At 39.6% G+C, this 60,948-nt stretch overlaps 2 protein-coding genes across 4 annotated transcripts; one reads left to right on the forward strand and one right to left on the reverse strand.

Moving 5' to 3' along the window:
- Positions 1–12,719: 12,719 nt before the first annotated feature.
- slc26a2 (solute carrier family 26 member 2) lies at positions 12,720–20,201 on the reverse strand. Of its 2 annotated transcripts, none has more exons than XM_073487658.1 (5): positions 20,115–20,201; positions 17,342–17,973; positions 16,651–16,941; positions 16,035–16,483; positions 12,720–13,617 (listed from the first exon to the last, which is right to left on the reverse strand). In XM_073487658.1, the coding sequence occupies exons 2-5, from the start codon at positions 17,957–17,959 to the stop codon at positions 12,789–12,791; spliced, it is 2,187 nt and encodes a 728-aa protein (XP_073343759.1). In that variant the 5' UTR covers positions 17,960–17,973; positions 20,115–20,201; the 3' UTR covers positions 12,720–12,788. The 2 variants fall into 2 exon arrangements, with proteins under 2 accessions (XP_073343759.1, XP_073343760.1); XM_073487659.1 differs by lacking the exon at positions 20,115–20,201 and adding an exon at positions 19,942–19,963.
- A 5,011-nt stretch (positions 20,202–25,212) lies between these two features.
- Positions 25,213–59,371, forward strand: pde6a (phosphodiesterase 6A, cGMP-specific, rod, alpha). Of its 2 annotated transcripts, XM_073487086.1 has the most exons (23): positions 25,213–25,541; positions 26,689–26,830; positions 30,945–31,097; positions 31,895–31,984; positions 32,611–32,751; positions 34,414–34,488; positions 35,149–35,213; positions 35,840–35,906; positions 38,533–38,580; positions 41,971–42,120; positions 43,487–43,630; positions 44,472–44,537; positions 45,797–45,943; positions 46,164–46,271; positions 46,796–46,905; positions 48,563–48,650; positions 49,819–49,919; positions 50,176–50,283; positions 50,369–50,432; positions 54,898–54,972; positions 57,031–57,114; positions 57,467–57,635; positions 57,896–59,371. In XM_073487086.1, exons 1-23 carry the CDS (start codon positions 25,213–25,215, stop codon positions 57,937–57,939), a joined length of 2,568 nt encoding a protein of 855 aa, XP_073343187.1. In that variant the 3' UTR covers positions 57,940–59,371. The 2 variants fall into 2 exon arrangements, with proteins under 2 accessions (XP_073343187.1, XP_073343189.1); XM_073487088.1 differs by lacking the exons at positions 25,213–25,541; positions 26,689–26,830; positions 30,945–31,097; positions 31,895–31,984; positions 32,611–32,751 and adding an exon at positions 34,110–34,250.
- Positions 59,372–60,948: the final 1,577 nt, after the last annotated feature.

A 60,948-nucleotide genomic window follows, 5' to 3' on the forward strand; every position in this document is an offset into this window, starting at 1 on the left:
ATTTCACCAACGTATACATTTGTACAGTGGTGATTTACTTTGTATCTTCACCTGACGTGAAGAGGAGTCAGCTCCTCTCATTATCTTTATCTTCCTCATTCTGTTTCCAATTATTTCAGCATTATTATTATTATTATTATGGCAAAATGGATTCACCTTAATGCAGAAGTAAGGTAATGTACTGTACAGTGCACATTAAGAGAACTAATCTATAATAAATCCATGTTTACACAAACATGTAGTCTCACCAATAATGGTAATAATAATATTAAGATTTCAGCCAGGAAAAAAATGACAACAACAAAGCCAAACACCTTCTCTGTATCACACTACACTAACAAATTCAAAGGATGATGGAAGTACGAGTCGTAATGCAAATGTTGCTTCAGATTCCATTAGCAGCCCTGATCACATTAAAGTTGACCTCAACAAAACACCAAGGTCTTATTGGAATCCATCACGAGGAGTCAATAACAAAAAGCTTTTTCTCTTGGAAGTGAAACGACTGATAGTGGACTGAGAGGAGATGGACTCCTGTGTTTCACATCACCCACATCACATCTCTTTTATTGGAGGAGAGAGACCGGACATTTATGAGGAGTCTGTGTTCATTAAACAGGCATTAGCTCTAGATGCCAGGAGATGAAGATCATAGTTTAGTCCTATCTCTGGCATTATTAGCTGATCTGCTTGCCTGCGAATTTCAATATAAAGAGCATGAATGGCTGCGACCAACTCAATACAGTTTATTACATACAGCACTTTGGTTTTAATAAATCATTGCCATTTTTGCTTATAGTGGAATACATAAGCTGCTGTTTCTGTTTGTTATTGTCATCCTGTGGGTTAGTCTGTGATGCTGATGGGATGCAGATTTTTTTATTTTTCTTACAGAGTAAGATGTAAAAAATATAACAACACTACAAGCCGTTTTTTCGCCTGCCCAACTCGCTCTCGCCTTCCACCACTTCACACCTCTCCTGTCCTCGCCTGCAGGGTCTTCTCATCCCTGGAGTACTAGTCCTGGTCAGAGCTGCTGTAAATCACCTCTGTACTGTATTTCTGTCATTAAAGTGGCGTCTGTGGGTCTCAGTGTTCAATTCCAGTCTGGTGTCCAAACGTGCTCACCGGGAGGTCGGTTGAGCTGCTGAGCTGCATTGCCGGCGGCGGTGATGCTAATAAATATGTAATAAGAACACAAGTAGCAGCCACAGGACTGTAGACAATGGGGACAATACAGCAGTCAAAGACTCTGTGATGTTTGATGGTTTACTAAGGGGAAAACAAAGCTTGCCGTCTGACTTCTTCTTTTTCAACATAGAACCGACTACCTCCTATTTCCATGGATACCTGAAGGAAATTGTGTGTCACGGTGTTGAACTAACACAACGTGCCCCTGGCTGGAGATCTTGTGTATGCAGTGAGTGAAGCGTTGCCCCCTTACTGCCTCTGAATGTCGTCCCAAAGGCGTCAACAGGGAGCCAAGCCAGCTCACACTGCCCATCTGATGGTGATTCTTTGGCTGATGCGGTCAGAGCCTCTGGTGGTCGCCTGACAGCGTGTGCCATGACCCCAAGTTGATCCACTGATCCACTAATTTTCAGTCAGCGGATGAAGCCGGGTGTGTTTGGTGTTTTGGTCAGGGCTCAGAGGGGTCATTATATGACAGAGTGTGTGTGTGTGCCTGCTTGTGTGTCACTTGTGCATGTATGTGAGCGTGAGTTTCAGTGTGTCACTGCCCTCTGCCTCCTCCACGCCATCTGCTAGCTGCAGTATGGTGTCCGTTCCAGCCCCCTGTAGGCCACTTCAGAGAGTCCAATCGTGGCTCAGAATTAATACTGTGCAGAATGGACACAGTTTGTTGGTAATTGCTGGGAGATTTTTCTAACTTCTGATGGCTCAGTGCATGAACAGTGGTCAAGCTCTCTTTGTACATGTAGAGATCAGAGGGATTCTCAACAGCACCCACCGACAGAATTACTATTACGTGGAAGTATACGGGTGGATGATCTGGGCCAAGCAACAATATCATGATCCATTTAATCACAATCAGGATCCATAATCTTAATTGCAAAAAATGCCCTGTAGCCTTGAAATAGCCTTTGGATTTCTATAAGGAACAGCTGGCAGCTACAGGTGTGGTTTGGGTGAAGTGAAGGAGTTGTTAGAAAAACAACACTAGCCGGTCCTCAAGAGGTTAGTGTAGCTGCTTTAGCACTTGTATCAGAGCTGGAGAGAAAATGTTATTGAGCGAAGAGAAAAAAACAACACTCAAGGCTCTTCTTGATGGCAAAGATGTTTTCACTCTTCTCTGGGTATGGGCGATATCTAAAATTGTATATCACGATATTGTCCCGCCCACATATCGCCATAGACGATATTTACAATGCTAGTTAGCTTGACAAGTCCAGCCAAGCGGACTGTGCTGGGTGAAGGACTCTGAGGTGAGACCGTAAATCTGTGGTACTTCCCTGCCTCGCCATTTTTTCCCACTTTGAAATCGAAATATTGCCAAACTGGCGAGCTGGCACTGCGTGCATGCTGCTGCATCAGGCCAGTTAACCTGTCGTAACCTCCCCAATATCGTTGTGTGTTGCCTCCACTGCCACAGCAGCTCTGCATACATTTTCTTTTCAAACAAAAACCTGAAGATGCCTTAACAGCTGTTCAATATTTGATATTGTGAAAAATGTTGCTTACTATGGCACATATTGTGATATTAGATTACATCTAATGTCGGTCCAAACTTCTTCTGTACAAGTTTGATTTACCAAGGACGCAGTTAGAGTTAGCCTGTGATTGATGGAGATGGACAGATGGTTCTTCCAGTCACCTGCCAAGTATTTTTCGAAAGTACCTTTCGGTTTTTTTACTGAAAGCAAAAAAACAGATTCTAGCGGCTCCGTTCCAGTTTAAATTTAATTTGACCCAGTTAGGAATTACCTGCACCTAGCTGTTGATCTGTGACTTTTGTTAGTTTTAGTTTTCACACTTTTAGTTATGTGAAGGAAATTATATGAAAAATAATGGTGTAACCCACAGTTTTATTCATTATGTACGTTTCAGGTCCGTCAGCTGTATCTGAGGGGAAAAAAAATAGATCTGAAGAGAAAAGAAAATGGAGCTGATGCCAGAGAGTGGCGATAAAACTGTTTTTGACAGCAAACATGAAACGCCTGTTGGCTTACCCTGTCGAAACCTCAGTGAAATATAGAATTGTCCCTTCACAGAACATTGGGATTTTGACAGCTTGAAACAAAAATCCCTCCGGATGACAAGTGCTTTATCCATGAGCTTTTCTTTCCTGAGTCCTCCCTCGCTCGGTCTCTGTCTATTGAAAAGCAAACAAAGAAATGGACGCATTGTAAAGTCATGGCGTTTATGGGTTGAAGCTGTTGTCAACAGTAAAGACAAATTGAAAATAAAGAGAGCAGCAGGGCCACGAGCTGCAGAACTGTAGTTGGAAGTTGTTTGAAATCGACTGTGCTCCCACTGAAGCAGCTCATTGTCCAGATTTCTTCCTCAATTACCTGAAAATTGAATGTGTTGGGAGCACTTGACCTTACACTGACCGTGTTCGATCATATTAACCTGCTTAGTGACCCGGAAAAATTGAATTTACAGAAGATAGTTGATGAAAATGTCCCTGATGCATAATGCACTTATGACAAATTCAACCAGTTCCCATGACTAAATGATAAAATAGGTTATTTAAAGGTCCCAAATTATAGAAAGGGAAGTTTCCATGTTTTTTCTATTATAAAGCAGGTCTAGGTGCTATATAATCACTGTGAAAGTATTAAAATGCTCTGTACATGGCCTGTATTTAGAAAGTTTACCTTTTAAACGAGTCGTCAGGACTTCTCTAAGGTTGTGATGTCACAACTATACGGTCACCACACTCAGCCACGCCCCCAGCAGATTACAACATAGTATGCCAAGAATACAACATAAACAAGACCCTCTTTTTGAATAATGATCTTTAAGTTTTGTTAAGCTGTACAGGAATGTTGCGGTGTAAACCCACCGTGACATCACCCACTGGTTTGTGCTCTACCATATCAAAGCCTTGAGTTTAGCATTAAATAAATAAAGTGCTGTAGATATTTTTCAATAGGTGAAGAAACATGTTAGCATATTACAACACAGGATACTGAACATAATTAATTGTTTGCTGTGTATCTTATTTGCCAGGAACTCTTCAAGCTGTTCTTGGTAGTTAGTCTACTCGGCAACGAACAGTGTTATTAAATATGTTTCCGTATATACCTAAACATTAAGAAAGAGTGCTTTTGGCAGCCTGTTGTAAAAGTTTAACAGACAGCATAGATATTATCAAGCCTCAAGTTGAACTTGGTGTCGATTATGATTAGAAAAATTTCCGCATCACCTCCAGAGCAAGAAACACTTTATCTCCTCTCCTCTCCATCTCCTCCATTTTCATGTGTTTTCCTTGGCTTGATTAAAAAAGTCAGTTTGGGATTTGGCGATAAAAAAAAAAAAATATATATGCAGACTGGAAGTGAGATGGAGTGTAATTTCGCTCACTTCATCCTTTAGGGGAGTTTTCAATCGTGTATCAATCAACACAGGTGCCATCCCTCAGTAAATGTAATTTCCGAGAGGCAACAAGCCGTGAAAGAGAGTATAATCACTTCTGCTATCGTCACCTCTCTGCAGACCACTTGGTCTCGTCACCTTTCAGTAGGGAAGACTGAAACTGCCAAAATTAAAATAAACAAATGCTTTTATTTGCCTCTGTATGTAGTTACCTTTGTATTAATACAATTATTCATTTACTTTCCCATTTAGTTCTCCATTTATTTTTTTTTTTTTTGCATGATGAAACAGAACTGCTTAAAGAAATGTAAAAAGAAAATACATAGATAAATACGTTTCTGGAAAAAAAATGGCGAATATTAGGTAGGTAAAATATTACAGAAATAAATACAGAAATAAAAATGTAAAGGAACAAATCAGTGAATAAAATGATAAATTAAAAGTAAATAAGTAGTTTAATTAATACATACTAAAGCAGAAATATCAATTTATGTCACATTTTAGAAATAAATTCATGCTTTGATTTTATTTTTTATATTATTTTTGGTGCATTTCATGGCATATTCATGTATTCATTGTGCCATTTATTATTATATTATTCATTTATTTTGGATTTTGGCAGTTTCAATCCTCCATAACAGAAGACAGTCAGCTAGAGATGTGACTCTAGAAGTTCAGCAGTTATTCTAAATAAAACAAGTTATTTCAAATATTGCAATGTATTTAATCACAAGAACCACAAATCACATAACGTGTCTCCTCTGAAAACCTCCCAGAAAAACTGGCATCTCTTGTTGAACTGCTTGAACTGAACTGGACCTGAGTTTAGAAATAAAGCGGGATTGAATGATACGGTCCTCCTGAATTCTGCAGCTTCTACAGTCCTTTCAAAATAAGGTTCAGTGTAACAAAATCAAGACATAAACGAGATAGAAATTATGACAAGAGAACAGTTTATCCCTGTGGGCACTAAAATGCATTGAAAGGTACATTTTCACAGACATAAATGGTACATCGATAGTTTAATAAGGAAAGCATTTTCTTAGGATGTTAATATAAATCACACTTCTCCCATTAATGTCACTTTGATACCTGATTCTCTCCAGTTTCCTGGTCAATGCTGCCCCCTGGTGGAAGAATAAAGTCACTGCCTTTACAAGTGCATAGAGTAGAGTACACAAACCCCATAACATAAACCAGTGTGACTGCAAAAGTTCTACATTTTCAGACATGATTATTTATGCGATATCTTTCTTCCTTCATACTTTCTGTGTTTCAAACATTCCTTCTTCGCAATTGAGATCTCACAACAACACCAGCTCTTCATGATGCAATAAAAACCTATTGATTATAATAGTATTAGTATATTAGAGTTAGAAATGCTCTCTGTACACACAGGCTTCTATTATTTCTACAAGATGTTCTAAACAGTCAATGAGTCACCTATTTAATATTTAATTACGTGCGTAAGTGGAGGAGCCGGCACGCTCAAACTCACTCATCATACATAAAGCTGAAAAAAGTTTTTAAAAAATACCAGTTTCTCTTGTGTTGCCCCAGTGAGCGATGAGGATGAAGAGGAAGAAGGGCTGTGGGAAGATGGGTGCAGGAGATGAAGATGGGCCCAAAAAGTTAGAATCTGTAAACTCTTATCTCCTCTATAAGTTTACAGAGAGCCTGATTGGTTATTGACTACGGCATCAGAGTACAGGTGGGGCATCTAAGGATCTTCTTTCACCTTGAAAAGCTCAATAGTTTGTATTTTGCCACATAGGGTCCTCTATTGTCTGGGTGTAGCAACGGGGATGATGAAAGAATACCAGGATAAGAAGTACAGCTTAAATGTGCTGTAACAAAGTAATTCAATAAAACTTCAAAGTCTTATATTATCTAACATTTTGTGAAACAGTCGATATTGGCCACGAGCCAAAGTAGGCCTTTGTGTTTAATTCAAACAAGGGTGTGCCGTCATGTTGGCTTACTGTGATAACAGCCTTTTTTAAAAATATCTTCAGAATTTTGGCTCTGCATTCCTTGCCTTGGGAGACGGCTCTGGATTTTATGAATCTTGCTCGCCTTGAAGCTCAACAATGAACAAAAACTGCTCTTTCTGCCTGGTGGGGTCTGTTCTCAGCACACCTCCAGCTATATGAGCAGCATTCCCCACAGCACAAGGTGTTGTAATTATTTTGTCTGAACCAAAGCTAAAAAAAACTGAAATTAATCTGCTAATCTTCACATTCACCTGATTTTATAATTCAGTTTGTTTGTTAAGTCTTTAGAAAGTGCATGACTCAACGTCAGTTTCCTTAAGAACTCCCATTGGTGTTAAACAATGGCCCAGGAAGTCTGCTGTAGTCATGGATGAGGAGAGTAGAGGAGGAAAGGTATAAAAACTAGCTTGAATAATTCCCTCTGGATATTTTAAGTTCCTGACATTGCATTGGAGCAGGGCAGAGAGATGAGTCCGTGGCCTCCTGGGAACTACTGATAAAGAGGTCTTGGTTATTTTGTCTTGATGATGTTTTATTTTGAATTTCAGAGACTCAACCACTGACTGAACCTTGGAGGATTCTCAGGCTCCAGATAAAAGTCAATGCAGGTTTCAAGGTGAATGTTTCTATTGTCCTCTGTAATTTGTCACCAGGGGAAAGTTTTAATGAGAGGCAAACGGTAAGAACAAGAGTAAATTGTGGTTTAAATTAAGTCTTCCAGCTTATTGTTGCTCGTGAGAGAGAAGGTGAGTCATGTTACTGTCTTTTAAAGACGAGCTAGCATTATTTGTTGATTCAAAATGTAAAAAACGTAAACGAAAATGTTACTCAGTTTATTCCAATGTGAACCGAAGCTAAATCCCCCCATACAAGATTACAGAACAAAAAAACTTATGCTTGCATTCAAACTTTGGATTCAGCTTTGACAGAAATAATAAAACATCCCCCAAAACAAAGCCTGAAAAGCAGAATTCCAATAAACATTCCCGGTGCTTTAGTGAGGAGCTCAGAGAGGAGAAGGTTGGGAATTCAATGGGGTAAGAACACGTGACGCAAGACCTCTCTATTGTTTGTGGTCCTGAGTTCTGATTTATTGAACGTTTAACGTTTCTGAACGTTAAGATAAATGACTACGCTTTTTCTCCACCTCAAAGCATGCCAATGGTCTGAGATAAGAAGCTGCAACACAAAAAAATCAAGAGTGAAAACTTAAATCAATACTTTTGTTTGCTGATGCAGTTTGTTTAAGAAGGAAACAAGACATGGATTAAATCTGTTTTGAAGCATTTTACTAAATCAAAAGCAAAGGGTACATACACTTCAGTTTTCCCTTGAGTATGTGCATGTCATAAATAAAGTCCATTTCTTTCATTTCTTCATACATCAGGATATTAGACAGAGACAGACATTTGCAAGAGTAGTTAGCCTTGACTGAACATTTCCTCACAACAGCTCTATTGTATTTTAGAAGAGAGTAGGATGAACTTCAGGAACTGATAGGACACATACAATGCACTTATACAGTGTTTATCCTGCAGCAAATCAAAGCCATAATTCCTTTTTATATGATCTCTGTATTATTGATCTCTATAAAAGCAGCTATAAATATATAACACTACCATTACACTACAGCAATAACAATAGAGAAAGGAAGCTATGGATATCTTATACATTGCAAACCCACAACAAGCCCCACTGTGTTTCAAGGACAAGACATCGTGTAAACTCCCTCATCACAAAGAACCCCCAACATCTCAAGTTTCTAATGTTAAAAAAACCCACTGTGCAGACTGGACAAGACAAAAGCATTATATTTGTTAAAACTGGGTGATAATAGTACATTAGCACTCATTTTAAATATATATTAAGGACCGTTGTGGTTACACGTTGTTGACGTGGAGGTATAAAGATTATACTTGATTCTTTGGGACTGGGCAACAGGAAGAAATGGGACATGGGTTTGAAAAATTATTGCAAAGCCCTGATACCATGAATTATATATGGACCTGGATACAAGCCGCGCTTCAAAGTTTGCCCAGTAGCCACAAGCTGTATTGCTGCAAAAAATTCCCCTGTGACCCAAAGAGATTTTTCCCCATAGACCCGTTTGTAAAACTGTTGGCAGGACAACTCGAACTGCAAACAAGCTCAGTTATGACTCTTTCTATTGCAAATGGATGTTTTATATTTGTAAAACAGCAAAGAAATGCCTACGTAAAAATCATACATCAAAATGTAAAAATGTACGGGCCGATCGTGACCTTGAGGGCCAGCATGGAAACTCTACTGTGCATATTTAGTGGGCAGTATAACCTGGAAGTAAACCTGGAAGCTGGAAAACTTTTTGGCATATGCGCCAGGCGAGCCATTCTCATTGGACTGAATGGGCGCCATCCCTGGGCTCACTATGTAGATTAATTTAAAGGTGCAATCTGTATGAATTTTTGTTGAAAACATTCAAAAATTATCTAAAAAAAATATCAGTTTTGACGTCACGACAAATATGAATTGTGTTGCAGAGATATCTACTAAAGTTAGCATGCTAACCTGCTAGCCTCGGCCTGTCCTGATCCAACATTCCTGTGCTAGTGGTGGTATTATTATGAATTCGACATGTGGACATACTGCACCTTTAAAAATCTATGCCTGACACAGCAGCACAATTAGAGATGACTGCAAGAGAAGAGATTATTGATTGAGAGTGCACTCAAGTTCAAATCCTGAGTTCATCTTCCAACAAAAACATGAGTTTTGAGTTTGCGGTGACATGTTGCAGCTGGACGGGTTGTAGCAGTTTCCCTGAGCTTCAATTCAAAAGGCCTTTTAGCTAAACTGTAAAGGCAGTTGTTAAGGAGGGTGGAGTTCAATAGCTGTGTAGAAAGTGCACGTCATTTCTGTTAGAACAACATTCCAGCACAACAGTTTGATTGTCAGAAGTGTTGCGTATGTACACAGAGCTGCATTCAGTTGGTGACAATTCAACTAATTCATATTTGTATAGTTGCACACATGATACCTGGATCTATGGGCTGGAAATGGGGCTTTGATGCTCTCTTATTAACTAATGACAGAAAAAACATAATTAACAGCTGTTCACTCACAAATACCTGCACACACCATCTGTTAGTTACGCACATACTGTATTCTTCATCTTTAATTTCCCAGACTTTATGGTATATATTGAAGCACACACTAAAACATGGTCAGCATAATCTAAAGAGGATTATCTATGCAGTAAAAATTATTTGTGCATTACGGGCAAGTTTGAGGACAAAAAGGCAGGTAAGTTACTGTAACCCTAACACCTTAAAGGAGCAGTTCACCCAAAAATGAAAAATCATTTTTATGTCATTATCTGCTCAGCCTAATGCGGATGGAAAGTCTGATGAAGTGTCTTAGTCCACAAAACATTCCTGAAGCTTCACAGCAAAACAGTGTTGCATCATCCTCAGCAACTGAAGCAACATAGAGCTTGTCCAGCGTAAATCAAGTCTCCGAAGCCCCCCAGATCCTACATTGATTTGAAAAGACTCTTTTGGACGTATCCTTTATGAGGTGGCTTTTGTGCACACTGGTAGCTACATTTCTGGTTTGAAAACAAACAAAACTACTGCATGATGTGAAAGGCTAGAATAGTTTTGTTTTAATTCATACAGTTGTGTCACTACTTTATGAAAGAACCTCTTGTAACAATTTTTATAAGCTCCATATAAATAATGTTATTAGGTAGTTAAATGCGGCATATTTGGTTTCAGAAACACCTAAAGCTACAAACGCAAATGTAGCCAGCAGAGCAGTATCCACTGAGTTAATCCCCAGCAGGTATCATCGTCTCTTTAGGTTTTTGTGTAAAAGAGAAAACTCAAGTTCAAACTTCATGCCAGACTGTCCACGGTCCGAGGAACAGATTTGAATATCACAGATTTTCAACGACTGGATAATTTGAGTATCCTTCACCAAGATAAACAGATATTGAACCCTCTGTGAAGTCCTCCAGCAAAACCTGTCTTCCAGCTCCAGAAGACCTCGTGTTTTTTAAAGCACACACTGCATACCTGGCTTTTAATGCTGCTCCTCCCAACTACACCTACACCTACACCCTCCAGCAGCAGAGGAAAAGTTGCCCTGTGGAATGTTCTTGTAAACAAACAAAAAGTCTTTTTCAAATGCACTTTGAGTATTCTTGGGGGAAAAAAAAAGAAGTTCATAGTCTTCCTCATAAATCACTGCGAAGCCAATCTTTTGAACATACCGCAACTTGCATAATTGTTTACATCCATGTTTACTGACAAGCAGTCTTCATCTTTTGATGTTTTTTTGCTGCATTTTAACACATTACTACAGATTAGATCAGTGGAATAGTGTGAAACCACCGGCAGGAATATGTATTGCCTCATCCATGCACATGTGCACGTGACAACCCCATTCAAAATGAAAATTGCACCTCCATAGCACCACTAGAGGTCAAAAATTCCACAGGGAACCTTGAGAACACAAGCGTATCCTCATGTAGCCAACTCAAAGCAGTTTTGTATTATAAAAATATAAATAAATGGACTTAATTTCACTTATAATAAACGGGTTTGTAGTTTGATGAGCAATTCTCTTAAACACAAAGAAATGAGCCACCTTGAGGTTTGACTGGCACAAAATAAACCCAGGACGCCGTTTTGATATAAATCTCACATGGCACTCACTGCAGAACACAGTTTTAAACTTAGACTTTAGCCCCATTCATCACCCAGCTGCTGTATTTACCAAGCTATAGCAGCAGCAGCTTAAGCCACGTCGCCTTTAGCAAACATAGATTGAGGGTAAACTTTTAAAGCACTTTATCAAAGTGACACATCCATCACAAGCCTGCCGGGCTGTAGAATACACCACAGCCTCAAAAGCAGAGCTGAGGAGATTTGTTCCAAAATGAGATCCTTCACTTTAAAAACATGACCTTTGTTCTTTTGAAATAACAGATGAAACCTAAAGTTAAGGTAACAAAAAGACTATAGATCACAGGCCTAGTCTTTAGAAGAAATTGTCCAGTTGTAACATTAAAAGATTGCTGGTGTTCGTGTCTCTAAGGACCTGATATGAAAACATTTGAAACATACATTTGTGCAGCACAGGCCTCGCTAAAGGCACTGCAGATACATGAAGGCTGCAACATGGAACTCAAACACAATTTTGTAAAGCATTCTCACCCATTATACCCAGTCAATCATTTAACAGGGTTAATTTACTGCTTTATGGTTTTGTCAACATGACTTTCCCACAGGAATTATCCCTTCCCTTGATCATCACCGCTATTACAGAAAAAACAACATTATGGGCTACTCTTAGTTACAGTAAATAAATGTTCACTCATGTGACTTAAAAGAGTGCTGCGGGGATGTGTTTTTGTAGGCTAACCTGGAAGTTACCCTGGTTCCCTCGACAAAAGGTGCAAGGGATTTTTTTAAATTGGATTTTGGATTATTGCCAAAAATATGGTCTTAGATAAACACAAGTTTATATGTCACCACCACTAAGCATCTTACTACACTATACTGTACACACTTTATTATAAATTGATCAATGTACATGTTGTAAAGACGGACTAGTTAGTAGATGAGTCTCTGTGTTCGTTTTTGTGACGTTTAATATCCCCCGACAACCTCATTTAACTGTTAGCAACCGCCATTTTTAAGACACATACGTAAATGCTTTTAAATTCATACGTGGGGTATTAACTGAGATATTTTTTGGTAGAAAACGTGAAAATCTCCAATGCTTGTGTTAACCACTAACTGTATTTCAGGCATTTAACCAAAAACCTATTCAGAAAACCCACCGACTTCAAAATGAGAGAATCAGAAGTGCAAAAATGCTAACGAACTTCTATATAATAGTGGAATCAAAAATTTTGACACCACCTTTTTACAAATGTACTGTGTTATACAGTAGATTTAGAAAAATAATCAGTACTGCGTGCTACTTTACCTCTACATTAGTGAAGTACAGATGTAGCCATTGTGAAGTATTAGGTACTTGGAGTCCATTTCAGTAAGGAGAACTTTTAACACACTGAACTGGTATTAAATAAAGGATTGTCTGGAGCAGTTATGAAGGTTAGCTGCATGATAACTACACTTTCGATTTGAGCAATTACTGCATTGCAAGGCACATAGGTAACAATGGATTGTTCTTTATGCGTTATGTAAGATATAGACTGCATACATGTAAACACAGATTATCTCTTTAGCATTTGTTGTCATAATCTCCGTTAGGAGTTGAGAGGCTTTGGATGTAGTAGATGGCGTCTGCGATGGTGAAGAATATTATTTTGTTCTCTCCTCCATCACATCCTTTTTGGTTGGGGTAGTATCCTCCTCTTTCCAGATCATCCAGTACAGAGGCACTACACTGGGCCAGGACAACCTTGATCCCCAGTTCTCCATAATCCTTGCGGACCTCTTTCAAAGCATTCACTCCAGCAGTATCTAGAAACAAGATGGAGCTGCAGTCGATCACCAAGCTGCGTAAACCACGGGAGGACTTCATCAAGGTTACAGTGGCACCAGCTTCTACCTCCTCCTCTTTACCTGCAGCCTCTTTCTCCTCTGACTTCACATTTGGGACTCCCTCGGTCTCTCCCTGCTGTTTGTTCTTCTTTTGGAACTTAATACGTCGGGTTTTCTCCTTCACAGGATCGAGCCCTGCACACCTGTAGAGAGACTTTTTGAACAAGCTCTGGTTGGCGTAATATATTGGAGCATCATATCTGAAGACAGCCACTCCAGGGTGTGTTCGAAGGCCGTGATAAGATGACATGTCCTCATAATGCTCCCTGGTTGTAGCCCGGCCAAGCTCCAGGACCTGGGCTTGCTGGGTCCGGCCCAGAACGCAGAAGGCCGACACCAAAACCCCCACGAGGAGACCCAACTCCGTGTTGACCAGCGCTGAGGTAGCCATGGTGATCAACCAGATGGAGGCATCGACACGGTTGACACGCCACATACGGGGAACATCAGCAAACTTTTTTAAAGCTCCGCGGAGGTTAACCAAAATGATGACAGCTAATACACATCTGGACAGAAGAAGACAGACAGAAAACAGGAAAAGGCAAAGGTTAGGAGTGTCATGAGGTGTTATTCATGGAAGAATGCAATTTAAAAAGTTCCCATGAAATGGCTAGTGGAGTGCAATTAGCTTCAGGACAGTTATGTGTTTCCTGTAAGAACAGGCTGCTAGGGAGGGATATTGATTGGCATTTACACTAGCCAATAGTGATGCACCACAGAGCTAGCAGTCCACTGACTCCGGTTGGACTGGCAGCTCCCAGTGAACATGGCCAAACCTGGACAGAACAACACAGCCTGTAAAGAGGCCATTTTGATGCCAGGGAATACAGTACAAAGGTGGTTTTCGTGTTGTGCTATCTAGCCAGTGGCAGCTACACCTAGCAACAAAGCTAGTGGTAGAAGCCCAGGAAACTCCATAAATCAACTTAATACCGTCATTGGGCTCCTTCCTTCATTGAGGCTGCTTATGGCCTTGGTCTACAGGTGTTCAAGGCTGCTGGTTAGCAGTACTAAGCTTTCTCCATAAAATATGATCCAGTTTCATCCAAATCAGTGGATGAAGTTCTAAAGTTTTGTACAGAAATCTGCGTGGCCCAGCCCCCAGAAATACTCCGCTCTGACAGCGTTCTTCTTTTTAAACCTCATAAAAATTAAGAAAGCTTATATTGGATGCATAATTGGTGTGTGCAGGATGAGTCATCAACATTTGTTATCATTTTCCATTGTTGGGCCTGATACTGCCGTATAGGTGAGATCTAGAGCACGACATATGTGATAAAAACATTTTTGACTTCATTGGAACTTAAAGTTTAAGAAACAAGCCAAGTCACTCACATTTGCATCTGACTTTCTGCATTTGGCTTTAAGGTTTTGAAATTGCCAGTGATCAATCTTCAATTTTTAATCTCAGATTTCTCTGAGAGGAGCAGATAAAATCAGCTCAAGAGAGCAAAAAGCTGCACAAATAAAGAGTCAGGGGGATAAAGAAAGAGATGAGGAACAAAGACAGAACATAATCTGTCCTCAACAGATAAGTGACATTATTGATGAAGACGTTCCATGGGGACTGTGTGTTTGTCAACACACCAGCATTTTAGAAAATCAATACCAATCAGCAGCAGCAATCACAATAGACTGATCAAGGCTCACACAAGATCCAAAGCGTCCCCTAATAGATGAAAACTGCTGTTTACCTCTTTTGTCAACACATGTCAACTGCTCCTTATTCCATAATGATTTCTTGTAAAACTAGAACCTTTTTAAACCTCTATATGCCTCAACTGTCATTTGTATAACGTTGTGGCCTAAAGATATTTATACTAGCAAAGCTTCTTTACAATGATAACCAGCAGCGTCAGCATCAACCCTGAACTGCAACCATAGGTTATCTGTATTTGTCTTCGCTGAAAACACTTTTCATGGTAAACAAGATAAGAACTGCAACCAGATTTGAAGTACCTGAGTAACTTGCACCAGCACTGAAAAACCCTTCAATCATTAAACAAACACATTAGAATGTGTGAAACTTTGGATCTGGCTGTAGTTCAGATAAAATGTGATTGTCATGCTGATGTGTTAAATCTATGTGCAAATGTGTCAACTTAAATGTTACTAGATTACTGGCCAATTATTAAAAAAAAGGGGGGGAGAGCTTGTCAACTGTGCATATTTTCTAGGTTTTTTGTTACTCCTCCACATCTGTAAACTAGATATCTTTGAGTTGTGGACTAAACACGACATGTGAGGCTTTAAGAAAAACTCCATATGTTTCACCATTTTCAGATCAAATTACTTTTTATAATTACTTTTTTATTACTTTTTACTAATTATCATGTTAATATTTCTGTATTGACATGTTTTAAACAGATAAAATCTCTGCTTCATTTAATCGATGAAAGTAGAAACTACCAAAGCTTTATCAAAATATGTATAAACCTGGGTACAAAAATGTATCGTCATGTGTTACAAAATGTGCATGGCTCACATGTAGCTGATCCACAATAATGATCCTACTCAACATGCATTTTACAGATAAATACTGCATCTGGTGCGAGAATCTGGCTACGTAGAACAGTCTGACTGTTACTATTATTGGGGCAAGTCGAACAGGCATGACTGCCCTGACCAGATTTTGCAGACGTATGTGCTATTTTTAGGAAATGGTTACAGCTTTGAGGTCTAACAGTTCCCAGTTTCCCTCATGTCAATTATTCAGTTCCTAAATGTGCATCTCCTGCATATATGGCTTATCTGCTGTTTAAGCACAGCTGAGTTTTCTCGTTCTATCACTCCCAATCTGTGATTGCATGTTTTGTCTTGTTACTATTAATAAATTACCTACTAAAAATGACATTAAATCACAAGAGGAACAGTTGAGGAAGACCCCTAAATCAATTACTAATTAAGATTTTGGTATGCTTACTTCTGAAGGGAATAGAAGAGCGGCGCGATAACAAGCAGGACCAGCAGCAAGACGAGGGCGGTGACCAGCCCAGAAATCTGAGTCTGGCACCCTGTGGACTCCTTGACGAGGGTCTTGGTCAGTGCAGCGCTGGTGGTGAAGCAGCGGAAGAATGATGGCAGGATGTTGCAGAAGCCGATGGCGTACATCTCCTGGTTGGCGTCCACTGTGTAGCCATGCTTCTTGGCAAACATCTCCGACAGTGAGACAGTGATGGCAAATCCCACAATGGCGATGGAGAAAGCGTCAACAGCCACATTGGGGATCAGTGACCACATGGGCAGCTGGGGAGGGAGGAAGCCTGTGGGGATGTCACCAGCCACGCCCGACCCGTAATCTGTGTTGAAGTGGCCGAAGTGAGAAGCCAATGTCGCAATTATGACCACGAAGAGCTCGAAGGGAATTGGAGCCTGGGTAAGGCGGAGAAGAAAGACACACAATATTCAGATGGATTAAATATTGAAAGCCATTTTGTTCATCTTTACCACTATTTTGTTGCCTGTCTGCACAAAAGCTGTAAACCTGCAAAACTTCAATTTATTTTTGAGCTAAACATTTCCACACTTTATCCACTTACCTTTAGCTTGGCTTTGAAGCGATCATTAATCTCTTTGGTAGGTATCAGTATCAGCAAACACACCAAACTGGTCACCAGGTCACACATGTTGGTGTTTCCCAGGTTGGCGAGCAGGCTGTACCAGGTCTTAAACAGAGTGAACCAGCCCTGGGGTCTGGGGATCTTCAGCCCCAGAAGGTATTTGATCTGTGACGTGAGGATGGTAAGGGAGGCTCCTGTAGCGAAACCACTGAGGAGTGAATCTGAGAGGTAGACGGAGACAAAGCCGACCTGGAAAAGGCCCATTAGAACCTGAAAGAGGAAGAAAAGCATGAGAAGGTTTCGATACTCAAATTAACGCATCTAGTCTGCTAGAAGAACTAAAGGCGATGAAGCTCGACGGCTGCGTTGCCTCGCATTGCCTGTGTCTCGGCCAAAAAACGACACTTGAACACACCATAAAGACTACAGATGATGGCCAACTAGTAATTTGATGATGTCAACTCTGGCTTTAGGAAGCAATGGACAGACATATTTAGCACCTTTGGACATTTTATGGACACACCAATAAATGAATCAACAAAATAATCAACAAATTATTCAACAGTGAAAACAATCATTAGTTGTAGGCTATTTTGCTTGAATATTTGTGTACAACAATATGTGATAATATTTGGCTGTCCAGTGTATGATATCATTCCTGCTCACTTACCTGGTAAACTCCAGCAATAAAGGTAACTGTAGCTCCCACTGTGATTGCATAGCAGCTTCTGTCACATACAACAGCAACACTGTCATTCCCCTGGCCAGCCAGCAGGACGGCACTGATGTTGCCACTGATGCTGCTGCTGCTGCTGCTTTCTGTGAGGTATCCTGCCAAAGCTAACTCCCTATCCACAACCTGGCCCACAAGCAGGCAGAGTACCCCAAAGATCCCCACTGAGATGTGTCTAGAAGTGCCTAAGAAGGCGTAGATGATGGAGGAGAAGAAAGATGTATAGAGACCATATATTGGGTCCTGACTGGCCAATAAGGAGTAGGCTATGGACTGGGGGACCAATAGGATTCCGACAATCAGTCCTGACATGACATCGCCCAGCAGCCAGTCCCTTAGCTGGTAGCGTGGCAGCCATCTTAGAATCGGGACAGAGCCCAGTATTTTGGATTTAGCTTTCTTTGGGGTGCATGAGCAGTGTTTTTTGAGTCGATGAGACACAACGGATTTCCAGTTTTTGGTTTCTTTCTCCACTCTTTCCAGAATGAGAGGCTGCTGCTGGTCGCTCTCTGCGTCATCCTCTGCTGTTGTACAGCCATTTTCACCATGATTCATGATCGAGCCCTTATCTGTAGTGATTAGAAGAACAAGAGTTCTGTTAAGCCAAGTAGCCATTACAACTTTATCTCAAAAACAACTGATAACAACAGGAGAAATAATGACTTGAAAAAAAAATGTATATGCGTTCTCATCTGCACCTCAACTACAGCTACAACCACAACCACATGACACTTGAGAAGCAGTGTGGAGTGAGGTGGAGAGTGAGGAGAAGCACTATCAGTGGGCGTGGACCTAACTGTATATTTCTGACTTTTGCTAAGACCAATACTGATGTTACATCACAATGCTGATAAGATACTTCCCCTTATTCATACAATTCAGCTTAAGCTTACAGCGACCCTTAGACAGAAAACCAGGCCCTTAGTGGTAATAACCAGTACTAGTATATCCACCAAAATGAGGACTAAGTAAGCAGGAATCTAAGAAAAATGACAATACACTAAACCTTCAACAACTGGGGTTGTTTTTTATACAGGCTAAAGCTACTTAATGTCTTTATTTTTATTTATGGTGAGTTAATCATACTTCATGGAAGGGCCTGGCAATATATCAATATTATATCTTTATCATGATATGAAAATATATATTGTCTTATATTTCAGCATAAGTGCTGTCCTTACCTGGTTTTAAAAGGTGCATTACAGTAAAGTGATTTCATCTTCTGAACTGTTCGAGTACCTGCCTTTATCCACTTTGTCTTTATATCTGACAACTGGAGGGAGGGAGGGAGGTCAATGGTCCATGATGAATTTACTTATCAATCAAACCACGAATGAGACAAGAATTAGCTAGCTAGTGTGCTGTTTCTTAACTGTATGTTCAGTGGTTGTCTGGTGTTCTTTGGTGTGTGTGTGTTTTTCTTGTGATTGGTTTGTAAAGCAAACAGCCAGCAGCAGAGCTGATACAGCGGATTGTGAACTGTAGTTTCCAATGCATACACACCGACCTCTTCGACAGCTGCAGTGTTTCTGGGCTAGTTAGGCCGAGTGGACAGGCTGGGCATCTGCAGGGTGAAATGGTGGAAGGGCTGCCTGGGCTGTGGATACCCAGCCTGTCCGCTCAGCCTAGCCCAGAGACACTTTGACAGCAAAGAGCGGCTCCAGAGGATGAGTGACCCCAGGAAGAGCAGCAGGAGACTAAAAAGATGGCCAAACAGGTTGCCGTGTTTACTTAGGAAACTACAGCTCATAAACCCACCACATCAAAACCGCAAGGAAAACAGACATAACCAATTGGAGGTGGAGTAAGGCGTGATTTCCCAAATCCACATCCCTACAACATTGTCACAGTATCGATATACAGGTATTTGTAAAATATATAGTGATACTGGATTGTGACACTCAGTCCTAGTATTTATGGAGTGCTTTTGAGGAGATTTCAATATATGGAAATATATGTTGTGTATTGCAATATGGCTAAAGATATAGCACAATTCACAGTCATTTCCCCCATTTTTACAAGCAAATGCAGCAGCAAGCCTGCTTGTGGTTTTTTTTACCCCAATAGTGGTAAGGAAGTGCTTTCTGTAAGTCCTTAAAGTCTGGGTAAAAACTGTGCGTAACTTGGTTGAAAAGTTAGTTTTTATGGTATGTGAAGAGTGTGAAAAAGTCCTTATATCACGAAACAAATCTGAAACTAACACAGAATTGCTTGTTTATGACAAGAAGTGCGAAAACCAAACTATCACCTATCATCACAAACCCTCTCACCCTCCAAACCGAGCTTCCTCTCTGCAGAGTTGTTATTTAAAGTAGTCTCAAAATAATAACAGGATTACAGTAACGTGTTTTCAAAGAGGACTCGTGTGTAGTGGAGATAATGAGATTACTGATCCTACACTCTTTAAATGTTGACCGTGACCAGACTTTCTGTTTGTCTAGCAAAAGTGCAACGTTACTAACACTACAGATATTAATATCCGATATATACTGTCTAAAAATCCCGCGGAACTACTTTGAAGTCCCCTGATGACTGACCTGCTAGCTAACCTGGTCCCGGAGTTAGCTGGGCTGTGAATGGGCACCATTGTAAACAAGTTGTCAACGTGGACGCGAAAAGAAACTTTAGCCGACTACAGTTAACTAACGTGACAGTCTGCTCTTCCACAGCAGAAACAAAAAAGTTATTGTTAAAGTAAGAGGAAACTGACCTGAGCTCGACCCGGTCCCGTTTCACAGAGTTAATGTGAGGTTGTGTTGTGACTGACTGTCATTCCGCCTCAAACTCATTTTACACTGCTCTGTCTCCAGCTCTGTGCGTGATGACGTGTCATGGAGCTCGACGTCGCATGACCGGCTGAGACAAAGATGGTCTCTGCTTGAAGATGACTCACTTGTAGCAAAGAAAAAGACATCGCCCGATAAAAATAAAACGATAAATAAATTAGATAACAAGAAGATTTGGCCCAGAAGTAAGTGAATGTTTGTGCTGTTGTTATTGTTATTATGGCGCAGACTTACATTTACTCAAGTTCAGTACTTGAGTACAAGTTTGAGGTATGGATGTACTTGAGTATTTCCATTTTCTGCTACTTTGTACTTCCTCTTCCAATACATTATATTTTGGAGGCAATATTGTACTTTTTTCCTCGACTGCATTTATTTGATAACTTCAGTTACTAGTTACTTTGCATTGGCTTTATTCTGAAGCAAACTTCATTTACATCTTTCTGTAATAAGTGCAGAAAATAAGTTCAGTTATTGAGTGATGTCTTTTTTTCCTTACAAAGTGAATAATCTGTCATCTTTATACTGTACCATCCTTACCCGAACCTTCATTGATGAAATGTAACAGAGTACATTTACTCAACTACTGTAAAATTGTAGGTAGTTCTACTATACTTGAATATTTCGATTTCCTGCTACTTCCTGCATCCATTCCACTGCTAGAAAGTGATTCATCTTTCACCTTTTTCTCTGTACCATCCTGGCACAAATGTTCAGTGATGGTTTGTAACTGTGTACATTTACTCAAGTACTGTACTTAAGTAAAATTTTTAAAAGCAGGCTTACTTGTACTTAACTTGAGTAGCCTATTTCAATTTTCTGCTACTTTCTACTTCTACTACACTACATGTTGGAGGCAGATATTGGACTTTTTAATCTGCTACATTTATTGATACCTTTAGTTACTAGTTAATTTGCAGATTACAAGCTGCATCAGAGCCAAAGAAGCACATTTTTTAATTGATTTATTTTATCGGTAATCAGTTAAATTTAAACACTGAGTCCGATAATGAGAAAAATGCTGAATATCTGATCCAATTATCAGTTCGACCCATAGTTTATAATATATACAAACATATAAATACATTTATAATTTACTTACACTTCTTCTTTTGTTACTTAAGTGCATTTATTGCCAGAAAATTACTTTTGATACTTAAGTGCATTTAATATCATATACTTTCATACCTTTAATCAAAGTACTTTTTCATATGAAACACAACAAATGTTCTGGAAGCGCACACACAGTCTCTCTACAAACACTCCTGAGAGTCCCTGTAAGTTGCTGAACAGTACACCAGATAGGCTATAACAATTGTGCCAAAAACAACACATGGGAACAAAAGGACAGTGGAAAACCACACAATGTAACTCTCTGAAATATAGTGAAGTCAGTCAGTTATTCAGTAGGAAGCCATTGTTTAACCCCTGTTTTCTCAAGTCTATTAAGGCCATCACTCATGTAACTCATGCCAGAGCAGTGGGTGCTCTTTTTGCTTTACAGCTCTCTGAACAGACCATTACTGACTGACAACACACAAGTAAAAGCAGCTGCACAGTTCTGTTCTGAAAAGGTTTATTTTGTTATCACCAGTGATGTGACTTCTGTTTTTACTGTTTGTTATTCTGTCTCAGATTCCTCAGACAGGGTGTGAAGGTGCCCAGTGACTGTGGGTCATCACCAGAGGGGAGGGATACATGATACAGTATGAGTTATAAGAGAAACAGAGGAGTGAATGTTTTTGCTGTGACACACCAACAATACTGAGAGACTGTCAAAGACAAAGGGAGGGTCAGAGTCTTGCTTACACTCACAGTTATGTTAAGGTCCTACATGACATGAGCAGATTGAATAACAATAATGACAGTATTGAATGACGATAATATATAACTTTTTTTCAAACTGGTAACTTAATATATTTTGCAAGTTTGCACAGTAAAAAACAATCTTGGAGAGTTGTTTCAGAAAAGGGAAAATTAACTGACATGAAATGACTTTTTTCAGGTTTTTCAGGCCTTTTTTCAAGGACAACCTTAACCACCTATAATTTATCAAATATAGGACAATAAACAAGGATATGACATTTTTAATTGCTGAGAAAATAGACTCCTAAGTAACTTCTCCAGCCACTTATTTATCTTTATTCAACTACAGCCCAACCAATACTTGATTTTTAGCAACGATGCCAATACTGATATCAGGGAGTAAAAAAAAATCAGATATTTATGTATTGTGTTAAATAAAATGTAATGGAGGCAGGATATTATACAGTTTAACAATGAACTGTATTGTCCAAATTGACACCAGTGCACTGAAACAATAAACTTCACTGAGAATTTATCAATATAAATTGAAAAAAAAAATGCGATATATTCATTGATAATGATAGATCTTTGATAGGCAGATATGAGCCAACCGATATATTGGGCGGGCCCGATAATAAACTTCTCTTCCTTATGGTCCAAACAAATGTATGGCATGTATTATATAGAAATCTCAAGGTGCAGCTGTATTCATACCCAGCACATCTGGCCTTGCCTCAAGGCACCAGTGTAATGCAACTACGGTGTACTGCTTTCACAATGAGTTTTGGACAGTGTTGTTTTTATGGTTGATTTTACCCTGAAATCTTGTCACCATTGGGATCCTTTCATGTATTCAAGAGGAGAAAAGACAACAAGTTCGTAAAATGTAAAATGCAATAAAGTTTTTTATAGTGAAATGTGGAACGTTTATTTTATAATCATCCAGCTCATAAAAGCATAACCTAACCCCAATGTCACTCTAGTCTGGTTTAGCCAGCTATAGCTGAAATGCCCCAAGCCACAACTGGAATGTCAGAAAGCTAGTTATCTCACATGAAAGCCTGTTGACCACAGAATGTCAGAAAGGCATGGTCATGAATTTCATAAATGTAATTACAGTAATTTCAATTTGAATCTTTATTCTTTTCCAGTTTACACGCTGTAGGACTGTGATTGGACCTGCTCATTGATATTTAACTGCAGTATAGTAGTATATTTCTGCCTCTTAGAGATGTGTATAACTAAAACTACATCCATGCTAAAATGTGATTATCTGGTACTCCTAATACATTTTTTGCATTAAGGTACCTGCCAAACAACATACAAAAATGTGTACAAGGAACAGCGACAGTTCAATGAGCTATATATCGCGAGTACTCATTTTCATGACACTGCACCAAGAACCCAGAATTGCTAAGGGTGTCTAATAGTGAGACCAGCTTGTGCCATTAAACATTGGAAGGTGTCGTAATCCCAGTGTTGTAATTGGATGCAGGCTTATGTTCACACATGACCATTTAAAACCATCCTGGTAATCTCTTTTCTTTTCTCAGACACCTGCAGAGTCGGTTAGCAGGACAGAGGGATTATACACTTTGCTGGAGACAATACAAGGACTTCAACAGGTAGGACCGTTTGTGTTTTAATACAATAATTAATTACATCTGTGATGTTAGTCGTACATTGTTATTGTCATAACTTCACTGATGAATGTTCAGGTGATTTGCTTTGAACAACGTACTTAATGAACTAAAACTCACAGCTGTGATAACATCTACCAATTTACAGTTGCAGTTTGGTCTATAACTGGTGAAAAATGTTGATCAGTGTTTCTCTAAAGCCCAAGATGACGTCCTCAAATGTCTTGTTCTGTCCACGACCCAAAGATATTCAGTTTACTGTCATAGAGGAGGAAAGAAACCAGAAAATATCCACATTTAAGAAGCTGGAATCAGAGAAGTTTGACTTTCATCTCTTAAAAGAATTACTCAAATCAATGAATCAATTATCAAAAAAATTGGCAATTAAATTAATAACTGACAACTAATCTATTAATTGTCGCAGGTCTAATATTCTGTCCATACTACATGTGTGCTAATATGTCTGCCCGTTATGCAAAAGGGGCTGCTTGTAGTGACAAACACACTGAGAATTATCTGCAGCTATACTGAGCTTTTTAGCATCTTTCAGCTCATTGTTTTGGTTTTCCAGCACACCTGCTGTATCTTTCAGTCTCAGCACTCATCAGTTCTGATCCCAGCAGCATCAGGCAGATGTTTTGCAGACAAATGTAAAACCATTGTGCAACTGGTTTTTCTGATATTGCCGTGTTGTTCCTGTAACATCATAGTATTGTTTCAGGATTATCTTTGCATCTGACCAATCATGTTGTTGTGATGTTATTGCTTTGCAACTCATTATTATTGTTATTATTATTATTATTATTATTATTATTATTATTATTATTATTATTATTATTATTATTATTAATTTCAGTTAGGCTTAGGCAACAAAATGACTCAGTTAGATTCAGGAATAGTTTTTCTTTAGGATTAGCAGGTGTTAGAAAGGCTAGTATCTCCCATATGCAGTCTTTTTTCCTGAGTGGTAAAGCTATGACCTCACAAAAAAATGAGAGGGCAGTTACAATGATAAGCCCTGGAGCAACATAATCAATGGCGTTATAGTGGATCAACCTTAAAGCGGAAACTGACACCTTTCCCCCCATAGTGTTTCCATGTGGTATTGTGGCACCACTCGGGCTAAGACAACTGAATTGCTTTCAGCTTTCCTCAGAGCAGTACAGACAGAAAACACAGGACAAAAGTTGAGTTAATTTAGTCTATAATGGAGATGTGAAGGCAGATAGAGATGGTGTCAGAATGCCAGTCTGACTGTATCACCACTCAGTCTTCATATTCCCAGCAGATTTTGTGCTCAGTGGCACACAAAATTATATTGTGAAAGCAGAGTTTATAGGGAACCAATCTAAACACAGATGGTGTCATACAGTAGCCATTACATGGTGCAATCAGCGTTTAGTTCATCACGATAAGTTATCACAGAAGACTTGTCAATTGACAGTTTAAATACCGTACCAAGAAGCAGTTCATGAGTATTTTCTGAATGAAAGAAGATGTTTTTCAGACCAACCAGACTTTCCCATTATGGGTTTGAATGCATTAATACCATCTCTGTTGCCTGTCAACAGCAGCCATGGTGGACGCAGCGGCAGCAGAGCAGTTCCTGGATGCAAACCCGCAGTTCGCCAAGCAGTACTATGACATCAACTTCCGGCCTAAAGTCATCTCAGAGCTGATGGACAACAACCGGAAGGCGGCGGTGGACGTCAGCAAGTTCCATGACCTGACGATGGTGGAGGAGAGCGAGGTCCTCTTCGACCTAGTGCGGGACATCCAGGACAACCTGCAGATGGAGAAGTCTGTCTTCAACCTCATGAGACACCTCAGCTTCATGATGAGGGCTGACCGCATGAGTCTTTTCATGTACAGACAGAGGAATGGAGTGGCTGAGATGGCAACCAGGTTACCAGGGATTTCTTTAAAAGTTTAAAAAGTAGCTTTTGTCACTGAAAAGGATCATTTACTAGTGTCAAAATATAAATTTATTTCTTTGCCATGAAATGAGTATGTGATTGCACACATGTTAGTTTTATGTAAAATAAGCAGCAGTAGTTAAAGGTACAATATGTGAGAATTTTAGTTAAAAACATCCAAAAATTAAATAAACTTATCGACATAATGTCGATGAGCCAGCAGTGTAACCACCAAATCTCTCCTGCTGCTCCAAGCACCTGGTCCTGACCGCCAGCTGCAAAGCTAACTGAACTAACTAACTCATGGCAGCTACAGTTAACAGCAGTTAGCGGTTACTCTGGCGATAAGCTGCCTCCTATTGATTTGGAGTATTTCTTATATATTGCACCTCTAATCTTGGGAAACTCAACATTTTGGACACACACTTGCTGTTTTTCATCAGCACGCTGCTTCACATTCATACAGGACACTCACATGTGGCAGCTTAAAGGAACAGTTCACCGAAAATAAAAATTCAGTCATTATGCACTCACACCATACTGATGGAAAGTGGAGTGAAGTCTCTGCTAAACAACTGAAGTGGCTGAGGACTTGTTTTAAAATGTAAACAAAACATAAAATGGCTCCATACAGCCTGTTCAGAGCAATACTCTGTAAGTCTCAGGGAACCACACTGTTATAAAAAGACCTGATTTACACCCTTTTTAAAGCTGAAATCTTCACTTTAGCTGCTAAGCTAAAAGGGTTAGCGCACACCTCTCTGAAGTGGGTCCAAAAGCCTGACCAGATCTCGGGACGTCTGGAGACCACCAGACAAGCTGTATGGAGCTATTTTAATTTTTATTTTGTCTGTTTACATTTTAAAACAAGTCCCCATCTACTTCTGTCATTAAGGAGAATGCTGTTTTGCTATGAAGCTCCAGAAATGTTTTGTGGACTACGAAACTTCACCCATTCACCCCTGCAGCACCTAAATAAGTGTCGAGGCACGTGTGCATTTCCTGTTTTTTGTGACCCAACTTTTGTCTCCTTTAAGATGACCTGTTTTGAGTTTAAAATATAAATTAAAATAATTTAGAAATCCTGCTTTAGCTGCACAGCACATTATAATACACTTTTTAATCTTTACCTCCAGGTTATTTAATGTCCATAAAGATGCCTTGTTCGATGAATGCCTGGTGCAGCCTGACAGTGAGATCGTGTACCCTTTGGATCTCGGCATTGTGGGCCACGTGGCTACCAGCAAGAAGATGGTCAACATTCCTAATGCGGCTGAGGTAAATGCACAGCTATTGTTTGTTTTGTGTATTTTGTGTTTAATATTATACCAATATACTAGTAATGTGTGTGTAATCTTTTGGACTTTATTTACAGGGTGTCCTTTCTTTTTGTCAAAATGAGTCAAGCTCTTCTGTGTGAAAGCACAAATCTTTTAACCTCCCACTGAACCTAATGCTGTATTAACTTTATACTTACACTTACTTGATGGCAAAATGTAGATTAACCTAACTCAGCAAGACCACCTATACTTGGCTTTATACTGACAAGTGATACTCGAATAAGTATTTGTAAGTATTTGTCCAAAAATCCTCCTCCTCTTCCTTCGTCTTTTTCTTCTTCCATCTTCTTCTTTTCTTCTTGTTCCTCTTCTTCTTTCTTCTTCCTCTTTCATCTTCCATCTTCTTTCTTCTTCTTCTTTCTTTTCTTCTGCATTAACTTAAAAAATATCATCAAGTCTGGTTGGCCCCACTAAGAATTAAACCATTTTACCCTGCACGTTGTTGCTGTTTTCTACCTGTTGACCACCTGATCAGTCACGTGATCAAGCAGCGCAGATCTAAAAGGGACAATAACTATCTCTTCTGTTAAAAAAAAAAGAAAGAAAAACATACTCAAAAACATTTAAGTAAAAATTTTGTTTATTACTCAGTCAACATTCAAATTCCTGTCTCCAACCTGTCTCCTGCTGCTCTGCCTATGTTTGACCACCAGATGGTGACTGGACACCACGGTGCTCCTTCCACTAATTCCCCCCCAACCAAAGCCAGCTCAATCCCATTAAAGCCAATACCTTTGACATTTGAAAATGGCTGGCAAGCTTATTCCCATGTACATTTCAAGTTTGTCATGCTACGGCATGTCCACCAACTTCACTTCCACCCCGCCCTTCCTGCACAAGCTATTATTGTGACATTTGGGCACCAGCCCACTCCACATAACTGATGGATTACAAGCGCTTCTCTTTATCAGTTCAATCACTTCCTTTCATGGGAGATTAGAAACATCAGCTGCTGATGTACAAACAAAACAAACGCGGGTTGATTGTTCCTGTTCGGTTTTATCTACTGGTTCTGCTGCCAGGCCGGCCGGTGGTGCCTTCACTGTGAGAACAAACATTAAGGGTGCTGTTAGAAACCTCTGTCCGTCACGCCGCAGCCTCACACAAACACATGAAAGCACGATGGGAAATGTGGCAACTGGAACGAAATCAAAGCCTCAGTCTCCCCCGTCGCAGGAACGGCTAATGTTTCCATATAATTGGTTGGCTTTATGATGCTAATGCACTGAGGATGGCCTCTCAGAGTAATGCAGAGAATCACTGAATCACTGGCTCCCTGCGCTCTATTTCCATCCCAGTCCAATCCAGTGCAGGCTGGTCAACCAGTCAGGATTCTTTGAGGTTGAAGGTGGGGATTACATGTCACTGGGATTACGTGGTGAGCAACAGCTGGCCTCATTTCCTCCCCAGTACTTCTGCCCACGCTTCCTTCAAAGTGAATTTAATTATCACATAATTTACCGACTAATAACGCAGACTGTCATTTGAGGTGTGGTAACTCGGCGGGTGTGCGTGTGAGGACCGTGGAGAGTGTCAGTGGGGGGAGGATGCAGATGAAGCCGGTTAATCTGTCCTGAATTAGAGCGATCCCAGATTACTCCCAGAGGTCACACAGGCCCTGAGCCCTTTTCACAGACTCAGCACTATAACACACCTTTAATCTATTCTGTTGCACTCTATTGTTCCCAGTTTAAGTTTTTTTTTTATTTCTTTAGTGGAGCAGAAACACCCTCAAATCCAATTAATGTTTACTAACCAGATATGCTCAAGTGGCCAGGGAGGAAGTAGATTTTTATGATTATTTACCAGTTTATTACATATGTATGTATTCAATTGTTTTGATATGTTTCTGTATTTATTTGCATGTATTATCAGTTTACAAATGTAATTTTATGCATTTCATGGAAGTGAGAGAGAGTTTCTCATCTTTTCTCTGCTCATTTAGCATGTTTATTTAACAAACTGATGTATGCACAGAAGGGTCCAAAAGTCTGAGACCACTATTCAAAATACTCGGATACAGTACTTTTTTTTCATTATAAATTATATCAGCTTAACAACTGAAGGGGAAAGATCATTCTTTTTTTTAAATATCTTATTAATTATTTAATATTAGTATTTGGTATGTCCCTCTTTTGCTTTAATGACAGCATGCACTGGAGTTGGCATGGACTCCACAAGTTTTTGCAAAACCTGATGATGATGATGATGATGATGATGATGATGATGATGATGATGACAATGGAGGTTTATGGGGGCACTTGAAGACAGAGAAAGCCAAGGATCCTGTGATATCACAAGAAGCTTTATGGAACACCGTCAAACCATGCCGGCATTACATGAGTCATCAAGTTTTTTTGTGGAGTCCATGCCAGCTCAAGTGCATGCTATCATTAAACCAAAAGGGGAACCTACCAAATACAGTAATATCAGATTACAATATTCTGAAATTCATTTTTCAAAGATTCAACTTTTCACTCAAAACTGTCAAACTGATATTATCATTTGTAATGAAAAAAATATATAACAATCGAAACAATTGCAAAATAGAAGTCTTTTGACCAGTTTGACCCTGTAGTAGATTTAAAATAAATTAATCTCTAAACTCAATTTCTGTCACCAGCCTCAAGTGACAAATATCACAGATCTAACCAGGGTTCTGTAGGGTTTCTACCTTTCAGTAGATGTGTATTTAGACGTGTAAATCCCAACTAGTAGACTTAATTAACAGAGAAAAGCACACATGAATAGAATATATAAATAAATGATTAGTGTTTTTTAGTAAAGTAAAGCATCGAGGTGCTCGGCAAAGCTCAAGGTAAAGCTTTAGCTGATAACAAGCAGGATGAAGACTTCTCTGAGCTTTAATGGGTCAAAGGTCACCAAATAACAAGCTGTCAAACTCCTCAGATCTTTGGAGCAGGTTCATTATTAAGCTGTGTGAGGCTGTAGTTGAATCAGTTGCTGTATGGATTAGTTATGCCTCTCTCATAGTGATTTTTACCTTTAATTTTCCTCATTCAAGCTGGGAAACTATCAAGCCGACCCCTATGCAGAGATAACTTAAGGCATTAATAAATACAGGGGATGATTTACTTATTTAGTTTGTGCTGTAAGATGAGGACTATCAGATCGCTCAAACAGGTGCACAAATTATAAATGAAATCGAACAATAAAACCGGGCAGGTTCAGAGGAACGTGTTGCACTTTTTACTCTACTGAATTGAGTGTGACACATACAGGCATTAAGACCACAAAGCTCTTTTTTTGCAGATCTAGGACATGTGTTTGGAGCCTGCTAGAAGAAAAGGTTTTGAGTTGTTGCTCAGGTGTCTTTGCTTTGCATGTTACATCAGCAGTATTCAGGTTTCTGGCTGAGGGATGAAAATAAAGATCCCATATTGCCAATTTTCTGGAGTGTCTACTAGAACAGGTTTAAATGCTTTAATGTTCCAAGGTGTTATTTTTCTCATATTGTCCATTGCTGCACCACCTCTTTTTACCCTCTGTTTATAAGCTCCATTTTAGCGCCTGTCTCTTTAAGGCCCCCCTCCCAAAAAGCCCAATGCGCTCTGATTGGTCAGCTCTCACAGGCCTGAGCAGGCCGGTGTCACCGTCTTTCCGCATGCAGTATGTGCGTATGAATATATGTATTGTTTTCTTCTCAGTGTTCCTTTTGAACCAGGAAATACCATCTGAACAAAAAGTCCCAACCTGCCTCACCCAAATCTGGACGTTGTCACCCATTTGAGTCACACAAGCGTCGCTCTCTGCAGGTTTTTGTTCCTTCTTGGCAGTTAATGAGCCGCTCTTTCTGTGTTTCACCCCTGGCGGAACACAATTGATGACCCCTGCTGCACAGGAGGAGCAGTAGGTGGAGTGCAGCAGAGAGGGCCTTGAGTTTTTAGATAATGGGAAGGCTTTGCTTGCAGCGTTTATGGATAGACATAGTGTGTTCATCAAAGTTGAGTGTAGAAGTTTTGAGTGGTACAGGGGCAAATTAAATACAACCAAATATTCTCTCTGTCTTTTCTTTTCTTTTCTTTTCATAGAGCCCTCATTTCAGTGACTTTGTGGATGAGCTGACTGAGTATCAGACCAAGAACGTCCTCGCCATCCCCATCATGAACGGTAAAGACATGGTGGCTGTCATGATGGCCATCAACAAGTTGGACGGGCCACACTTCACTGTGAAGGATGAAGAGGTAACATCTAATACTGTCTGTAATACTAACTTATACACATTTATTCAGCCTTTTTTTGAAACCTGATACAAAGGGCCACAAAACCAGCATTCCCCTCAGCTTTCATGGGTTTTTCCTTGTCATTGTTTATGTCACAAACTTCCTCTGTTAGTAACTGGCTCCCTGGCATAGCAGTGATGCAATACAATTAAACTCACTCTACCAAATAATTGTTAATGAGCTCTGCTATAAAATCCACATAAAACTATATGACATAGACTTAGCTTCTGTCGTTCATTGTCAGTTTTGTCCCTACTCACATTTCTTCAGCAGCTAATCCACTGTGTTTTCCTGCTTCTTCAGTTTTTCATTGGTATATTGGATGCATGCATCCCAGGACCCTGTTGTCAAGTGTCTTCTAAGGAAAGAGTAAACCCATTTACTGCCGAAACAATATAAACGTGATGCAAAGTGTTAATGACATTAGCTGTTCTCAGCCGCTCCCAAAATATGGCCTGAAGGTGTGATACATCACCGGGAAGCCCTCTGTGGCATTCAGTCCAAATACCACACAGAAAAAGTAAAGGAAGAATAGACTATTACATTTTGTTTTATTATTACCAAACATGAAAGTTTGGTGATTCAGAAATGAGATTTCTTCCATTTGTAAGGTGTCAGCTTCTCTGACACAAAGACACAAAGGTAAAAGTGACTGACAAATTATGCAAAACAGCTTGGCCTTGCTAATAAACAACAATCACATCCATCTCTCAGTATTACACAAAGCAGCCAAAAGTGTGTGCTGTTTTTTCTTCTAGATCCTGAACAAGTATCTCAACTTCGCCAACCTGCTGCTGAGAGTTTTCCACCTGAGTTACCTGCACAACTGTGAGACCAGGAGGGGACAGGTGAGGCTCCTTTCAACCAGTATAGGCTATTTGTTGGTCACCTGCGCAGAAAGACCCCAGACTCCCTTGAAAAAATGCTCAATTTTGTGAATTGTTGAGTTTTTTTAACTTTATAAACTTTGTCTCTGGCAAGTCTTCAATTGTTTTGGCCTCCTTGTAAATTCGGCAGATATCATACATTAAGTTTGTTCTTTATTTGTGTAAAACAAACAAACAAACAAAAAAATCATTGTGTTATATTGTTAATACCAGGTGTGAACTGACTGAATTAGAGCTGTCCACTTGTGTTTGGATCACTCAGGACGGATGTTAACACCAGGTCTGAACAGGGCCTTGGACTCACATGCTTTTTAGAGTCCGTGTGAATGACAAGAATGTGCGCGGATCCACATTTTTTCACTCTCGATGACATGAATATGTGATACGAACGAAGATGAAAATAAAAATGGAGTCATTCAACCGACTGGTGTATCTCAGAGCTCGAACTATAACAGAAATATGTTTGAGGCAAGTAAAAGAGGCAACAGTTAGATAGGAGAAGGGTTTCCAGGTTTAGCCATGGGGTCAAATGTGTGCATGAACTTGTACATGAAACTGTACGTATTGTATTCTGCTCCATCGTCCAGGTGTTGCTGTGGTCGGCCAGCAAGGTGTTTGAGGAGCTGACAGACATAGAGAGGCAGTTCCACAAGGCCTTGTACACAGTCAGGGCTTTCCTCAACTGTGACCGTTACTCTGTGGGTCTGCTGGACATGACCAAGACCAAGGTGGGTTACCATAGATACACAACCGCAGTCAAGGATAAGCCTGAACACAAACAAAACAATGAATCCACTGTTTGTAGATCCCCATCTGTGCTGCATGGTCAGGACATTGCCAAAACACACATTTAGTTGTTTATTGAAGTTCAAATTTCTGTTCTGAACATTTATAAAAATTAACATAAAATATGATTACAGAGCCTAATTTACATATTTAAACATAAAATATCAGAAAACAAATTGTCTTAATGCAAGCAATCAACTGTGGATGCTTCTTTGTGATATCTACTAGTTAAAAATACCACTAAAAATTTATAGAATTACAATACACGTCTGTAAAGGCCATTTTCTCACAATGATTTTTTCTTAAACTTAAACTTCTATTCTTTTCTTAAACTTTCTTAGACTTAAAATTTAAAACTTCAACAGCACCAAACTTTCCAGTTGTATTCCTATCTATATTCTGAAGGTTTATGCGGAGGGGTTTGTTTATTTGTCCTTCATAGTCTGATTTCTAGAACATTTTATTCCAAAAACATGACAGGAATAGATTTCTTATGGCTTAAAATAGATTTTTATGCTTTAGGGAGTGATAAAGAGATATCCAAAATGTCTCTGTAATATCTTTGATTCTAATATGACAGCAAAATGAAACAATTCAGGTTTCTGTTCCAGAAATGTATGAAGATTGATACATTTTTAATTAGATAATGCCAAATTTGCAAATTTAAACATGTTTTAATGTACGTTATCAAATGGGGGAGTTTCAGGGTGATATTGGTTAAAATATTTCACCCTATCCTCCTGTCGTGTCTCCCCTTACATAGTTAAACTACTTAAACTTGAATGTAAGAGCAGATTGTGGAGCATTAATCTACATTTAGGGCTTCATTTGGGTTTTAAGAAGCTTGACTGCAGCGACGGTTTCACAAAATCCTAGAACCTGAAAAACATCCTGGAAATGAAGTACCTCTGCATACTACAATAGGCCTTTACAAATGTTGTGTTTGTGTCTGTCTGTACGGCTCTCATCACAGCTGAGTTCTGATGAGATCTGTTTCTGTTTTTCTCCTCTTTTGGGAAGAGATATTTTCAGAAACTCCTTTGGGGTTTCTTTGTCTAATCTGCTCAACTTTTTTTTTTTTTGCTTTAATCCAGTGAGTCGAAGAAAGAAACCCATCTTAAAACCATCTTCTGATCAGTGTCATTCCATCCCCATGTACATATTGTCATGAATACTACTTATTGGCTGTGGATGTCACCTAATTACAAGCAGCTGCCAGTTGATTCCTAACACCTGCTATCTGAGAACAAACACATGTTGTCTGCCTGCACAGATGGCTGTCTGCTAACAACGCTGGATTTCATGAATGCAGCACTTAAGAATAAACAAAACTAGTCGCTCAGCTTTGAGCCTATGATTTGTAAACTCGTGCACTTTGTGAGGAGGCTGCTGGCATTAGCATTTTCAGGCAGAATGGTGGTGCTGGCTGTATATAATAACAGTAAGAGCATCTAAATAATGAAACTACAGAAGCAGCCGTATCAGCTGTGATGTCCCACTCTAAATCTTCATCTCTCTCTCTCTCTCTCTCTCTCTCTCTCTCTCTCTCTGTGTGTGTGTGTGTGTGTGTGTGTGTGTGTGTGTGTGTGTGTGCGTGTGTGCAGGAGTTCTTTGACCTGTGGCCAATCCTGATGGGAGAAGTTGCACCATATGACGGACCCAAAACTCCTGATGGCAGAGTGAGGAAATATTGACCACTGACTGCTGCTATAACTGTTACTGCTTCAATCATTCACTCTAGTGCCACCTTCATCTAAAAAATGTCCTATAAATTATTCACATCAAGGTAACGCTGAAACTTATTGCAGGATGCACAAGAAATGTGCAGTGAGCATTTTCAGTCCAAAGAGGATGAATCCAATTTTTTTTTAGTTTTCCTCTTACTTTTCTTCGTGCACCAACATTAGGCAAAATGTTCTAATATATCAAAAACTAGTGGATTGATAGATTTCCATGACACCAGTTGAACAAATGAACGCCCCCAGGACTATGAATTTTCTCTAATGCGACGCTCATGACAAACTTGAGATGTTCAGTACTTTCGAGGCTCTACGATGTTTTGTTTGGATTAAGTTAAAAGTACTTGCATGTTTTTTTATCCAGGTTACATAACGTGTACATACAGTGACAACAAATTATATTTATCTTTACATAAACATTTGGAATTTCTTATAGAATGTGGCTCTATGGCTGCTACAACTTGAGTTTGCTTTTAAGACCAATAATAATAAGATGATATTCTGTGTTGGGAACATTTAAAAAGACCATAAATGACTTTCGATTGAAATGTCCTCTCTCCACAGTGTCTCACTGATTGTTATTTTGTTTGTCTTCTCAAGGAAATTATCTTCTACAAACTGATCGACTACATCCTTCATGGAAAGGAAGACATCAAAGTCATTCCGTAAGTCACAGCACTGGTCGAGTTTCAAGGAACCCTGTGAGATTTGACTGCTAGCAGAAGCAGTTGAAGTTTGGGTCCCTGTTTTGTTTGTTCTTGTGCACGTGGACATTAACACCAGGACACAAGGACTTGTGCAGAGCTTTGTGGCGCTTCCGCCCCCCGTGTCTCCTTGGCATGATATGGAGAGGACGTCAGACAGATGACAACAGGACACTATGTGTCATCTCTTCCTCCCTGACAAAACAACAAAAATTTAATACGGCATCCTTACATTTTATCTATAACAGCAGATCGGATAAGCTTCGAGTCCAGATCAAGCATGGTATAGCCATTTTTTGACAAGTCAGTCAGATTCTGTTCCAGTATTGTTTTTATAGTATCCGACGTTGTTGCTCTTGTAACTTCTGTCCCTACAATTCACTGCAGAATAATCTTGTCTGTGTAAACTGACAGTTGTTATTTCTACTACTACGTACCACTACTTAATTTCAAAGATTTTACGTAACGTGTAGCAAAGTCAAATGTATATACGCACTGAAGAGGAAAATAATTTACATTATTCATTTGTTTTCCTCTTGTCATTTAAGATGATGACTGTAACGGTTGAATGTTCTGTTCATCCTCAGGAGTCCTCCGGCAGATCACTGGGCCCTGATCAGCGGTTTACCAACCTACGTAGCAGAAACCGGATTGGTGAGTCAGTGTGTGTTTTTTCTTTAGAGCTGCTGGCCTCCTCATTTCTTCGCTCTGGGATTTTGAACAAATCTCACTCAGTGTTGTGAAATGAGCAAAAAGTCCCAAATGCAGTTTGAAGAAGAACATTTTTGCACCATGACAGAATTATTTTCACGCAGCATTTTTCCATTGTTTCTCACTTCATAAAGTTTCATTAATTCATCTTTAATGAGCTCTGATTTGTTTAACTTGTCATGTGTCAGCTATCAAACTTAAACTCCATGACCTCATTTACTACCATGCTGTTTTAAAAGTCAAACTATCTCCTACAACAACATGCACAAATCCAACAAGTCCTCAGCAAATAAATGTTTCTGTTTCATTCCATGGCTCTGACAGCATTGGTTTTGGTACCGTGTGTCATGGCTCTGCAAAGAATCAGTCAAATTCAGAAACACTGACTGAGTTGTCTTTTTATAATTCAGTGCTATTTTGACGTTGAGGCTCCTTTTGCCTCTTGTAAATTAAAAGTAGCCTGAGCAGGAAGTTGCCATGTGTCATCTTTGAATGTTTTAGACCTCTACTAGCATGTGGAGCTGGTTTTCTACGGGTCGGTCCCCACGAGACATAGTCCAACCATTTGACCCAACAGGTGGCGGGAACATGAAATTTGACAGCGAAGGCTAGTAAACATGGATGTAAACAATGCTGGATTTTTAATACTTAAATAATCATCATTTCTCAATTTCGTGAATGTCGAACTTTTCTGTCCGTCAGAAATATTTTCTTAGCTCAGTCTTATATGAAAACCAAATGAGAGTTGGAAACATAATAAGATTAAAATGAAATGCTGCCACATTTACATTCTTAAGTTACAAAAAGTTAATGAAGGTCACATGGATACACGGTGACTGAGAGTATCGAACATGTGACACCCTGCAGCCTAAACATGTATGAGTTAAACAACAACTGAATAATGAATGAATAGCCAGTGAGCAGGTTGAATACAAACCGTGGCAGCCCTGTTCAGCAGGGGACTGAGAAAGATAAGTAATAACAACCTGCACTGACAGTAAGGCAGATGATACAAGACAGAATTATTTGGCCAATTTACGGCTGATCTGTTCAGGCAGATGAGTGTAAGGCAGAAATACCTCCTGTGTAGAAGAGCTGTGTGGCAGATTCATCAATTCCCTGCAATATTTAGGAAAGTTTGGCAATTTTTAACCTCCACAAAAGACAGGCAGAGCAAATTGTACCAATCACTGTAGGTTTTTACATAAAGAAAGACATTTAAAATTTATATTCTTACATTTAAGTCAAATATTTGACATTTTTACTTAAAAAATGTCGAACAATTAATGGAATATGAAGATAGTTGGTACCTAATTTTCTTTCAATCAACAATTCGATTAATGGACTCATTGTTTCAGCTCTAATGTTTTAGAAAAAAGCTGCTGCAAATGTGGTAATTTTGGTATATAATACTAATTATATAACCAAGATTCTAAAAAACAACTCTGGAGTGAATAATTAGTAGCAAAGCTGCATTTTTACAGATAATTTACATCAGTTCATGTTGACTAAAGCTCTTACTTTATTCAAATATTTGGTGTAATTTGTCTGATTAGTCTTGTGTTAATTGATAGACTTTTGTATAATGAGATTAAGAATCATCAGATTATTTTTATTCAGTATCTTTGTGACATCTTATCTCTACCCAATCACCCATTGTGAGCACAAAAACAGCTCACAGGCAGAAGTCTGTAAAATCCGGCATTATTGAAATGAGTTAATGTGTTTTCAGAACCAGTGAGTGTGGCTCTATTCAACCAAAAGTTTCTAGCTCAGAACTACAAAATCCTCCTCCTCATTTTTCACTCTGACTCTTCGAGAACAACTTTTATTCTGCTGTGCAGGAGTCTGAGTAAAACCAGCATCCTTTTAAAAATCTTTATTTCTAAATATCTTCATTGGAGGCCGCGGGCGGTCAGACGAGCAGGACACCATTAGGCCTTATTACACAGTTGTCAGTGTGCACACAGTTGTGGAAATGAAAAGTGCTCAGCCACACGCTGCTGTGATGTATAATTGTAATTTCTGCAGCCGTTGTAATTAATCACACTATGCTTTTTCCGAACCGCTGAGTCTGCCGTCGCTCATCTATCCATCCTTCCTTTTGCTTTGTCCCGTCTCTCCTCCTCCTTGCGTCCTGTCCTCTCATTGTCTTTGACGCTTGCCATTTTTCAACTCTGCATCACATCATCGTCTCCTTTTTTTCATCTCCTACATCATGTAAGAGGTGAAACCTTTTCATAAATTGAGGGGAAAAAGACATGTCAGATTGACACTAATGGTTTTGGATGTGACACAGGGGGTTTTGGATGATTCACTGTGGGGCAATACAACTTTGTCAACTCCTGGAAATGACATGAGTTCCTTCAACCCAAATAAGCTGAAGGTGGAGTTTTTCATGTGAGATCACAAGAGAACAAAGATGTCCTCCTCTTCCAGCCATTTTGTTGCTCTTATTTCATCCAAACCTGACAACCTGTTATTTTTGTAATGGTGACACATTATGCTGGTTATTTATTTGTGTTTTTGGTCAACTTTGTTATCTCTTCTTGTTTCCTCTTTTCAACAGATTTGCAACATAATGAATGCAGCTGAGGATGAATTTTTCCAATTCCAGGTAAGATGGCCACAACCTTTTATTTTTCATTTTGAGGAGGCATGAACTATTCAGTTGCAACAAAGGTTTAAGGCGAGCTTAATAATGCTTTGCTCCAGACAACACGGAACTGGAAAAATTCTGACCTTCCGAAGTTGAAATTACTACTTGTTATGTTGGGTCAGATCTATCCACCCCGACTTCATGAGGGACCAGTTGTGTGGCATCACACAACAGTGGCAGCAATCATGGGGAAGGAGCAGGATATATTTGTTGACTGAGGTATTTACAGTATATAATGACCTCGCGAAATATTCAGAAACAGTTCCAAGTAAATTTTCTTCCTCTATTTTAATTTATATATGCAACAAGGTTGCACTGTTGAGGGTTCACTTGCCAAAGAAACATCAGTTTGTCAGGGTCAGCCATGTTTTTTGTTTACTTTTGTTAAACCTGGAACGATTTGAGGTCAGAAGTCAGAAATTTCAACTGAGAAATTTTGACCTCCGACTTTGACTAAGACAACACTTCTACAGTACTGAAATGACTTGGCAAAGCACCAACCATCAATTTAATTATTTAATTCAAAGTCTGTCAGTTTAATATCTTTCAGGAGATGATTCCTGTTCATTATAAGATTGTTTTTCATTGTAAATGGTTCGTCCCTCAATGACCTTATCGACGAGTTTCCTGGGGAGGTCACTGGGGAAACGATTATGGATGGTAGCTCAGGTGCTCAGCAGTCTGGTGCTTTTCCTCTTTTATACCAGTGATTTTGAGGACTAAGGCACCATTGTCGATTGTATTCAAAGTGAAAAACTGAAGGTTGTATGTTGAAGACATTGCATAATTGATGACTAAAAAGAAGGTACGGTGTCTTTAAATTTTAAAACCAAGTTTATCTATATCTTTACAGATACTGCATTTTATTGAACTCTTGCTTCTCTGGGCAGTAATTATCAACTGTAAAACATAATAGTTTCAGTTCACTGTACATCAGTCATGAAGTCACTTGATAGATGCTTTTCTCCAAAATGAAGTGCAAATATGATCATCCATGCCCAGCTTTATATTATTTGGATCCAAATGTTTTTTTTTTATGGTTTTATTTATCCAGGAAAGAAAAACACTTGGATTCACATTCATATCTTAACACCAGTTGTTGCTCCAGAGTAATATATGACTCCACAGTGATGTGAATAAAAATAGAAGTGATTTAGAAATAATGTATTAAAATATTAACTTGGCTATATAATGAGCTCTCATGTTCCATAAGAGACCACCAGAGAACAATCATGAGGAACCATTCTGCCATATAGTCATCATTCTCGGCTCTCCTTCGTTTAAATTAGTTTCCTGAGGGCCATAAAGGGCCCATTGTATTTATCCTTATTAGACTCTGATTCTGAGACTGTGGTAGCCATTGTCCCCATTCTTACATCGATCTTGGTTCTGCACTGCTGACAATTAAAGTCTGAACGTCCACGTCTTCTCATACTCAGTTTGATCTGTGCTGGAATTCATCTCATTAGAAAAACTAATGAAGGGTTTGGGCCATGTTAACATGTACTGTAGTAGACGGTCTATTTTCTCCTCTGACTGTACAAATCAGACTATTGGTGTGGCTCAAATCCATATACAAATCCATATATTTACAGTTTAAGTATACAAAAAGTATTTTAAAAAGTCAGTCATTTGATAACTTAAAGGTCTCATATTGTAGAAAGTGATATTTTCATTTCTTTTTTGATTATACAGCAGGTCTAGGTGCTTCATAATTACTCTGAAGGTAGAAAAAGCTCACTCCGGAGGTAAAAACACACACAGCCTGTTTTCAGAAACTTTGACTTCTGTAAGTGTGTGATGTCACAAGTGTACAGTCATCACTGTAAGCCACGCCCCCAGCACAGCTGTGCTTGCAAGGGTTGCGAGAGCAGACCAATCAGAACAGACTGGGCTGTCAGGAGGAGGGCCTTAGAGAGAGAGTGTTCAGAAAGAAGGTGAATAGAAGGACTGTAGGAAAAATGTGTTTCTTAAATATTAAAGCATGTCAGTTTTTTCTAGTAGACACCCAAAATAAAAGTATGAACCTTAAATGTGGATAATATGAAACTTTTAAGGGAAATTATACAATATGTGCAACATAGGATGTAAAGCAAACTGCAACTTTGAAGTCTCACTGCAATTAAACACAGAGACAAAGCAAGACATAATAATTTTAATTTGATATGTAATAATTTGATGCTCATTTGTGTCTAACAAGATTCTAAAGCTCTCTCCGACTGAGCAGCTCCTCCTCTTCCTTTGTGTAACAGCACACTCAAAAATAGGCTGCATTCTTAATTTTGTCACTATTCAATTGTGAAATTATAATATTTCTGTTTGCTTCCTTCCTGATGCAGCATGTGTTGTTTTTTATTATCTTGCAAAGTATGAAATAAATACAGAATACATGTTTGCAATGTGTGTTTCAGCAAACCACAGATATATTGAAACCTAACATTTCCCTGTGTTGCAACTTTACTTTTCTTTAGGTTCAGTTTCAATTTCATGCTGTGACTATTTTGTGCTTATGGTCTGGTTAGTTTTAGGCACAAAAACCACTCGATGAGGGTTGGGAAAAGATCTTGTGTTGACTTAAAACACCCAGCTTTGTCACCACAAACTGTCATCTCTTTAAAAATAACCAGTGATTTCACACTTACAAATGTTGAAGCACTGTCTCAAGCAGTGGTCTCTACACTGTAACACTGCCACCATCCTCTCCAGCAGCTCATGTGTGTGAAATGCAGTCGTGACATGACACAAATTGTAGAAATGCTCACATGGTATGTATGACGAATTTGTACGCATCTGGTTTGCAGAAATGTAACATGCCAACGTTTTGTCCTGGTGACTGTGCTGTTAAAAGGGAGGTTTAAAGTTGCTGTACATAATTCTGCCAGTCTGGACAGATATCACGACAAAGAAACATACAACTTCTGAAGTTTTTACTTTTCTACTTGATAGTTTTCATTCACTTTTGTTAAGCTATGCCATATTCTGGTAAAAGAGGAGATTTGGTTCTTTGTAACTCCTGAAAGGTGATCCAAGCAAATCTCTTTCATACAGTTTTCTAATGGTTTCCACTCTGAGATGAGGATAAAGTGCAGCAGTAGTTAATTTAGCCCCATTTTAAAAGTGAAACTTTAACAACCACTGCTGCTGCAGGATGGTCAGGTTTTAGGGGCAGTGAGCAGGTGAATTATTGATTCTCTCACAGGTCACGTTTCATTCCTGCGGGGTTCCTGCTTTCTGCTAAAATTGTGATTGGAGGAAAAAGTAGCCCTATATTACTGTCATATTGAAACATGAATGCAGTTGAAGCATATTTATATTTATGGTCACTGAAATAAGTGTGTGTCTGCACAGAAAGAGCCTCTGGACGAGTCCGGCTGGACCATTAAGAACGTCCTGTCTATGCCAATCGTCAACAAGAAAGAAGAGATAGTGGGTGTGGCCACGTTCTATAACAGGAAGGACGGGAAACCCTTTGATGAAATGGACGAAGGACTGATGGAGGTACTGGCTTTGTATATGTGTTTGTGTGTGTGTGTGGTTGTGTGTGTGTGTGTGTGTGGCAGCACTGAGTCACTGGTTTATAAATACACTCGGGCCATTCAGAGCATCTGCATTATTTATCGTTGGGCCCGGAGGCTTTTTACTGAAGTTTCTCTATCTGCCTCACTGCTCAGAATTCAGTTGAAACTCACAACACGACTGTTTGATCCTCATATGTTCCTTAAAATCGAAGTAGTTTGAGGAACAAGTTTAATTTTGCCATTTGAATATGAGTTGTTGTTCAGAAAATGATGAACCGCAAAAGTGATTTGACCAAAACCCACTCCAGAAAGCTTTTAGATCGGGTGTTTTAACAAAAAGTGTGTGTAGTGTAACATTTGCCAAACAAAGTTATACTTTGGAAAGTAACTGATTACAGTTTTTAGATACTTGAACTTCACTTGACCCTTTACATAAAAGGCAGCTTTATACTGTTACTGCAGAATATTTCAAAAGGAAATATTGTCAACTACATATATTTGCCACCTATAGTTACTATTCAGATTAACATTTTACCTACAAAACACATGATCAACATATAAAATGCGAGGGATGAGCAAGTACAACATTATCTGTATCTGTTTGGACAACAGAATTATCTTCATCCACATTAGATCTCAGAGAGGGCAGGACGTGTACCAGGAGTGAGTGGTGCTTCAAGTGGAAATGGTCAGGACTAATCAGAAGTGGTTAGTTTTAGCCTAAAATGTATATGGGTCAATCAGAAGTTGCTATATTTATTATTTATTAGAAAACTATTCACAGAACAGCCTCAGAATTGAGCTTCAGATCAATGTTTTTGATCACAAAAGTAATCGGACTATTCACAGAACAAGTGTATAAACATAAAGACATTTGCTCCATTGTGAGTACAGATATTGACAGATTTTACTTGGAAGATTAAACATAAAAAGTAAATTATCTGTACCGGATACTTGAGTACATGCTCAACCCAGTAGTAAGATTGAGCCCCACCCAAGCGTTGCAACGTTAAGATGCTGCTTACATGGTGGTGCACCAGTATTAATAAGTACTTTGACTTTTGATGCTTTAGATATGTTTTTCTGATAATACTATATATTTTATTATTAATCTTAAATGCAAGACTTTTTCATATTTCGTATTTTAGTGTTGCTACTTTTGCTTAAGTCGAGGATCTGAACTTTTTCCACCACAAACAGGAAGTGATGCGTTTATGTTTTGGTTTAGGGCTAAAGACAACTGTTAGCCACTGGCAGAACAGAAGATGAAGTGTCACCTATAGGCTATTTACACTCTCTCTGCCTCTCTCTTTCTCTCTCTCTCACACACACCCACCTGCCTTTAGTCTCTCACCCAGTTCCTGGGCTGGTCCATGCTGAACCCCGACACCTACGACAAAATGAACAAGCTGGAGAACAGGAAGGACATCTTCCAGGACATGGTGATGTACCACGTCAAGTGTCGCAAGGATGAAATTCAGAACGTTCTGGTTAGTAAATAAATGTAAAAAAAAGGAGAAGCCTGTGTTTTAATTCTTTATGTTTCAGTCCTACTAAGACATTACAGACATTTTTAAAAGTCAAGGATTTTTTTTTTTTTCCTCTTAAATTTACTTTAGTATTATTGTTTTCTTTACTTGGCTTCTTGAGTTTTCTAAAATATGTAAATAAAACAAAGCTCATGTCCCATGTGACTTTAAAACTTTGATTCAAAACAAGTAGATCACATTTAATTTAGTCAAATTTGATATAAGATGACAACAGGACATTTTGACAGTGGTTTGTAGCAGTTAGACTTTATTCATTACTATCTAGATCTGTGCAATTAAATCTGATGTTCAAGTTTGATTAAAATTCCAGCAAAGTAACACCATGAATAAAAAATGGTAATAATTTTATCTTACTGTTCAAATTAGGGGCAGCAGGCTTTTGTTGAAGTTGAATTAAAAAAAACACATTCTGTGCTCCAAGGAGGCGATGAAGGATGTATTATTAAATAAGTGGAATAAAAAGAGGGAGACAGAACAAACTTGTTTCACAGGAAATTAAATTCCCAGTTAGCACCTTGGTTTATCATTTTGGTATTTGTGCCAGACAGATCAAAAGCAGTCTGTTCCAAAGCAGTCGGTAGATATGGACGATATAAACAGGAGGGTGAGCATCGTTTATAAACTGAAATAAGCTGTCAGATTTTCTATGAGGTGATTTGTCAGTGGACATGGAGGGAACAAAAGCAGGAAGATGACCTGCTTTGACCTTAGATCAGGAGCCGGTTGATTGATGCTGAACCGTTTCATCCAAGGTGAGCGTTGATGATGTGTGTTTCCCCAGAACACCAGGGAGAGATGGGGGAAGGAACCGGACGAGTGCGAGGAGGAGGAGCTCGAAGAGATTCTGGTAAACGACAACAACAATGAAAAACGTCCAGCTTGTGTTTCAGCAAAAGAAAATACAATTCCCACGATGCAACATGATTCTGTGAAGGTGGAAAGAAACAGTAATGAAGGACATGACACCATGTTGGAAAAGAAAAGAGCAGACTGTAACATTACATTGAGTACATGCTTGACAAGTGACCTCTTGGTTACATTTTTAAAGGGACAGTTCACCCTAAAATCCAAAAGGCATAGTTTTCCTCTGACCTGTAGTGCTATTAATTCATCTACATTGTTTTGGTGTGAGTTTCTGAGTTGTGGAGATATCAGCTGTAGCGCTCAGAGCACCAAAAAAATAAAAAAATCATTTAAAAAAATCAATCATGACCTGGTTACTCAGGATGATCCACAGACCTTGTTGTGAGCCATGTCATGTAAGAGTGTACATCTACTCACAGACAAGAGGCTAGCTTTCATAACAGCTCAGCCATGAATTACACCATTAATGTTTACATCCTGCGCTGTCACAAGCACGAGCCTCTTGTTCATGAGTAGATGCACGGTTCCCTCTGTGGAGTATTTCCATTAGTGGTTGTAGTTCTGTAGAAGGAAAATAGTTTTTACATGTAATGACTCACAAATATGTATATTAAATAGAAGTTAATAGTGAACCCAAAGATGGTACCCATAATGTCCAATGAGAATTGCTTGCCTGGAACATAAGCCAAACGGGTTTTTAGCATCTGGATTTGCTTGGTTATGTGGCCCACGCAATATGCACAGTAGTGTTTCTCCCGCTGGCCCCACCTGTGAGTCCCCACTCAATCCACACACTTCACGTTATGATATAATTCGCTTTTCTCGGCTCAAGGAAAGTCATACGAATATACACCTCCATGGATCAAATATTCATAATGAAAAAAGTCATAATTTCTCTTGTCTGCAGTTTGCTGCAAGGCTGAGTGGCACCGTCGTATCCAAGTTTATAATACAGTCATGCTTATAACAAGGTCTGTGGATTATGTTGAGTAACCGGGTCATGATTGCTGTTGAGGCGAGTGTCATCTAGTAGCATTATATATATATATATATCTCCAAAACTCGGCAACTCACACCAAAACAATCTAGATGGATACATGGCACTACAGGCAGGAGGAGAAAGTGTATTTTTGAAAATAAAATACGACAATATTCACACTAGGATTAACACCAAGGCCTGACTAAATGATTGCAAATTCATAATATAAATTTATATGTATAGTTGTCCCTCTCTGTCCACAGTCGGAGGTCTTGCCCAACTCTAAGAAATCTGAGATCTTGGAGTTTCACTTCTGTGACTTTGAACACAGTGAACTAGACCTGGTGAAATGTGGCATCAAGATGTACTACGAACTGAAAGTGGTGGACAAGTTTCACATTCCTAGAGAGGTGGGCGGTTTGTTAATTATTTCTAAAACCCTGTATTATTATTATTATTATTATTATTATAATGTTAGATCTACATATATGGAACATATCTGAGATCTGTTTGTATCATTAGTTGGAATGATGGTGTAGAAAAATCATAAAGCAGTGTCATATCCATCAGAATTTTTCATTGTCTATCATGTAAATGTTAAAAGCGTAACACCGTGTGTGTGTTCTGCAGGCCCTGGTGAGGTTCATGTACTCTCTGAGTAAAGGCTACAGGAGGATCACCTACCACAACTGGAGACACGGATTCAACGTGGGACAGACCATGTTCACTCTGCTGATGGTCAGACACATTCTCAGTACACTCATCAATCCCTCACCTCCTGCTCTCAATCTTTTCTTCCTCCTCTCTCCAGTAAAACCCACTGCTCTCCACCTCCTCCTCTTCATCTCCCCTCATCTTTCATCTCACCTACCCCTCCTCCCCCTCCTCTCTGATTCAGAGTAATAAACATTCTTTATCCACCTCTTCCATTCCACTGGAGCGTACTGCATGTGTGATCGGTGTGTATACTTGTATGTTTGCATGTAAATGGGAGGGATAATGAAGTGTGTCTGTGAATGAAAAGCGAGCCATTGTTGCCTGAACTGGTCGTTAATAAGAAAACCAGCGAGTGTCACTGTTTATACACACACAGCCCTACTGTGAAACCTGGTTATCTGCTGCCATGCCATGCAAATGCCCATATGCGACAATATTTACGTATATATAACTCAATGAATCATGAATGTGCTTCTTCCTGCCTGTGAATGGTTGACCCTATAAATAAACTGGATCTTGTCTTTGTGTGTGTGTTTGTGCCATAGACAGGTGATCTGAAGCGTTACTACACAGACCTGGAGTGTATGGCCATGGTAACCGCCGGCTTCTGCCACGATATTGACCACAGAGGAACCAACAACCTCTACCAGATGAAGTATGCACTAGAGGGAAGAAGCGGGTCGGGACTGTTTCAGCATCGTATTTAAAGGGGCGATTTGTAAGATATAGGTCAGAATTCACAAACTGAGCATTATCAACAGAATGTTTAGAAGAAACAGTGTTGACGTTGTTGTCAAAGACTGCTATGTATTGTGTTTCAGAGATGTCCGCAACAGTTAGCATGCTAACCAGCTGACCGTGGCCGGTTCTCTCCAGTAATACCACTCTAATACCTGAAGAGGCGATCAGTCTGATAGCCCTGTAGCTTCTGGGAGTTGTATTCCTGTGGCAAAATAAGCTACATTTCACAATCTCTCTTAGCTTTAAGTGTACTAAATGAACAAAATAAACTCAGGAAAAGGAAATTCAGAGCCACTGTAAATCGCCTCCGTACCGTATCCCCTGTCTTCATCCTGACCTCCATCCGTCTTGGAGGCTGTGTTCAGTCCTGGTCAAGCATCCAGCTGTGTTTATTCTCAGGTTGAGGCTGAGCTGGGCCCATTAGACTGCTTGTTTCCACTAGCTCCACGGCTAACTGAGCCATGAGCTAATTCGCTAACAGTAAAGTACCTACAGTAGCTACAGCCAAGGATAGCTGACAAAAGAGCAGCAGTTGTCGGTTACACTGGTGATGTGCTGCCCTGTATATTTTTGGAGCTACCTTTGAATTCTGCCCATAATTTAAAAATGACACCTTTAATCATTTGTGAGGTGACAGGTTTGATGCAGGGTTATACATTTCTTTGTTATTAAATGATTTTTTTTCATTATTGTTGACGGTGTGGCTGTGTCTGTAAAACTATATTCATTTAGCTTCTGTTTTTCATTCTTTCACTTGCTTTGAAGGCTCTGTAATGTCTTGGGATTCATCTTCCTGTAAATATTAGAATCAGTCAGAGAGCGCTGAGGCTTCAGGGTTTGATAAACGAGAACACAGAGGTTGCTGAGGCGAGCTGAGTAACAAGTAGTTTAAACCGAGAGCCAATACAATGTATGTATGTAGTAATAACTCACAAGTGATCTTGTCTTTAGTCTCTGAGAGGAAACACGAGACACATACTGTAGCCAACAAGTTTCCAAACAAATTACAAGTACAAAAACCTGCAGCCTGTCCTAGTTAAACTATGAATTGTATATAAATTGAGGTAAAAACTTGTCAAATGGGGAAAATCCTCCCTAAAATCGAAGAAGACAGTGAACAGACATAAACAATATGATATATTATAAAGATTGTTTCTATTTATGACTTTAATTTATGAGCTAATTTCTCTCCCTCACGTTGAAATCAAACTGTTGGTCATTCTGAGCGCGTTCAATTGACTCAAAGCGACAGCAGCCACTCCTCCCATGTACAGACGAGCTGACCTCAGCTCTTTAGGTGCAGGTAACATCACACACGGAGAACATCAATGAGCTGATATTGACCAGAAACACCTCCAGCTGCTCTGCTCCACCTGCTGATGGATGAGCTAATGAGAGCTGCCATTAGCTGCGGACGCAGCAGGCCAGGCCCACCCTGGGTTTAACATGCATGATTTATCACAGTGTAACCGCCCAACATGGTGCATGTGTGTGTGTGTGTGTGTGTGTGTGTGTGTGTGTGTGTGTGTGTGTGTGTGTGTGTGTGTGTGTGTGTGTGTGTGTGTTTCCAGGTCTGGTAATCCTCTGGCGAAGCTTCATGGCTCCTCCATTTTGGAAAGGCACCATCTGGAATTTGGCAAGACTCTGCTGAGAGATGAAGTATGCTGCAGTACACCCACACACACACACACGTACAGGGGCGGATATACCTGAACACCTGTACAATGTAAAGCAATGAAAAACAACAGTCCTTGAATGAATACAATAAGAACTGAAGCACTACACCTGTCTTAGTCTTTTAACCAGCTTCTGTAACTACGTGAGAAAAAACATTTGGAAAGATGACATTTAAATGATTGTTTTTCAGCCCCTCTCCATCATTTCCCCTGAGGCTTTGCCTTGCTTATGGGAGCTGCCGATATTTTACTGTCCAGCTCAGTAATACATATTTGTTTAGTTTTTAACATAGAAATTTCAGAAACATGTTTTCATCTTTCTGTGTTCTACATTTATCGTTTATACAATTTATCAGTTTCATAACTTGTGTTTCACATTAAAGACGGACCATTTTAGTTTTCCTTTGCTCCATATGTGTGGTGTACAATTGTGAGATCAGATATGCTCCAGTTCTTAAGCTTCCTCGTTTTTTGTTTTTCTTTGAATATTAATAAACTTTATTTATATAGCACCTTTCCAAACACAGTTGCAAAGCACTTAAATAAAAACACAAAGCAAATAAAACAGGCTAAAAGCCATTAAAAACTAAACACGTAATTCACAAAGAGACTAAAACTGCAAAAAAAAAAAAAAAAAAAATCACCAAACATGTTTCAAAAAGTGGATTTTCAAAGGTGATGAGACTGAGATCTTGCAGCCCTGATCTCCTCAGACAGGTCATTCCAACTTGTAGGAGCTGTGACGGCAAAGGCTCTATTAGCTTTGTGTATTAATCCAGACCTGAGAACAGCAAGGAATGACACGTGTGAGGATCTCATGGAGCAGGTAGGGACAATAAAGGATCTGTTAAGTAACTCGAGTGAGGCCTGGTAGGGCTTTGTAAGTAATCAATAAAACCTTTAAATCAAACCTAAAAACAACAGGTAGAGTTTTGATCGACTGGTTGTGAAGGCACTAATAACACTTTGTTTGAAAGCTATGGTCAAATACTTCTGAGATGGTGAAAGTCTGATTGAAGCATTGAATGTTTGTCTAAGCTGAGGCTTTGATTAAAAAAATGACACTGAGATTTCTGCAATACTGATTTATAGAATGGCACGGGGAACAAAGGCTGTTAAAGTAACTTTTGCGCCTTTCTCCTGTGTTTCAGGCGTTAAACATTTATCAGAATCTGAACCGCCGTCAGCACGACCTCGTCATCCACCTCATGGACATCGCCATCATCGCCACTGACCTGGCTCTCTACTTCAAGTCAGTACAAAAGCTATTCACTGATTTTTAAATTGTAACTTGTCCGTCTGTACATTAGTCCACTGCTTTAGATTCTGCAAATTAGGACGGACACATTTATTTATTTAGTGGCTTGTTTAAAGGGTAATATGTTTTCGGGTGGGAGGGAGGATGTGAAGGATGCAAAGAAATCTGCAGGAGGCTGTATACGTAATGCCTTGTGAAGCACATGCGATAAAGTTATATAAGATTGGAGCCCTGATTTGTCTCTGTGCAGAAAGAGGACGATGTTCCAGAAGATCGTGGATCAGTCCAAGACCTACGAGACCTGGAACGACTGGACCAAGTACATGATGCTGGAGACCACACGCAAAGAGATTGTCATGTAGGCACACTCACGCACAGACAAACACACGCACCAACCAGGAATTCACAGACATGCAGATCTCAGTCATGTGTTGTGTTTCCAGGGCCATGATGATGACTGCCTGTGACCTGTCTGCCATCGCCAAACCGTGGGAGGTTCAGAGCAAGGTACGCACCTGTGTGATCTCCACACAAGCTCCTTTTCATACTTCAGTTGTAGAATGGCACTCCAGGCTCACTCACATCCAGCCGTTCACAGTAATAAGACACACACTCGAACACGGGCTCCAGGAGAGGCTCCGTGAGAGGGGAACCAATGATAAAGTAGACGGAGAATGACATTTTGTCAGCGCTGCCATTTCTCTCAGCAGCGTTCAGCAGTGACTCCTGACGGCCTCATGCATCAAAAGCAACTTGGTGCTTTTCATTTCCCTCATCACCGCCTGGCAGGCTCAGCATTTTATATCAGTTAACTACGTAATATACACATCGCCATGGAGCCTGCACACACAGGCATATCAATAAGAACAGGAAGCATCTCTGGCTGCTCGACAGCCGCTACCACAGGGTGATTCTTTTTACCGTTATTTGTCTCCAATTGACTGGGAGCATATGCTCATTTTCAGAAACGTCTGCTTCACATTCTTATATGTGCACATAAGGTGAAGATTTATGCAGTTGCATCAACATAGAACCCATAATAAAACCAGTAATGGTGATTTAAAGCACTGCTAGTTGCGTGCTGGTGACGTGATTGATGCCTCATCTGTTGACAGAAAAATAAGATAATAATCTGTTATGTTTCTCAGGCAGTGGTTCCCAACCTGGGGATCGTGACCCCTTCCAAGGACTTTCTAAATAAATCTGAAGAGTTGGAAGATAATTAATGAAATATTAAAAATAAAAAAATATGTATTTATGCTCACACAATTATGTTTATTTGTCAGATCTTCCTCTAACCTGTGTGATCAACCAAAAGACCAAGTTGGCCTTCATCCTCGCTAGTTCTTTGATTCAGTTTGATGCATCTGGACCTTAAAGGTCCAACAGACAATATTCAGCCTCACTAGATGTCAGGAAACAACTATTTGCTCTGTGACATAGTGGAGTAAACACGTCCTGAGCAGAGAGTGACGTCACACTCCCTCTCTGTGTGTTGTTATCGAGCTTCCCTGTTTTTTTGTTTTGGATAGCCGGTCTGGTCACACGTTCATGTTAGCGCATGTTAGTGCATGTTAGTGCATGTGAGTCCCTTCCCTTCGGAACCGTTGGACTGCCGTCTTTATAAATGATAAACTGTGGACTTGGCAGCTTCCAAGTGGGCTAGTTTTGAAGTCTTGACGTTTAGGTTTACCTGTTTTTTCATGCATATGTGGTCTTGACTCTGGTGTTTGTCCCCAACACACACACACACACTCAACGGGCCTTTACGCTCAACCTGCCAGCACCCGCCAACTCTGCTAGTTACTGAAGCAAATAATAGCCAATATGTACATCCTCTCGCTTGCCTAATGTACTTACCCCGTAGCTTAGCACGGTCTACAAAAGGGTAACTTTATTCCACTATCTCCTATGTTGAGGGGATGCTTCCTCTGCGCTTCCCAACACCTGCTGCTGCAGAGCGGCGGAGGAAGAGAGGGTGGGACGAGTGGGGGCGAAGGGCGAAGGGCAAAGGGAGAGGGGATGTTTTTGGTCTGACATGCTGGGGCTGCTCTGCGACTGCTAGTGGTGCTCAATTTGGCATTTGGGACCTTAAAAGGTGAAACGAGAAGGAAAAAAAATCACTGGTTAATCTGATCCTACCCTTTTGTCTTTTAATCAACCTGCAATAAAGGGCTCACAAGTAGACATAGCTTCATTTCAAAGAGTAATAAACTAAAAAAAAACACTGATCTAGACAATGAGAAGGATGACTTTGCTGTTACTGTAGGGGACAACAACATCATATTTTCTCTAAAGCAGTTCCTGAGAGGGACACCACAGTTACAGTAGTGCTGTAACTCTGCTAACAAACACTCAGCCGGATAAGGATAACTAAATGTCTTCCTTTTTCTCTCTGTAAACACTGGTTAATGTTACTGAGGCTCAATAGCAAACGTCAGCTAACCTGTAAAAGTTAGGCAAAAAGTTGACATGCAGACACGACGAAGCAGGAAGGTAGAAAAACAAGTCCACGAATCCAAAATCCGAAAGGACAGGCAACAACACTGAAAAAAACAGGCAGGGGTAAATCCAAAGATGAAAGAGAGATACAAAACTAAATAAAGCACTAACTAAGGATAAAACTCGGGGAATAAAGGCAGGACGACAGAAAACATGAGGGCAACGAACGCGAGGAGTGAAAACAGTGTCACCAAGAACAAAACAGCAGACTTGACAAAGACTGAGGGAAAAACACAGGCAGGGACTAAACAAACGAAACACGGGTGAAAAGGGAAAAAGGTAGGAAAAGGACAAAGACAGGAAGTGTAATGTTAAACATGACCAGTGAGGAGAGAACTTCCAAAATAAAACAGGAAAATAACTAAAGTAAAAACCCTGTAATTCAGTGGGATTTACATGTATGCCCGTGCACACTAGCCTGATCTCGATCTTTACAACAGGAGGTGGTGGGGCTCATATCACTTTTGTCCACAGGGGCCACCAGACTCAAAAACAAAATAAAAGAAAGTTCTTGTAGCATTTTTTAAAGAAGATATTTGACTTTTTTTTCTTAGCAAAGTAACATCAAGTCTCCAAACTCCAGCCAAGCTTGACTTTTCCTTTTAAAGAGGAGCTATTATTAAGAACAAGGCTCTGAGACTTTGAATGTGTCTCATGTTGAAATCCATTTGAGCTAATGTGTAATTTGTTCTGATTCTTTTTGTTATATATTAACTGATAAGAAAAGAACTTCAGTTCTGTTCCTCCTCCTGGATTGCACAACTGCTGCCAATTAGGATATTTTGCTTTTTATTTTTTGCCAGATACTTTTTCTCTGGTTGGATTTCACCTTTGTCTGCACCTGGTGAGTCAGCTCTACATCCCACACACTGTCAGGAGATCTATCCACAGCAGCAGCCGCCCTCCTGCGTATTGTGCTCCAAAAGTAGTGTGATGACTAACTCTTCCCCTTTTAAAGGTGAATTCCATCCTGAATACAGCGATAACGTATCGTAGCTGTCATATGTGACCCCCCCCCCAAACTCTGGTGTTTTTGTGTTTATCACGAAAGACCTGCAGATACGCGATACAGGAATTTAGTTTAACCAGTGTGAATCTCTTTTGGCATGAAATGAGTCTCCATTACTCTGCAGCTCTACTTTGTGATTTAAGTTGATAAGATGGTCGGATCTCTACATAAAAATCTTGTAAAGTGCTGATAAATTCACTGAGATTTTTATTGATGATAGACAAGCCTCACTAAGATGTTATGGAGAGGCAAAAGCTGGAGCAGCTTCGTTCTTGATAAGATATTCTGCTGACATTTTTATGGCGGATATTTTATTTTTCCCTCAGTTCTGCTTCCCACGCATGCAGAATATCTGTCTACAGGCTGTGCCAGCCTCATGGCAATTGTTTCCCAAAAACTGGCTTGATGACTAACTCGTTCTAAAATGAGGTTTCTACCCTGAATGCAGAATTCACATATTATTCATCAGATCTCACATTGCTCCACTTTAGGTTTGTGAGGGCAGACAAAACAGGCTTTCATCTCATCAAGACACAAAGCCTGAAACTACCTCGTGAGCTGTGAAAAAGATTCTAATTTATGGGACATTGTGAAGGCTTTTACAGGATGATTCTAACTAAATGAATGGGAAGATTTCCCGCCTGCCAATCAAATGGAAATATGTGACAGCCTGCTTCAAAATACATGGTGCTGAAATTGTTAGTCCTCATCAATTTGTCAATTTGGGAAAACATATCTCCAACAAAAACTTCCTCTGGTCTGGAGTTACCCTTTAAGATGCAAATGTACACATTAAAGTGTGTTTTAGTGTGGGTCTTGAAGAGTACTACTGCATATGTGGAGATGCTACATGTAATCTGATAAATTGCCTCCAGTGATGTCACTCCATGGCTAAGTTGCATTGTGGGTAATGTAGGCACCGAGTTTTGAAAAGGAAGAAGAGTGCATGGGATTAAAAAAGGTGATAACTCTGGTTCTGTCGTATCGATTTGAACATTTCTTTTTGAGTTGTCCATAATGAGTCCACCAGTGTTATAGGAGTGCAATGCTAGAGCAGTGGACTGCTTTTCAAAACCTGTTACCTACCTCTATTACCCACAATGCAACCACTGAGTGACATCACTGGAGGTAATTTATCAGATGACACACAGCTTCCTCCGGATCTACAAAGGGTTTTGTACTACTTGTTTCACACTTGTAATCACACTAGTATGTGATATTGGTGGAGTTGGAGGTCTTGGGCCCTGGGAACCTGTGCTGTTGCAGCCCTAAAGGTAGAGATGCAACATGTTGTAACTGCTGTATTTGAAAACCTTGATTCTCAAATTGTCAACTTTTCAAAAATGTTTAAAAGCAGCTTGGTTTTCAGCTCGACCGCTGCAGCAGTGGCAATGTGATTTTAAAAAAAAAATGTATTGTCATTTCTTCTGACCTCTCAAAACTTTGTGATTCCCCCTCTAGGTGGCGCTGTCTGTCGCTGCAGAGTTCTGGGAGCAGGGAGACCTGGAGAGGACGGTCCTGGAGCAGCAGCCCATTGTAAGCATACAGAGCGCTTGATGTTTGAGATAGATGCTGAAAAGAGGGTTTAGATGGAGGACACATCAGTCCTATTGACAGAATTACCAGGAACTCTCTGTGATATTTGAGATGGGATACAATAAGGTTAAATACACTTAATTTAAGTATAATATAATAAAACATCAGCCTTCAAAAACCCTGCAGAGCCCTGATAATGACAAGTTGGACCTTAATTAGATCAAACTTTTTTGTTTTGTTTTCTAGCTGTTGAAGTTAAGATCAATCTTTTTGTTACTTTGTGTTCTGGGATATTTCTGTGTAAGTTGTTTGTCATAGCTTTCCAGTTTTTCTTTTTTCTTAATCATATTGTGGCAGTAAGCTAAAGTTTGAGAGGAGCAAGAGGAGGAGGAGGATGATTCGGTGGGTGGACAGGAATCATAGGAATGAAGGCAGGACAAAGCTCTCCTTGGGGCTTCAATTTAGGACGGAGAGCGGGAAGGACACGAGGAGAGAGAAGGAGAACAAGAGACAGAAACGCAGTTGGAAGACAAAATGAAAAGACAGATTTAGTTCCCCGTGGTGGCAGTGTTGAGAGATGTACAGGCCATTATGTGGAGCACTGATACAGAAAGAGCGGGCGCTGTGGCCCTAACCCAGCCGACCGTCCCCTCCCCTGGCTCTCTCTCCTCCATGCTGCCTCTGTGTCTCTCTCTCCCCTCGCTCCGTTTCATTCCCTCGAGTCCTTGAGACACTTGAAGTGCAAAAAGCACCGTCCCACACTCTCACCTCGCAGCACTCTGAATTTAATAGCATTTGTGTCAGCAGGGAAAACTTTTCATTTTGATCAGTTTGTATTTTCTCAGCAGTCGATTCTGTGACTCACTGTGGTCTGACAAGAAAAAAAGACTTTGCAGAGGCTGTGACACTTGAACATTTTTGTCAGGAAATGTAGGTGGGCAATTTTGCCTGCAATTACAGCCGGTGTGAACTTTCTCTGACAGGTTTATAAAGACCAGCGTGCTGCAGGTGCACCAGGTACATTTAAGATTCGGCTGCTGATGTAAATCTACTTTTGCATGTTTATTCAAACTTTATTTAAGATCAGCACGGACACACTTGTCTAGAGCGCCCGCTCTCTGCTGCTTCTAACATTTGAATTTCTTCTGTACAAACTGTCAATATTTGCTCAGTTAGTGAGGATGGAGCATTCTCCCTCTTTGTGATGGTACTGTAGCTAATAACATGTGGACATGCAGTCAAAAAAGAGATAAATAAATGGCTCAATAAATAAATAAGTATGCCAGTAAACACACCAAAATAATATGAGAAAAAAATGTCGGCATTCACTAATAAATGTGTGATGTAAATTTCTGTTTTATTTTGCTTCTGTATTTACTTATCTTTGTAAAAATTCCCCCTTTCATCGACTTTTTCAATTAATCTTCCAATGTATTTACTAATCTTTATTAAGTTAATTTCAGTATTATTTTCCCTTTTCATTTCCCCGCCTATTTTTTCTTTTTACATTTCTTCATGCAAAAATACATAAAAACAACTACAACATCTCGAAGATGCATTAGTTGTGACAGCAGGGCTGTTGGTTTGGTTCACATCATATTGTGCAGGTGTTGTTAAGGTGTCCACTCCCTGTGTAGCTGACAGTTAGCACATTATACATGTATGTAAGTAGTCGTAGCCAAGCTCTGAAATGGGTCATTCTAACTCACCTACAGTAGGACGTCCCTCATGTCATGGATTTTTATTCATTGGACCTTGTAAAATCCTGCAACTGTAGTCCAAATACTTTTTAGTCAGAGTTCAAACTTCTATGACATGAACTGGGGAGAGTTTTGAATTCTGGGTGAGTTGGCAAAGAACAACCCAGTGTCTGAATCCATTAATCATTGATTGACTGATGTGTTTGTAATGAAACGAGACGTTTGCTGCACATTACATCAAAACCGTGTTTTTGCAAGAGTAAAATACTACCAGTCTAGATAAAGACATTAAAATGCAGTAAGCAGTAAAGTTGATGACCAGTTGAATGTTAAACTCTCTTCTCTCTCTCTCTTTCAGCCTATGATGGACAGAAACAAAGCGGCTGATCTCCCGAAGCTGCAGTGTGGTTTCATCGACTTTGTTTGCGCTTTTGTGTACAAGGTCAGACATCCCACCTCACAAACACACAGGAACATTCACTGCTGATCCCCTTTAACCTGCCACACACAGCAGCTGGACGAACTGTTGGTACATTTTGATGCAGGTTTGATCTGAGGACAGAGGATAAGAATATCTGTCTAATCTGTGAATTAATGGCATTTTAACTTGGTATTGACTTCATTTTGGATGAGTAACTTTATTCCAAGATGGTTCAGGTGTACAACTGGATTACCATTATCGACTTTGCACTCATATTATATTTTAAACGCTTTAACAGTTTGGATCAAATGAAGCAGAATCGATTTGATGTGATTTGATTTGTGTTGACTCGTCCTCTCCTCCTGCTCCCCAGGAGTTCAGTCGTTTCCATGTAGAGATCACTCCTATGCTGGACCGCCTGCTGAACAACAGGAAGGAGTGGAACGCGCTGAAGGAGGTGCACGAGGCCAAACTGGCTGCCCTCGAGGAGGCCAAGAAAGCCAAGGAGGAGGCAACTCAGAAAACTGCAGGGGACAAACAAGGTAGGAGTTTATCAGACATGTGAACGCACACAGACAATGAATTACTTTCTATATTTCATGTGGGACATACTGACTCTGAGCTGAAACGATCAGTGTGCCAATTTTGAGGTGCAGGTGTAAATGTTGTAAAAAGGTTTTTAATGCATTTTTTCAGTTTCAATGGTGATAACATATTCTCCTCTGTTTCCTTTCTCTCTTTCTTTCGTTCTTCCTTCCTTCCTTCCTTCCTTCCTTCCTTCCTTCCTTCCTTCCTCCTGCAGCGACTGCAGCCCAGTCACAATCAAAGACTTGTACTCTCAGCTAGAGATGCTTCAACAGTACCAGGTTGACTGCTACATGGTTGTGGTCCAGCGCTGGGTTTTCCCAAAAAATATCTCCCTTTTCTTTTCCTGTGATATTTTTGCGATCGCATGTGAGAGGTCCAGCACATCCTCCAATTCAAAACACCTGATACAATTCTCTCCTACGGCTGTATTTATTGATACTTGTCTCCTCAACTTTAACCTTTTATGTTTTCCTTCTGCACTGCTTCTTCCTGTCTATCCTTTGTTTTTGAATTTAACAGTAGATGCTCTTGGCTTGATGGTAAGGCAATCATGACTGCTGCAACTTAGTAGTCATGGATCCACCTGAGGAAGGGTTAGGGTTAGGGTTAGGGTTATAAATGAGCCGGATCTGATTGGACTGAGCTGGAGATGCTGTTTGACTGCAGTAACAACGTGACCGCTTTCTTGAAAGGATAGCGGTATGTATTATGATGTCACTTAGTACTGCATCATGCTAAAATCAGTGTTAACTAGTGGTTTTAATTGTCAACTAGTTGATTATTCTGTAAAAACCCTACTTGATGATGTGTTCAGATGTTTGGAAACATCTAACATTCAAGAGTCAGCTCCCAAGAAAGCATCACATGAAGTTGGGAATGTTATCTGTAAATCAAACCTGGAAGACGGACAAAAAGGGCACATGGACATGCTGTGCTCCCATGGCATCTTAAGTGTTTTTGTCCTGTCAGTACAACAACAAGAAAGAGTTCCCAAAACACCATTTATACCGCCATACCATGCAAGTCTCTTTAAAGGCACGGAAAATGTTCTGAAAATGTTGCAACACCGTTCAGTAGTTTATTGGCTGAAATATGCGAACCGTCAGTTTGTTCCTTTAAGAGTTGATTCAAAGCATCTGTCATGATGACCTGTGAGTTATCTGCAGATGGAATACTTATGGGTCAACTGTACGTACCCTAAGATAATAGTCACTGTGCTGATACATTTCATTTTGAAACTAAATGGAAATTAGTTGAACTTGTGGTTGGTCTCACCTGGATGACAACAGCAAAATGTTGGAAAAAGATTGTGAGAGAAAAAAGTCCCACAAGCTTTTCTTGATCAGGCAGATGTGCTTATTGTTGCATGAGACATCAACAAAAAAAAAGCCAAGATGATCAAAGACGATCAGTTTTGTAGTTCCATGAGTGAAACGGCTGCAGCCCTGACTGACACCTGGCTTTTCAATATTATGATTCAAATGTCAACAACTATTTTGTATTTTTGGCTTGGTAACATTAGCTGTGATGACACATTAGTATCAGCTTGTTTGTCTACATGCTGTCAAGTGTTCAGAATCTATAACTTTGTATCGCAAATGAACATGAAGAAAAATTGCGAAAATTGCTGTAAAATAGATTTACACTGCAAATATTGTATCATGTTCGTTTTCTGCTCTGCAGCTTTGGTGTTACTGTATACTGTTTTTAAGTGTGTTACAAGCTTGTTCATACTAAAGCTAATCAATTATCAACACAATTGTCTTTCTTTGGACTAATTTCTCACTTTCAACACACAATGTATCACTTTACCTGTAGTTAGTAGAGTTGTTCCAATACCGATATCAGAAATGATTCAGATCCTGCCGAAAATGTCCTTTATGAAGACACACTCGTTACACTTCTTCTGCATGTTTGTTGAACTCTCACTGCACTTTGATTTAATTCCCCAGAGAATCCGTTTGAATAAGTTTTGCTCTCTTTTCAACCATGAGGATTTTACAACCCAGCAAGCATTTGACTGACAGCAGTGTGCAGGAGCTGGCCAAGTGTTGTGCCAAAATATATTTCCCCCCAAAATAGGTATCCCCGCTTGGCAACAGTTTCAGGCCAGGGAACAGAAATAACTGAATTCAGAATAATCTGTTTTGTGTATCGATTGTACAAGATGGTTGTCAGGCTTTAACATTTTTTCTACGGGTGCTTGAACAAAACAACTGAGTCAGTATTGATTAACAAGGTTTCAAGTTCTAAGTTGAAACTGAGTTTAATTCCTTTGAAAAGTAACGCAAGGTTACATATAACCATTGTTGTGACAGTATTGTTACAACTATATTTTATCAGTATTAACTGATAATAAATAATTGAGACTTTTTGATAACCAGTTAGAACTCCCTGTAGTACATTTAAAGTGAATGAATTCTTTATCATGCATATATTAACATTTGTAAAGATAATTCTTATTGGCTTTTGCACACGTTCTGTCAACTTTGACTGAAGGTAGTGATCAGTACAGATGGGGAGCTGGGAATCACACGGCCAACTGTTAAGAAATGGTTCAATTGTTGGGGTAAGTACATTGAGGTTGACGTTATTTAAAACATCACTAATCACTTCAACACGATGTTAACTGTTGAGAAGTGCAGGGGCCCAGAAAGCTCACCTGGTATGGTCGTCACTGAGTCCTCACTTTTGCGGCCCGGGTTCAGTTACACCCTGGAGTCCTTGCTATACGTCTTGTGACCTTTTTAAAAACAGTTAATAAGTGAATAATTAAGAATTTATTAACCTTAATAGCACATTTCTCTTGCTTTGGATATATAAGAAACTCAAGGCTTTTATTAATGGTTTTAAACATCTATAAACTGTTTCTTATAAGTTTCTTATAAGTGCTTATACATGTCTATTAATATATCTTATGAGGACATTTAAGGGCTTTATTACCTAACTAATACTTATTAAAAGGACCTCAATGTAAAGTGTTACTGTTACCTACATTTAGCTCAGTTTAAATCTAGATACTTAGATGTCGTTTGACCTGCAAGTGATTAAATTCCTGATTACTGGGAACAGCTCAGACTGAGGACAAAACACTATCTGGAGATTTCTGGGAAAAACAAATCCTGGCGTCATTCACAACTGAGCCACAGCAGTGAATTAAGTAGAATGAACTCCTTTTTTTTCTTAAACAGATACATGCAGATGTTGTGGAAATATATAGACAGTTTTGTAGCATACATGTTGTCTTTTTCACTGTTTAACATGTAA

Source organism: Pagrus major, chromosome 18, assembly GCF_040436345.1.
Source record: "Pagrus major chromosome 18, Pma_NU_1.0".
Taxonomy (NCBI): domain Eukaryota; kingdom Metazoa; phylum Chordata; class Actinopteri; order Spariformes; family Sparidae; genus Pagrus; species Pagrus major.

Bases quoted from the DNA above. Each gene is read 5' to 3' on its own strand.
- slc26a2 (XM_073487658.1), bottom strand. From the start codon at position 17,959: ATGAATCATGGTGAAAATGGCTGTACAACAGCAGAGGATGACGCAGAG. The intron at 16,942-17,341 runs GTAAGTGAGCAG...TTCCTCTTTCAG, and splicing joins TTATTGCTGGAGTTTACCAG to GTTCTAATGGGCCTTTTCCA. The intron at 13,618-16,034 runs GTAAGCATACCA...TCTTCTGTCCAG, and splicing joins CTCTTCTATTCCCTTCAGAA to ATGTGTATTAGCTGTCATCA.
- pde6a (XM_073487086.1), top strand. From the start codon at position 25,213: ATGGTGGACGCAGCGGCAGCAGAGCAGTTCCTGGATGCAAACCCGCAG. The intron at 25,542-26,688 runs GTTACCAGGGAT...CTTTACCTCCAG, and splicing joins GTGGCTGAGATGGCAACCAG to GTTATTTAATGTCCATAAAG. The intron at 45,944-46,163 runs GTGGGCGGTTTG...TGTGTTCTGCAG, and splicing joins AGTTTCACATTCCTAGAGAG to GCCCTGGTGAGGTTCATGTA.